We start from the raw sequence: 72,089 nt of genomic DNA, 5'->3' as shown, positions 1-72,089 counted from the left end.
CTCTGTCCGAAGGACTGCTGTACTGCTTAAAGGACTCACCTGGACTGGCTTTCTGGAAGGACTGCTTTTCTTGCTGTCCTGCTGCTCCCTGATTCTGCTGGAAGGAGAGTTGGACTCTGCCTTCCCTCTAAGCTATCTCCAAGGGATTGCTGGCTTGCCTACTGTTTTTAGAAGTCTCATGGACACAAATGACTTCCTAGAATTCAGCTGGTACTGCTGGACTCTGCCTTCTGTGAGTCCTACCCTTGCCTGAAATGCACCCTCCTGTTTGCCACATTGTATCGTCTGTCACTTGGGATTGATGGGTTTAGGTAAGGAGTGAGGATGAATGACCGCACAAGCATAAACATAAGCGCTATCACCTAGATGAGAAAGAGAGTGCCATCAATTACAAACACCATCAAATTCATCTGCAGTATCCACCAGGATGTGTCACAGTGATTTACCTAGCAGGGATACTTCTCCAAATTCTCCTGCAGCCAGGTGTGTGTAGATCCCACTGTTCTGGAAAATGTATGAGTCGTGGGTGCTCCCTGGAAATTTGGCCACAATGTCACTGATTATATTGCCTGCATCGCAGATCACCTGCACATTTATGGAGTGGGTGGATTTTCTGGTTTTGTAGATGTACTCAGTGGCGGCAGGTGGGCAGATTGGAATGTGTGTCCCATCAATGCACCCTATGACATGCGGGAACTGGGCCATTTGGTAAAAGTCTATCTTGGTTTTTTGCAGGTCCGCCTGTGTGTTTGGGAAGTTTACGTAGTGATGCCTTCTCTGCATCATGGCATCCAGGAGCTTCTTGAAGAAACGGGACAGGCAACTCTGTGACACCCTACCTACCCCAGCTATCACCCCCTGGTAACTGCCAGATACAAGTAGGTGTAGGCTACAGAGCCCCTGCACATGTGGTGGTATGGCGTGCCCCCTTGGGGTTGGATGCTCCAGGAGTGGGTGCAGGTCCCTTATCAAGTCTAGGATGGTGTGGGGGTGTAGCCTGTACTTTTCATGGATCTCAGCCTCAGTCAGTTGGAAGAGTGTGATGCGCTGTCTGTGAACGCGCTCCTCCCGTCTCCAGATCCTCACTCCAACTAGCTGTAGCTGTAGCCGCCTTGCAATTACAGAGAAGGCCGCCATAGTGATCACACTGTTGCATTTTGGGACTGCATATATACGCTGCACCTGATCACCACTTGCTTTCACTCTGTGTTATTTACCGACTCCTAAATACCGAATTTCATAAAATTCGGTATTACCGAATTTTCCTACACCTCTTTCATCGTTTTTACTGTTTCTTATTTACCGATTCGGTATTTGGGTGTTCGGTAATTCCGATTCAGTAAATTAGAAATCAGTAATAAGGAATCGGTATTTACCGATTCCTTATTACCGATTCCTTCCCTACATCGCGCATGCCTATATACCGGTCGGTAACGGTAACATTTACTGATTTTAACCTTTACCGACCGGTATTTGGGCCACCTACATATGGCCCTTAGTCACTGATGAAACACAACTTACCTCTCTCAGACCAGTGAGCGGACCATAGGCCTTGTACTGCAACTGAGGAATTACAGATGCCAAATGAACATACTATCATCAGAAAGTCGACCTACTCAACACACATGTAACATAACCTCCATCACTGGTTTCCTGCCGCTGGGAGTCAAGGCAAACTAGTGCAACTAACTTGTGGCATACAAAACTAAAAATAGACACTGCTCTTAAGGAAAAGCGTGCCAAGTCCACAGCAAAAAAGTAAAACTTGTCTAAGGACCACGAGACAGACAGGGGAATGAAGCATAACGGTCTCCAGTGGAACATCGACCAAGAATCTGTACAGTCACTAACAACATGCTCTGACATGCAAGACCTTTTAGGCAGACTGTGAAGTGACTTTGTAACACTGTGTGGTGATATGACAAATGATTTGAAGGAGATGCTGCACAACATGATGGACGTGGGCCAGACAGTATCCATCTTAGAGGATTCAGGTGATGCTAGAGAAAAAGGACTTGAAACCTGGTAGCCGGTGTTAGACTTGAGGTAGCAAAAAATAGCCTGCATTGTCATCTCAGAGACCTGGAAAACAGATACCCACAATACAGCATAACAAATAGAAATGTTCCCTGTAATGCAGTAAAAGGTGACATTGAAAGATATGTAAAATTTAGTTTAGACACATCTGAACAGAACTTGCAGACACCGACTTTCCACTTTAGAGAACACATTGAGGCCACACATCCAAACTTTTTAGCAGAAAGAGGGCATAATGACAGTTTCAGGTTCCACTAGTGCAATCCTATTCTTGAGGGAAAAACTGTGACTTTATCAGGACTTTTCACCATCACCTTTTCAAGAGTAACATCTACTCAAATGCACCACTAACTTCTTGAGAGATCAAGGAATAAAATACACATGGGTCAACTATTCTGCTAGGTTTGTTTTGGAAAATTTAAACTGACTGGGCACGAACTCCATCAGAAGCATATACCCTGCTTAGGCTCTGCAAGGTTCATGAAGGCCCTTCTCTTTCAATTGTGAAAACAAAGAGCCCACTAACAGTCAGCAAAAAGAATTGTCCATGAGTTCCATTGAAGAAATATACTGAGAAAAGACATCCATGATCAGCAAGGTACAAGGAGACGAGGTGGAGCCCAGGTCTGAGTCCACTCCTGCGACAGGCGATGAACAACCTCACAGAGAGCTGACCCCCAATGGACCGGAGTTGGTCAACTAGATCCCTGCAAGAGTACAACTTGAAATGGGAGGAGGGCAGGCCACACTTGCATAACTCATTACTCATGGTAGGGCGAGGGCAGGTATTTACTAAAGAACAGTATCTCACATGGTCGCAGACGCCCACCTTAATCTAGCACTATTTGTTAGTTTATATCTCAGTTGGAGGAGATTTACATAATATTCCGGTCTTAGTTACCAAGTTATTGATTACCTCAGAGCACACATTACATGCCCAACTCAGACAGCAGGGCATTGCTAACTCCTCAATAATATGTCAGACTGCAACCAAATATGAACCCATACTTATAAGACACACATGATTAGTGTACCGAAACTAATTGTAAGAGGCCTTAATGCACTTGACAAGTGCCTAGAGTTCCTTACAATATGTGAAGACTCTGGGCCCAATTCACAAAGTTAAAGTTAGACAAAAGTCTATTGGGCTTTCTGCCCTCTTAAGGCCAAATTGGGGGAAATACCCTATCTACCCTTGGGGAACAGAAAGCCTATGTTGCCTCATTTGTGGCGGGATATACCTAATACCTGTGTTGGACGCACCAACCTTCCAACCATTCATTTGCCCACTGTAAAATCCCATGTGTCTAGAGGGCTCTCTACTTCCAGGGGGCAGAATTGGGGCAAATCCCCTAATCTACATCTCAAGATGAGCAGAAATACTGTGTTGTCCCCATTGTGGTGGGGACATGGCCCTATGCCAGGATATGCCATCCCCACCCCTTCTTTCAAAACAATATTTAATCTAGTGTCCAGTAGGCTTTCTACCTCACCAGAGAGCATTTGGTGCCAAACCCAACTCCCCCAATCTGACTCCCAAGGTGGTAAAAGCACTGCATTTCCCTATAGAGGTTGGGAGTATGTCCTAATGCTATGGTGAGCCATGACAACCCCTTATTTCTTATTAAAAAAGTAACTCCCTGCGGTCTAGTGGGCTTTCTCACATTCCCAGGGTGCAGATCGGAGGAAATCCCCTCAATCTGGGGGGCAGAAAGAATGTACTGTTGAGTTTGGGGTGGGTGCACCCTGTGCCAGGGTGGGCCAGCACCACCACCACCACTTTCCAAAAATATATTCTCTCAGTTGTCTAACAGGCTTACTATCCCCCCTGTGTCCGATTGGTGAAACATTCTCAATCTAGCTAGCTTGGGGGTGGGGGGGAGAGGGCAGAAACTGTACCGTCCATGTTATTTGGGGGCATGACCTAGTGGGCTTTCTACCCCCAGGAGACAGAGTGCGATCAAACTCACTGATATGCCAGTGAGGGGACGAAGACTGATTTTCACATCTGGAGTTGGAGGTATAATCCTATGCCAGGGTGGACCAACCTGCCCCTTTCTTTCTTGTTAAACAACTCCCTTAGGTCTATGGGCTTTCTCCCTTCCCCAAGGGGCAAAACGACTGTGCTGTTCCCTTGAAGTGAGGGAATGGCTCTTTTGACAGGGTGGTCCACCCAACCCCTTATTTTTAAAATAACTTTGCCCTGGTGACGAGTGGGCTGTCTACCTCTCCTGGGCAGATTGGGGGCAAACCCAATCTATTGGGGCAAACCCAATCTATTCTTGGAATGCACTTCTTTTTCTTAAATATGACGGGAGCAGATCCCGCCCTTCAAGGCTTTTCTCAGGTCACAGACAGCAGGCTCAGTAATCTTTTCATCATCATCAGCATAAGCATAAATGGTCTTTATTCAGATTAATATAAATCCATTAAGATGAAAACAGCAAGAACATAATACAAATTCTACATGTTATGGAAGACTAGCATGTCACAGATAGTTAAAAGAAAAAATAGATACCTATCCAAGGTAAAAATGAAGAAGGACGTCTTGCACCAAGAGGCAATCACTCTAACAAGGGTACAATAACAATTTGAAGAAGTATTAAAACAATAATAATATGCTTAGAAAATAAATGTTATCTATAGGATTCGTTCTGATTCAACATTTTTAGCGCATCATCAACAATGTTTGTGTGTGTCGATTCAGTGCTGTGGCCACAGCGGAAGCTGGGTTGGAATTGGTCTAAGAGACTGAAATGGTCAATACGGTTGCACAGTTGAACATGTACACATTTCTCTAAGAGTTCTGCTAATGTCAGAATCGTAGAGATTAGGTGGAAATTGTTAAGGTCGAGGAGATCCACCATACTTTTATTTTTAAATGAGGTTAACCTGCTCAGTTTGAAAGCAGTCAGGTATTGGTCCTTGAGGTAGCGAATTGACTATTTTAGTCCATAGCAGAATTAAAGACCTTTTGTTCTCATTAAAGATGCTTGTTGGAAGAGGATCACTAAAGTCGTTTGAGGATTTTAGTGTTGTAAGCATTTTGAGGATGGCACTCTCATCAAAAGCTTTGGACATGCTGTAAGTGGCATTGCTTTAGTGGTATGTGCTGGGAATCCTGGTGTCTCCGCAATCAGAAGTGTGTGGAGGGCTACAAGGAGGTGAGCTAGGAAGCCGGTCAGTAGCTGACTGCAGGTCATTTTCGATCTTTCTTGTCTTTTTTTAAAGAAGGAAATAGAATATTTGCAGTTTGCTGTGGTTTAGAACTTGTGCGGGGAGCATTGGGTAAGTTATTGGATTGTAGCTTGACCAGTTCGAACATCTTTTCAGACAATTTCTAGCATTATCTAATTGGCTTCTAAAGAAGTTCGCTTTAGAGATTCTAATTTGTTAGTTGTAAAAGCTCCTCTGTTTTTTCAGTAGTTTAAGGTTTTCAAGGGACGGTGCGGTTCCGCATGCTCGATGAGCTAGTCTAAGCTCATGTCTTTCTGTATTCAGGCTGCCATTGAACCAAGGTTTGGAGTGTTTGGTAGATATTCTTTTTAGCTGAAGGGGTGCACTTTAGTCAACTATGTTCAACATGAAGTTGTTGTAATGGTTTGTTAGTTCATGGACATCTACTATACTCAACTGAGGTTTCAGGATGATGTTGGTGATGGATATCAGATCATTCCAGTTAATATCATGCATGCTCCTTTTCAATCAATCAATCACTGCATTTGTAAAGCGCGCTATATACCCGTGAGGGTCTCAAGGCACTGGGGGGGGGTAGGGGGGCTGCTACTGATCGAAGAGCCAGGTCTTGAGAAGTTTTCTGATGGCCAGCAGGTCCTGAGTCTGTCGTAGGCTGGTGAGGAGAGCGTTCCAGGTCTTGGCGGCGAGGTAGGAGAAGGATCTGCCGCCGGTGGTGGTTTTCCGGATACGAGGAACTGTGGTGAGGGCGAGGTTGGCTGAGCGGAGGCTTTGGGTGAGGGTGTGGAAGCTGAGTCGGTTGTTGAGGTATGTAGGTCCGGTGTTGTGTAGGGCTTTATGTGCGTGGATGAGGAGTTTGAAGGTGATACTCTTGTTGATGGGGAGCCAGTGCAGGCCTCTCAGGTGGGGTGTGATGTGGCTGTTTCGGGGGACGTTCAGGATCAGACGTGCCGAGGCATTCTGGATTCGTTGTAGTCGTTTCAGGAGCTTGGTTGTTGTTCCTGAGTAGAGTGCGTTCCCGTAGTTGAGTCTGCTGGTGATGAGGGCCATTGTATGGGCTTCTTTGGTTAACCCTTTTAGCATTCACTGATTCTGTGATAAGAAAGGTGATACTTTGATGATCTGTCCAGTCACAAGGGATGATAGATTGCAGTTGGATGGTGTTACTCTTGGCAATGATAAGTTCCAGGGCTGCACCCAAGTTCTGGGTGGGACTGTCACAGGAGGATATGTCTCTTTTATGTTACTGTTTCACTGTGATATTGTTTCTGTGTATGCAGGTGATACCTTCACCAGGTCTGCTTGGTCTGTCTAATCTAATAATGTTTTTGATTAGGTGGCACTCAAAGGGTAGGTGAGGAGTCTTCAATTAGCTGTGTTTCATCAGGATTAGTATGTGTAGCTCGTCTGTGTGCAATGTCCATTGTATGTTTCACTGCCGATCTGCAATTGAGTAGCATGCTTTTCAGGTGTGGTTTGGTGTCATCTGAGGATGGCTTATTGATGGGCACTTGCAAAATATTTGACTCATTTATGGCTCTGTGGTTTTGCCTTGTATCTCTGTGTGGGTTTGTAAGGACTGTTTGGATATGGGCCATACCGCCTCTGTTAGCGGAGTAAGTAGAATCATATGAGAAGAGGAAATTAATGTTCTTATCGGAAAAGAGCTCCTTTCAGCCTGTGGGGGCACGAATCAGCATTTGGGTAGGGTATTGTTTACCAATTCAGGTGGGGGTATGGCAGGACTGTTGAGATCCCATTGTCTGTGGGGTGTGAATTCGGCCTAGTGCAATAATTAAAATCTAGGGTGTGATTCAGCCTAATCCTCTTGGGTGTAAAGTTGTCTTGTCTGTTGTTCATAAACTTTGAGGTAAATCTTATGAGGCTTTTTAGATCTGCCTTAAGTAGTTGAAGGTCCTGTACCAAGTCTGGCTTCTAAAGATGTGTGAGAACAGGTGGGTGATGATTAAGTACAGATGCCCTGTGATGTGGGGTGCTCCTACCTGTGGTGTAAGTGTGCATCTGGCCTGGGAAACCCAATGGAGAGAAGGTTGGGTTGTAGGTAGGTTGGTGCATTGATGTGGAGAGCAAGTGAAATAGCTGAGTTGGAGCGTTTGAGTCTTTTGGAGTAAGGCATTATTCATTGCAAAGTCTTAATTGGGTCCCGTGTAGTGTCTCAGATAGAGTCGCTGTATCTACAGGAGTATTTTCAGTCAACAAGGGGATAGTCATGGTGAAATGGTTGTTTTCATGGGTGTGTGTCTCTTCAATTGTTCCTAAAGAGGGGTGGTAAGGGCTTATTCCAGATTGTTTATTCAAGGGTAGGGTCTCCAGTTCCCCATGTGTAGGCTGAGTGGTGATTTAATGTGTGTTGTAGACCATAGGGGAGACCTGTGGGGCAACTGTATCAGTAGAGACAAGAGGAGCTCGGGCAATGGCCTGATCATTACTATTTATAGTGTTTTTTTATGATAAAGAAGGTTTAATCAAAAATTTCTAGGTTGTGGAGTCAGGATTGTATGAGGATAATCCCATTTATGTATAGGGTGATGCTTGTGTCTGCTCTATAATTCGGTGGGGGCGCTTCCGAGAGTTAAAGCCCATGTGGAATTTTCATAGATGTCATGATCCTGAGCTGAGATAGCAGGGCGTTCCTCCATTTTGCTCTATTTTTTGTGTAGAATATGAGATCAGTAATTATAGCCCCTTTTTTGTGCAGAACTAAGGGCCCGAAATTAGCGTTTCTGGATGTAATTTGGGAAATCTGTGTTTTGGTGTTTTGGAGGCATTTTTTGATACACTGAGAGGATAAATAAGTATGAAGGCATTGTAACCTACCTGTTCCAAAAAAATGTTGATAGTAGCTAGTCTCCATGTTTGGGTGACCAAGAGGCATACAGATCCTTGTGCAAAGCATCACAATGGTCTTGATTACTTACAGGGGTTTTACCACCCTAAAGTGATTTCAGACTGCTGTTGGTGGCTTTTAAAAATGTATACTTTACCTGCCTAAGCAGACAGTTAGTTAGTTAGAGTTAACTCACTGGTAGATTCTCTAGCAGCATTTCCACTTAGTGGGGGACAGTACAGATCACAAGAACTTGAAATCTTTGGACAAATTCTCAACAGAAACCCTGGATGGGTTGTCAGAATCTGCAGATATACAGCTTTCTCCGTGGTCCTCCACACTTAAGTGGGAAAGGTACTATAAAAGCATGAGCATTTAAGATAACAACACACAAGCATCACAGCAAAAAAAGGAAATGCTTCAATGATATTGGCTTATGCATGAAGCAAACAGCAATAGGTAGCTGCATATGATATGTGCTGGAAGAACTTTGGCAAGTATCGTATCCTTTGACTTGTGGTATTCCCTTTTCAGTGTTTCTACCCTCAAAAGAAATAATCTGGGACATATTTATTAAAAAGCCACAAAGTGCAGCAAGCCACCCTGCTGTGCTACATAATAGTGAGAATGGAGGAATGTGCCATATTAACATTATATGATGTATGCCTGTCTTTTCCATGTGCTGGTGCACAATGGGCTGCCTAGCACCAATGCAGGCACCCTTGCATGATGGGACAAGTATCTCTGCGCTGTAAGCATAACTGCTTTTATGCAGGAAGTAGCACCTTGATGCACAAAAACAATCCCTGGAGGCATTTTCCTCTTTCTATGTGTGCTACAAAATGCAACACATGCAGAACAAAGAAAAAAGAAGAAGGAATAAAGATATTTTTCCTTGTTACGCCTCCCATTCGGATACATAGCATTTTGAGACATCACCTACATCTACCAGTAATGGTCAATCTGGGAATGCACCAGAATCCATGGGTGCATGCGTGGGGATACACATGCTCCACCCATGGTATACCTCCCAGGGGCAGATTACTGCAACACAGTGATTTGAACTACGTTGCGTTACTCTAGATTTGTCAAGCCATGCAGGGCCATGCAAACGTGCTCTTGCGCTCCGTTAAGTGGGACAAGAGTTACACAACTCTGATAAATATCACCCATCTTTATACAATGCACAAGGCCATCTGGATTCCAAAATCATGTGAAAATCTGTGCAAGAAATGTGGAAGTTACAGTGCAGATGACATGCACTTGTTTATGAGCTGCCCCACGCTGGACAACTACTGGCAAGCTATAAGTAAAGTAAATTCTGCTGTAGTTGATTATTAATTGAGGGTAAGCACATTTGTTTTGGCAACAGCATGAAAGATGGAGACTTTCTGGAGGATAGAGATGCTAAACCTGTTTTCTATTTAATTTTTGCTTACCCAACATCTGACTTGTAGTAAATGGTTTGATAAGTGGATCAATTTGATTGTGAAAACTAGCAAATAGGAAAGAGCTTGTTTCAAAGAAAAGAACAGAGAGTTTTGGCTCCTGTTACTAACCTGGCTAGAAGCAAATTCTGATTTTCCAAATGATAGGGTCGAATGATTTCCCTTGAACCTGTTTGGACGTGGATATCTAATGGTTGTAAAAGATCTTCCCAAATTTTTAGGAGAACCGAACAGAGATGCAAACACAGTGAGTCTGGAATGGTTATCAAATTTGTAAGGTTAATGAGGACAAAAACAACAGTATTTAAATTATTCCATTAGTTTGTCCCAAAATCTTATTCTGACTTCTAGTTTTTCTACTAGGGCAGCTACAACACATTACAATGAAAATAGCTTTGGTGGTAAGTCACTGTAGGTACATGCAAAAATTAAATTCATGCATGTGTCACTTTTAAATGCTAGGCACCCTACATTGTCGGCTACAAGATCTACGTAGGTGCGAATAATTTAATATTTAAATGTACTGTTCTTAACTGGTAAACATTGCTATTTTGACAGGGTTGCCTGCAGTTTTAAATGCTGCAAGAGTCATTTTACACAGGTAAACCTGACGCCATGTTTCCTTTGTCAACCCAGTGAATGGCATTACGTGCTGCAGTCCACAGGTGACATTTAATTGTTATATGGCAGTTCCGTATTTTCTGCATCATATAATATGGTCTTATTTAGAAGGTAAATATGGCAACTAGGAGTTACCCACTGTTACCTATTTTTAGTGGCCAGAGTACATATACTGGGACTGGCTAGAAATGTCTCTAAAATCGATAAAAAGAAGCATCAGACCAAAAATGGGGGTTGACCTTGCAAAAAGAACCACTTTCTCACAGTATGCATGTACATTTGAATGCAATTCATCAAATGAACAGTTTTTGTAAGAATCTCTGCAACTGCCAGGATTCTTTCTGGAGGGCAAACATTAAGATGGGCTTGACCAGAACTGTAGTTATGGTTTTGCCTGACTGTTGCCAAAAGAGTTGTAAGGAGGGGACACAAACCAGTATAGTCTGGCCAGGACCTCATGGTACCAATCGACCCCAACCCTATTGTGGTAGTGATAGCGACAACACAATAATTTATTTCAATCATGTGATATGATTTTTCTTGTTCTGTTCTTGGAAGTGGGTGTGTTTTCATTTGATTTTGATTTGGGTCCAGTTTTTCTCAGTCTCTTTTAACTACTTCAAAGTTTCTAATTTGTGAAGCATAGAATGACATGCCACATAGTATTTTTACATTTTAGGCAGTAATTACTATTAATGTTTGTTTAGTTGGTGCACAGTCTAAATATCGAATCCTAAATATCGACCTACAGAAATATTGAGTTGGAAATATCGATGGTAAAGAATATCGAGGTCAAGAATATCGTTGGACAGATTATCGACCCTAAGGTAAGTAATAATGAATTTTTCATCTCGATGTAAGTAATATCGAAGTTAGTAATACCGATATAAAATATATAGATGTTACTAATCTCGATGTTACTAATATCAATATGTATATTATTGTTATGTATTTTAATATGTATTTAATATGTATGTGTTATATGTTTTTTGTTAAGTATTTCACTTGTTTTAAATGATTTGTATACTATTTTATACGTTAATAATGTTTTTAAGTCAATTTTGTGTTTTAGTACTGGAGAGGGTTGTGAGTTTATAGGGAAATAGGGTGGGAAGTAATTTAATTATACTAAATTAATTATAAATTTTTATGAATTATAAATTAATTTTAATAAATGTTAGTGTTTAAGTTCTGTAGCGTGTTGTGGGTTTCTAGGGGAATTGGGTGGGAAGTAATTTAATTGCAATTATGTAATGATTTTTTCATTTATTGGTATTGATAATTATTTAAATTGTAATTAATTAGTAATTGGTAATTAATTTTTTTAATTGACAATAATTTTTTTAATTGGTAATTCATTTTGAATAATTGATGAATTGGTAATTATATTAAGTCTATTAATTTATTAATGATGTGTGTTGCGAGGTTATAGGGTAATAGGGTGGAAGTAATTTAATTGTAATTAAGTAAAAAAGAAAAATAGTGTTGAGTATTTTTTATTAAATTATTGTTAATCAATTATTAATCGGTAATAAATGTTTAATATATATATATATTTTTATTAATTGGTAATTAATTATTAATTGGTAATTACATTTTCTTTTTTTTAATTTATTTTTCTTAATCAATAAATGATTGTCAATTAATTATTACTTGTTAAATGTTTTTTAATAAGTATTGTTTTTTGCTATTTATATTTTTTATTATTTTTTTTTAATTGTTAAGATATTTTTAATCATTATTATTTAACCATATTTATTTTAATTGGTGATTAATTATTAATTGGTAAATATTTGTTTTAATTATTTCTTGGCATTGTTAACAATTTGCCAAAAATTAATAATTAAATTGTTATTTTTTACAGAAAAAATAATATTTTAATTATTAGTAAGTTGTTTTGACATCTATGCTATCCAACACATTCCCTACTGTTGCACACTCTGGAGTTGGAATAGTAATTTTACCCCCTACGCTATCCAACACTTTCCCTACTGTTGCACCCTCTGGAGTTGGAATAGTAATTTTAACCCCTACGCTATCTTACACTTTTCCTACTTCTGCACCCTCTGGAGTTGGAATAGTAATTTTTACCCCTACGCTATCCAACACTCACCCTACTGTTGCACCCTCTGGAGTTGGAATAGTAATTTTAATCCGTACGCTAGTCAACACGTTCTCTACTGATGCACCTTCTGGAGTTGGAATAGTAAATTTAACCCCTACACTATCCAACACTTTTCCTACTGTTGCACCCTCTGGAGGTGGAATAGTAATGTTTACCCCTACGTTATCCAACACTTTCCCTACTGCTGCACCCTCTGGAGTTGGAATAGTAATTGTTACCCCTATGCTATCCAACACTTTCCCTACTGTTGCACCCTCTGGAGTTGGTATAGTAATTTTAACCCTTACGCTATCCAACACTTTCCCTACTGTTGCACCCTCTGGAGTTGCAATAGTAATTTTAACCCCTACGCTATCCAACACTTTCCCTACTGTTGCACCCTCTGGAGTTTTAATAGTAATTTTTACCCCTACACTATCCAACACTTTCCCTACTGTTGCACCCTCTGGAGTTGGAATAATAATTTTTACCCCTACAATATCCAACACTTTCCCTACTGTTGCACCCTCTGGAGTTGGAATAGTAATTTTAACCCTTACGCTATCCAACACTTTCCCTTCTGTTGCACCCTCTGGGGTTAGAATTGTAATTTTAACCCCTACGCTATACAATATTTATTGTTTTAGTTAATTTAGTGTGTAATTTATTTAAAATTATTTTTTAAACTTTGTTAAATACATTTTTGATATTTTTATTAAAATTATTGTTGTATGTGTATGTATGTATTTATAAATTATAAAATGTTTTTTAACAATTGATAAGTTATTAGATTAATTAATTGTAAATAGTATATATTGTGTATATGTTTATTTATTTGTTATATTATATGTATCATTTATAATGTTAAATATATTTTTAAGTATGTTTATGTTATTTATATGTATTATGTCTTTTTTAACTTTATATTATTTTTAAACATTAAAAAAATCGATATTTTTTACAACGATATTTTTTACCACAATATTTTTTTTCTCAGTATTTTTGCACTTACCTTAATGTAGATAGGACTTCTATATTTTTGATGTCGATATTATGCCTCTGATATTTTTGATGTCGATATTTCCAACGTAGATATTCTGTCAGTGATTCGTTTAGTTAATAATGCCAGTTCCGTTCAGTCAAATTTATTAGGTCATATTAATATTGATCACAAAAATAAAGTTCAGGTATACACTAGCAAACACAATAAAGCAATTCAAATTCATAAAAAAGTCCTTAAAAAAGAGGTCAAATAGAAGTGCAAATAAAACACAATCACCAAGTACAATGCATAGAGCAACATCATTTTTAAAATCCTGCCTATGGCTTCTGAGCAAAAGAACAAAGTGCGAAGCAAGAGGGTTCATGTGTAGCATGTCAAACCTTGTGGTGTAATTGTGATCCAAACGTAAAACATATTCCATAATTATACTAATGTTACAAATAATACAATGCATCGCAACAATGATATAAGAATTTTCGGACAACAAGAATAATAAGGCTAGAATGCATCTAAAAAGAAAAACCAAAGAATGCGAAAGGCACATACCTATGTAGGAGTCTACCCTAGCAATTTCCTTGCTATAAGCACTAGCTTTAAAAAGCATGTATTGTATAAACCATCCCCTCTGGGCCCTGAGATTGTAGAAGTGCAAAGCTTCTGTTCAATGACCAGGAGCATTTAATTAATGAAGGTTTTAAAACTAAAGACCTATAATGGAACACACTGCAGTGCTACAGGTGTGCGACCCATGATGACGGCATTGTCAGAGTACAATAAAACTGGTGTTGGGCGCTTTCAATATCTGGTGCATGTCCTCACACCTTAGTACTAACTTCCTCTCCAGGTGATTAATATAGATGGAGAATAAAAAAGGCATGAGGACACAGCCTTGCCTAACACCCCTATGTACTCCAAATGTCTCAGAACACTCCCCCGCCAGCCTGAACCTTATAGCAGCACTTGAGTCACAGTAAACATCCCTGGTGGTATTATTAATGGGTCTGTCAATGCCCAGGTCTTCAATTATGCCCCACAGTTTGGAGTGGGACACACGATCAGAGGCACTGGACAGATCCATGAACCCAAGAGCAGCGTACCATGCTTTACAATTGTATATTTCCCCAAAGAAAAGGGTGAGATTGATGCATTGATCTTCCGTCCCAATCCCTTTTCTGGACCCATATTGAATATACAAGAAGGTATCACTCTCCTTCTTCCAGGCCTCCAGACAGGAGAGTAAGACATGACCAATACCTTCACAGTAGAGTCCAAGAGGTAAATCGGCTTGTAACAACTGGGGTCCTCTCAGTTCCCTCTCTTCAGGATGATTTAACGGATTGGAACACGATGGGAATTGGTGGGGGAGCTGGCTGCTCTCAAGAAGTTAGATACCACAGGGTCCCACAAATCTAGAATGCTCTTGAATGGGTCAAAGGGGATCCCATATGGACCAGGGGCTTTTTCACAGGGGCTGGCTCTGATACCCACTAGCTTATCTTCCAGTGAGGGGCAACACTTATGGCGGAAACAATCCTTTACTGCAGCAGGTAGTTGCTGTCATTGCCTGTTTTGTTACTTGCGAAATAATGCCCTCCAAAGAAGGAAGCCCAATCATGGCCACATATGGCAATTTCTATCAAGTGTTCATCATTATCTTTAAGTAATAGCTGGTTTATGATAGCCCATAGGACCTTCTGATCATTCATGAAACATGTTTCCTGGAGCACTTCCAAGGCTTTTAATCTGAGAGCGTTTTTCTTTTTTGCAATCGTCCTTCTGTAGGTCTTCCTGCAGTAGCAGATCTAGGCTGCTTATGGAGAAAGGCCATTAGCTCTTTGTGAAACCTGCAGCGTGATGTGTCAAATCATCCCCTTTTCTTATTTGAGACTTCACAGGCTACCCTACGTAATGACCCTGACACTGCCTCTGAGAGGGTGATGAACCCATTCTTAATACTAGCTGTATTGCCTTCAGCATCTAAGCAGACCTCAAACAAAGTACAGCTATCCTTGTAAAATTGAGATGTGAAACTTTCAACATTGACAGACTAATACTTCATGCGAGTCTCCTTACTCTTATGAGAAGAAATGCGAGTGATTCTCTTAATAGAACAACCATCTCCTGCCAATTGCTGATATCTACAAAAATACTTGAGGAGATGCTCAGTCAAAGCAAGATTATATACTAGTTGTTAGCAAATAATAAAATAAAATCAATTCCGGAACCCACTCACTTGCCCAAAAAGGTCATAGGAAAAAATACATTCATAGTGCTGTGTCTCTTAGCAAAAAACATATTGGATTTTATAATCACGTAAATATTATCATTACCAAATACATCATGGGAATAATGAAGTAGGGAATTCCCTTCACAGTGTGTTAGGCCACAAGCATCTCTATACAATGGGGAGCAAAGATGGATATTGAAATCACCCCCCCTATTTCAAGCCCAACTCACTGCCACCTCCAGAATTGAGGGAATCCAGGCCATGATCCAGTTTTGACTAAATACAGCCTCTATCCACTGTTGAAATGTTGTTTTAGAAGTTGACTATTCCAATCGAGAACCAGACACAAATTCCAAGACAAGGAAATGGTAAAATGATGTATCAGTTGAACAGAAAAATAATTTGGCATTGACCAGAGTCAAGAAGAAAATGACCATGCCCCCTCTTGGACGACTGGAGGAAAATGGGATGGTTGATAGATGGAATGTTTTGAATCCATTAATATGAGCAGGCGGCACAGCCCATGTTTCCTGAAAGCACAGAATCATAAAGGAGCTCACAAAATCGGCCAGGTATGGTTCCCAGTTTTGCCTTTAATTGGAGCAACATTACAGACCAGAAAAGAGAACTTTAACATATTATCAGTTTCATTGGATCGATCCAGTGTTGAAACACATCCATCTGGCATTGTGTTTGGAGTAATATAGGCCATCCTTCGAGCAGGTCTAGTGTCAATTACCTGTTTTGCATATAAATTAGCAGTGCATAGGTCTTGCTGAGGGCAAAGTGTTGTGGGAAAACTACGTTTGGCTTCAGGGGCCGGAATTAAAGTTATGTGCGAGGATGGGAAGAGCCCAAGAAGCAAAGATCGTATTCCAATAGAGTTGGTGAATGAGCTACAATTATGTGCTGGAGGAGACCTTGTACATTTCTGGTACTGGCTTGATGTGCAAATTTGTAATTGTGGGATTCACATTCTTGTAATTCCACTTTCGGCTTGCTGTACTTGGGGATGACTTCTTGGTGGTGTCCCACTCTGTATTCACTCTCATAGCACTCAAGGGTAAATACTTACAAATGTCGGAGCCAATCACTGGAAAATTGGAAATCCATACTGACTTCTGTTTAGCCACTTCTGCTACCTCAATTCAATTTGACAAGTTGGTCTGTGGGCCTATTGAAATCCTTTCTAAAGAAAAATGGAGAGTTGTTAGAACATTAGATCTTTGATGGTCTTTACAAAGATGAAAAGGGCGCTAAGGCAGAATTGGGCACAGGAGGCTAATGAACAGGTTTGAACATTGCTACTGAATCAGTAGGCAGTTCCGTAGTTGATTGGGGCTACAGGGGTATAGGGTCTTCGCTCAACCCAACAGGCGTTACAGATCCAGCATAACAGTAGCAGAATTTTCAGGCTGCATATTACCAGTGTGGAGATTCAGAACTGATCATTTTAAGGCATTTGGTGATGGTGCTTGTACTACAGCTGTGAGCTGATTATGCAAGGTTAGAATGTTCCCACCCATGGCACTCTCCACTTTGTGAACTAACTTTTGTACTGGATTGGGATTAAACAATAAATATATTTTGATTTCACTAGGAGGCTGTTTGCCTAGGGATGGAGGAATAGCAGGATTACCTACTGGAGCCTCATTGTCAAGGATGGCCAGCTGAACAGGAATGGCACAAAAATGCAGAGGGTGCATGGCACTTCGCTTGTGTCTTGCTTCCCAAAGTCTTTTACGCTCCCTTTTCATACGTGACTTTGGAGTAACTGCCTGCTGGGCGGCAGGCACTGCATCTTCAGTGACTGCGCTGGTTTTATCATCTTGTGGGTTGAGGGAATTGCTCCAGGGGTACCCTCGTTGTAACTTTTAACATCAGGCAATTGAACTTCTGGTGCTGTAGGTAGCTCAGTTACTGAACCCACAAATGCCTTAGCGGGATCAGGACTGGCGGTGAAGGATGGTGGATCCCCATGTAATAGGCATCAAAAAGTGCCTCTAGAAAAGCAGAGACCTGGCTGGGTTTCATATTATTCTGATGCTTGGAGGTTGTGCCTGTGTGTTGTGTTATGTGGCGTTTTAAGCACCGAGTGAATTTTCCCAATCATGCCCTTATATAGGTACAATTCACATTGCCCTTATATAGGCATAGAAATCAAGCCCTTTTTTAGGCATAGCCCATGCTAACCAAATACAGGCATGGCTACTTCCACCGGTACCAAATGTCACAACAATTTCTTGGAAAACCAGCTTAAGCAATTAGAGAACTTCCCCTTGCTTGAATATTGATTTGTCATAGAACTCAGTTACTTTACAAAGAACAACTATTCCCAAGGGGGTTCTTTTCTGACCTTCATATGCCCATCTCTACGTCAAACTATGGCATTCCTAAACACCTTCAATGTATAAATATACCTTCACTTGCTCTAGCAAGATACGGTGGTTCGGAGCAGTTCGAAGACCTACTTGCCCGACGCAGCTCGCTACAGCAAGTGCCGAAGCAGGCCGTCTCTCCAGTTGGCGCACTGATCAGGAATCTGCTTTACTCCTGCCGAGAATCCAGCTACAGCGTTTCTGGCTCCCCTTGCGGGGTGTTAGGGAAATTGCATCCCAAGACAGAGATACCAGACCTCCTTCATTCTAAACCAAGGTATGGAGCTGATTAGAACCTAGGGAAACCTTTGGCAGATTCTTGGCAAAAATTAAACCTATCCTACACAATACTTATTTCTTCCCTCGTACTAGACTTAGGTTAGGTACATTTGGGTAGGGGTATTTTAGAAGCACCAGTTGAGGATTTTAGTCAATGTTATTTATGTATGTATTTTTATATGGCTTAGAAACCATACAATGCTCTTACAGTAATATTTTATAATACTATTCTCGCTGTACGCATTATACTTTGCAGTCTGCATAGCGATTGTAGCAGTTCACTTCTCTTCCATGAGATGGAAGACTGTTCAATAAACCTTTTTATTGAAAACGGCTGTCTCTCTATTTATCTGCAACTTTGTTGAAACAAAGCATGCATGATTGACTGAGTGAAATACTTATCTATTGTTTCCACGACTCTGAGAGATATATTCTTATTCTTGGGAAACAAAGTTTTCATGTTTATGCTGTTGTCAGAAACTAATCCCTTCTTGTGTATTCAAGAAAGTTTCTAGTGACCTCTGAATTAGCTGGCACACACACAATTAAGTTTAGTATATTTGATTGAGACCTAGTGGACCTCAGTCCTACGTTAAATCTATAGGATATATTATTCCAATGGGCAGAGCCTATGGGAATGTAGGAACTACACTACAGTTGGGCAGGTGTTGAAATCCAGTCATGGAAGCACTCCAGTATTTGAGGTATCCTGGTGAAGGCACTCATCGCACTGGAGCAAGTTCAGGGATGATAAACAGAAGCCAATCCGACTGGACCCTTCTAATTAAGTTATACAAAGCAGACAGTTTTGGATCAATTCCCATGATATGAGCTGCTAAGGCGCGTCGAGCTTGTCAGAGCGATAAGACAAACACGCTAAAACTGCCTCCAAATCTTTAAGTAAAGCATTCCAGATGGTGGTGCTTGAGTTATGCAGAAATGTCCCATCAGTCTAGGGAATTGGGAGATTTTTGTTGTAGGTTACATTCTTCCCATCAGGACATTAAATCAGAGTGACATGAGGAATCAAAATCGCAGTATTTGCTCCCATTACAAAAGGAATACAATGATCAAATGCTGCCTCCAGAAACAATAGATTGCCCTCCTAATGGTTTGTAGTGTGAACCTGGGCAGAGATACTTAGCTTTGAGCGGATGCGTACCTGGATTGCCCGGATTGCCGTGAATTACAAGGAGAGACAGTACCTTGTTCATCACATAAGAATAAAAGACAATCGCCAGGGGAGAACAGGAAACATGCAGAGGGGAACTTTCAGCCTCATTAAAGTTGGAATTGTTTTAGATTAGTTAGTCCTTAATCTTGGAGCGCTTGGGCGGGGTTGAGTTCAAATAAGAATTGGAGGCGTGCAAAGGGCCAGATTATGATGATGTTAGTAGTATCATTATGTCGCCTACCGAACCGTCAGTAGAGGTAGACAAAGCTCTCTTGCCAGACTTCTTGGCTGCTGTTTTCCTGCCCCCCTTCTTGTTAACAGTATAATGCCTGCCCCCCAAATTTTCCATGAGCGCAAGTCAGTTAAATAGAATATGAACCAGAGGCATAATTATATGAAATAGTGCAGTTTACCACAGGTTACAGACATCCCAATTCCTTCTACCCACACCGCCCCACCCTCCCATAGTGTAGCACAACTAAAGAGTTGCTGGGGGAAGGAACACGCTGCTCGAACATGTTCCCCAAGAACACACAAGGTTGAAAAGAGAGACTCCAATTATGTCCAAGTATATCTAATTATGTCCAAAAGATATATACAGATATATGTCTCTAAGTGTGTTTTAATAATTTTAGAGAGATTTGCCTTTTTTTACCTTTGACCTTGAGTCCCACTGATCCACTGATGGTAGTTATGCGAAACACAATATGCAGTACACAAGCAATGTGCGTGCAAAAGAAAGACAGTGCAACAAAACTTGTGTGTATTGTGCTTAGGTGGCAAGGGAAACAGGGTTACAGGGCACAGGTATGTGTAGGCAAGGAACTGGCAGCACACCCGACCTAAGCTCCACCCAAACCAAGTTGGGCCACATCTGAGGACCCGGGATCTACCAAATGAATAGAAGACCTAAACCTGCTGTGCCTCCCCACTGACAGGCCCCTTTTTAATGTCTTAACACTTTTAAGTTGCTCTATTACTCACTACCCTGCCTCGACTTCTGCTTGGCCAGGCCGCAGGGGAGCCGCATTGAGTCTAGCCAGGTCACGGCTTCAGTGCCTGGTTGCCTATAGGCTGCAGTCACTGCAGTCACTTTAGTTCAGGGGTCAAAGTAATCAGGGTCAGCCCACCCTCACCAATACCACCCACAGGGTGCACAGACTCCTGTAACTTGCTGCTCACTGCTAACGGCACACAGTTTGGCTCCTCCTCTTCCAGGGGATGTAATGTAGCCTAGCTAATTATGATACAACAACATGTTTTTATAATCTGCAATCTGCAAGCTTATGTGTGAGTTATCTGGTAGTAACAAAGCAATGTCATATTATACAGCAGCCATCTAAAACATCACACCCATGCACTTCATAACCTACTGCAACATTTCTAAGTCAAGATATAATTTTGGCTGTGGTCATATGCATGGGAAACCATCAAGGATAGTGCCAGTATTATGATGCATTTTTGTGGCTGCAAACACCACAATTTAGAGCTTGCCACCACGAAAATGGGCAAAACCCATTTTAGGAGTGGGTAACAATTCCAGCTGATCAATTCGTCTGATTTTTTTTTCTTTTTAAAGTTGGATAGATAAAGAACAAAACAAGTGAAATGAACAATTAAAGTTCATAATATATCATGGCTTGAAGTCCTATTCATTTAGCGCAAAGTGCTTCGCAGAACTGTGATACATGTTACTCGTACTTGTTTAGAAGAATACCGTAATGCCGCATTATCCCATACCCTGAATTGTTAAAAAATGTTTACAAACCATTCAGGCAGAACTCTGAGTAGCTGTGTGACTCAGGAGTGTACCTGTCATAGGTGAGGCAGTGTAGAGTTGTAATGGGGACCAGGATATTCTTTTAGGGGTAGGTGGAATGTTCCATGCCACCCGCAGAATTGGGGACATTTTGGTCACTTCACATTACTCTTTAATGCAGTTCTGGCCAAATTCTGCCAATCGCTGTGTGGTGGGATTTTTCTCCCACGAGACTCCAGAATATGCAAGCAAGATTTGGCATCCCCTAGCACGATTTTCTAATGTAGGCGGTAGTCAGTGCAGACGAGTGGTTGCGGCCAGAGGGATACTATTCAAGTATATTTGCTGCCTCTTGAGTAGGTCTTCCACTCAAGCGACAGCAAAATTAACTTGAATGGCCATGTGCTCTTGTGGAATGCATGGTGTTGTTTGTGCTGATTTTCAGTGCTGATCCTACTAATGACGCTAAATTATAGCACGAGCGGCGTGAGCTGCATATCTCTCACCCGGTAGTGGAAAATCCACAGAGTCTCTCCAACTTTTTCTGTAACAGTACAGAATTCCACAGATTGAAACACTACGAGTTTCACCCACTTCTAGTTTTTTTTACCGTCCAACCGGTAGATAGGGGACATTTTCAGTACTTGCGTTAGATCCTGTGGAATCCATGTTACACCACTCACAGAGCTTTCTTATGCTAATTGTCTCTAAAAACAAAAAGGTAAAGTTTTTCAAAAGTAGTGTAACAAGACTTAATAACATTTCATCCATTTATATTTTGCTCTTGAAGCAATTTGCAACCTTCAATATATGCTCAGTTACTCAATAAAGTAAATTAAAGTTTCAGGCATGGGATTTTGGTCTTTCGATGTAACAGCGACATTTCACTAGTCAGCAAATTTGTTAGACTCATTTTTATCAAATATAATGAATTGCAAGTCCCTTGACATGGCATCCCTAAAGTATAAACACTTATTAAAAACTGAACACCATGTTGTTCTATCAAGATTAAAAAAAAACTATGGCATCTCCAGGTAATCCACTAGAAAAAAACGAAAAGATTAACTGTTTTAAAGCATGGATTTACTGGCAAAACGTTAGATATCTCTTAGCACAAATTATTTTGTAATTCGTAAGCATATTGAAGCATTTTGTGTGAGATGTAAATGCATAGTGTCATTTGGGGTTTTTAGACACTTTTATCACCTAAGAGTTAATCATATTTTCAAATTTAAACCACTCTGGCTTCATCAGAAAAGTGTTTAACTGCTAAAACTATTTAAATCCTCTGGTCACATTTGCAGTCCGAAGCTATAAGAAAAAATGAAAGTGCATTCTTTTTGTTCACAGCTTTACACGCAGAAAAACACCAGCTGGTACGTAATTTCCAGTTGTCTGTTTTAAGTTATTTCTACCTCTCCAAAAAACTGTTGAAAATGTGCATACATCCCATTAGCAGAAATCTTTCTATGAACATTTTTGATCAAGGTTTTCGGTTTTATGTTATTTATTATTTTAGCATTTCCATTTGTATCAATATCTATAGTTTAAATGTTTTATTTATTTATACACATATTTATGTCTTTTCTGCCAATGAGAATAAAACCCCACAGATTACACTTTTATAATTATATTTATTTTATAAACTGCGCGCTCATATATATAACTTTGAATATAATTACCATGCCTAATTAAAATAAACTATAATATGACCACAGCTGCATTTCGAAACTGCACACCCTGCACTCTCAGGGACTTGAAACATTTCTTATGGAGATTGCGGGACCCCCTACAGATGATTTTTAGGCCATCTTAGACTCTAAAGCATAGCTATCAATAGCAGGACAACAATTGACTTTATATCTCTAAAGGTTTCACAATTGATGCCACCATCTGCGCGAGCATTTTCATAAGCAATTGTACTCAAGCAGCTGTAGGGGTGTAATGTCATCCTTTTGGAGCGAACTCTGCCCAGTTCACCCCAGCAGCCGCTATTTCAGCAGCGAAGGGAGGTGATGAGGCGCGGGAACGGGGAAGCAATTGTTTCCCTCATCATTCCCCAGGCAGCCCAAGTATAGAGCAGGCAGTCAGAATAAAACAAGACATGAACTGGGATCTCCCTACACTTACATGATCTTATATAAATGGCCGTTTATTCTGATTGTCCTTTTTGATATTTTATTTGCAAACTACACTTATGCAGTATTAATCTGTTCCTGATGTAAAGTCACTTTAGGAGGCTTTTCATGGTCTGGTAAATATGTGCTCCTTTCATGCAGAAAGTGTGTGAAAGGGGCGTTCCATAGGTTTTGCTGGGGAAGTTCCCAGCAACATCAATGGCATTTTTGACACTGCCCCAGATTTACAAGAAAACATAAGTCTGAGGTACTGCCAAAGAGGGAGGCACAACAAGGAGAATTTTTTGTATTTCTCTACATTTTTCCTCTTTCCAGCACACATAGAAAGAGGAGAAAGCCTCTTGTGATTCTTTTAGTGTAGGAAGGTACCCCTTCCTGCACAAAAATAATCACCTCCGTAAAGAAGGCATCCCTTGCAACATCGTGCAGAGGTCACTGCATCGGTGCAAGGCAGCCCATTGTATGCCGGCGCAGGGGAAAACGACAGGAATGCACCGTATCTAATAGATACAGCACATTCCAACCCTTTTCTTCTGCCATAGGGAAGCGCATCAGGAAGGTCTGCTGCACTGCCCTATGGCAAAACCCCATAAATAAGGTCCAGAATATATTCCCTATACATTTGAGTAAAAGTCTATAGGAAAAAAAATACAGAGCAGTAGTGGGTGGGAGCTGTAAGGAGACAAGTAAGGGTGAAGAATCATCACTTTTGTATGCATTCTGAGTGAATCATTCTTTATCACATTCCTTTGCTTAGCTGTTGATTTTCTGAAATACTAATCTCTAGTTCTTCTTCAAGAAGCATTTTCTTTTCTTATATTTTACTTGCCTTTTTGTGTTTTTCAATTGTTATTGCTTGGATCTGTGGGAGTATGTTCATAGCAGCGGCAGTTCTTGGAATTGTATTCAACACCACCTTCCATGTTACCGTGTATGACAAACACCAACAATCCAAGGCCTTAAAGCGGGGTGACAAAGTATATTTTCTGAACGAACAGCAGAACGCTTAAAAGTAAGTTTGATCTATGATGAGAGAAAGATGACAGTACTAAAGAAAGTGAGCTAAGTCTGGCATCAGTGAGATGACATCTTCCGCAAAGAGTGCCGATTTGACCATAAACTTGCCTGTAGTTTGGAACTTTAAGGAAAAATTGGAAAGGGGCGACCACTCGGTCCCCCCGAACGTATGGATGAGTGCCTCGATCCCCCCGGGAAGCCATTTTTGGGCGGGAGGCGCGTCTCGGCTGGTATGCCCGAAGCGGCGTAGCCGGGGCGCGCCTTTTCCCGCCCTAGAGTGGGCTGGCCTAGACACCGACGCAGCCAGCCACGCCCCCGGGGCGGGCAGGGGCGGGTTTTCGCCCGCCCTGAAGACGGATAAAAGAAGGCGCAAGACCAGAAGACGTCCTCTTGTTCTTGTGCTCCGAAGCTGCACCTCCTCGCTACACGTGAGCTCGGGACGGAACGAAGAGCCAATTTTGAGCGTTTTGATCTTTTTCTTTGTCTTTCAGAGACTTCGTCGGAGAGATGCCCAAGAAAGGCCCAAAGAGAATGACGACCGAGCAGATGGTTCGGGCCCTTTTTAAGGATATGTCCGACATAAAGAAGCGGCTGGCGGAGCGAGATGGGGAGGAGGGATCGGGCCAACCACCGGCTGGAGGGAGACCTAAGAGATCGAAAAGGGTTCCAGCTGGGGGGGACGCCCCGGCTCCCTCTGCCCCGCTCGAGGCGCCGACCCCAGTACCGATCGAGGGGAATCCAATCCCCGTTGTCGTCACCCCGACACCTAAGGAAGACATGCCCCCCGAGCTGGCAGCACAGCTAGCGGCATGGTTGGGGGATAGCAGTGATGGCGCCACGGCTGCTGAGGCACAGGCGCTGATCAAAAAACTTCGCGAGAAGAAGGAGGCAGCTAGAGTGGCCGCACCGTTGGCAGGGATAGACAAGCCGCAAGCGGCAGAAGCTGCGTCCGGTTCAGGTAAGCGGCCATTGCCGATTGCACGGGACGAGTCAGCACCCTCTCGTAGAGAGAGATTGGGACAGCATGTGCCTTTAGCCATAAAGGAAAAGATCTGGGCAGGGGAATACGTGAATATTTTTTCCTTGCTTGTTGATCATTACGATGTGGAGCATGTAAAAAGTCAGAAGGACCTAATGCATCCGAGTGTTTGGCGCGCAAAAATGGCCGCCTTTAAGGTAAATGAGAACATTGGGAACTGGGGCAATGCCTGGGGTATTTTTACGTCGATTTTGGGGGAACGTAGGCCTGAGTTGCTTCCTGAGTTTCCCGTTTACCAATCACGAATTATGGGTTACTCGACGGCGTATCAAGGTAACCATTGGTTTTGTTATGATAATCTGTTCAGGAAAGAAAAAGAACATAACAAGAGTTTGACCTGGGATTGTTACGATTCTTTAACGTGGGATAAAATGAAAGAATCGGGAATGTTACGAATGCCATTGGTCGGGAGCAATGTTGTTGACTACTCCCGCCAAAATGTGGGGTCGCCCTTTCGACCAAGTACGAGCACCGACGACCAGTCGAGGCCCGCAGGTAATAACGGGAGAAAGGGTTTCTGTTATAACTTCAACAAAGGGAAATGTACCAGGCCTCCGGGGTCCTGTAAATTTAAACACGAATGTAGTACGTGTGGGTCATCCCATCCTGAGTCAGCGTGCAGAGCCAGAACGGGTGAGAATGGGGGCAAGGGAGGCGCCAAACAGGTCTAATTTAGTCCGAGGGGCGCCTCTACCGACCCCGATTGATACCTTGGCAATGATCCCCTGGCTCAGTGATTACCCGGATCGTGCGTCTGCCGGGGTGCTGCGGAACGGTTTTACACATGGTTTCCGCATCCCGGTAGGGGACTTTCAGGGTGTAGGGATTTGCAAGAATCAGCTTTCTGTTTTACAACATTCATCTGTGGTGCAGGAAAAAATTCAGAAAGAGGTTAGCCGGGGACGGGTCGCTGGCCCGTTTAGTGTACCCCCGGTACCGGATTTTGTTTGTTCTCCGTTAGGGGTGGTCCCCAAGAAGGACCCAGGTGAGTTTCGTCTGATCCATAATCTGTCTGCGCCACACGGCCTTTCGGTGAACGACGCAATTGATCCTGAAGTTTGTTCGGTGCGATACGCATCGTTTGATGAGGCAGTAGCCATCTTGAATCGCCTGGGGCCCGGGACGTTGATGGCGAAATCCGATATCGAGTCAGCGTTCCGGTTGCTCCCGGTACACCCAGACGACCAGCGTCTTTTGGGATTCGGGTTCCAGGGATCATTTTACATGGATAAGTGTATGCCAATGGGATGCTCTATATCATGTGCCTATTTTGAGCAATTCAGTACTTTCCTGCAATGGGTGTTTACTAAAAAGACGGGTTTTCGAAATGTGATGCACTACCTTGACGACTTTTTGTTCCTTGGCCCCGCCGGAAATCCCGAATGTGCCCAGGCCTTAAACGAATTCTGTGGGTTGATGGGTCATTTTGGTGTGCCGTTGGCACCGGGTAAAACTATGGGTCCCACGACTTGCCTCGAGTTTTTGGGGATCGAGTTGGACTCAAGGGAGGGGTGTTTCCGTTTACCGGCTAGCAAAGTGTTACAATTCGGGTCAGCCCTCCGAGTATGTTTGAACACACGCAAGGTTACACTGCATCAGTTGCAACAATTAGTGGGGAAGTTGAATTTTGCCTTGAGAGTAATCCCAATGGCTCGCCCTTTTTCCCGCTCCATTGCCCAAGCGATGATCGGCCTGAAGGAGGGTCATCATCGCACGAGGTTATCGGCTGAGGTCCGCCAGGACATGCGGATATGGTTAGCATTCCTGGCGGACTTCAATGGCCGAGTCGTCTGGAACAAGCCAGCCGTGTCCTCGGAAGAGCTTGGGCTATGGACGGATTCAGCAGGAAGCATAGGGTTTGGCGCCATCTTCGGCACGAGCTGGTCTGCTCAAAGATGGCCCCTATGGTGGCACGAGAAGGGGCTAACGAGTAATATCGCTTTCCTTGAATTATTTCCCATTCTCGTTGCCCTGAGAACCTGGCCAGAAGGTTTCAGGGATCATTCTGTAGTCTTTTGGTCCGACAATATGACCGTGGTAGAGTGCATCAACAGTCAGTCAGCCCATTGTAAATTGATTTTGAGGCTGCTCAAAGAAATTGTCTTACTATGTATGCAACTGAACGTGGTTTTCAGAGCAAAACATGTCCCAGGGGTGATGAATCAGGCTGCTGATGCACTGTCTCGTTTTCACATGCAGGCTTTCTCGGGTTTCCTTCCTTCAGCGGACCCGGAGCCGGCACCCTTCCCCGAAGCTCTCTGGTCTCTCGGTGCCCCGAACTTCGTCACCTCGTGGGAGAGAGTCTAGCACCCAGGACAAGGAAGGCATATGAAGGGGCGTTCCAGGCCTATTTAGCCTTTTTGGGGGCAGAGAGAGGGGGTCTTTGGGGTCAGGAAGAGTGGGTAGTACTCTTTCTTATGTCTTTACACAGGGCCGGGAAATCGGTGGCTACGGCCCAAAGGCATCGTGCCGCCATTTCCTTTGTTGCCAGGGCCCATGGCATCCTGGACCCAACAGCGTCTTTCACAGTACAGAAAGCGCTGCGTGGGTGGCAACGCCTAGAGGGTCGCAGAGTAGACGTGAGACGACCGATAGGTCTAGACAGGTTGTCCCTGTTACTGGCCACGCTCCCGAATACATGCTCGTCCCCTTTTGAGACCTGTTTGTTCCGGACTGCATTTACGCTGGCGTTTCACGGGGCTATGAGAGTTAGTGAGCTGGTTGCAAGGAACAAACAGGATGTGACGGGGGGCTTGTGCAGGGAGCATGTTCAGATCAGGGGGGACGCGATGATTGTCTCCTTTCCCCGGTCTAAGACTGACCAAGATGGGAGAGGGGACTGTACGATCATTCGCAGGAACCCCGAGTCATCCATGTGTCCGGTACAGTGCTTAGAAGATTACCTAGCACAGAGAGTGGCATCATGGGGGGGGACATTGTTGAGGCATGCAGACGCCACCCCGCTGACGAGGTTTCAGTTTCAACGGGTGCTTGCAATGGCCATTGCCGCAGCGGGCTTGGACCCGGGCGAATTTGGGACCCACTCCTTTCGTATAGGGGCTGCCACTGAAGCTACAGCCAGGGGTCTTAATGTAGAACAGGTGAAACGTGTGGGGCGTTGGTCCTCCAATTGTTATAAGAGGTACGTGCGATTGCACATGTTGTGAAGCTGTATTCATGTACTCACGCCTCTTGTCTTTTGTTTATTTTCAGTTGTGCAAGCTTACGCGGCAGGGCAAACTGAGCAGTCGACCCAACACCAGGCCAGCGGTCGCACGTCACCGGCTGTGAAGAAGGAGGTGTGGGTCGTGGGCCACTCATACGTGAGACGGGCCGCAGACGTATTCAAAGCAGGTGACATGATTCACATAGCTGGGGAATACGGGTACAGAGTGTCCTTCTACGGAAGGGGCGGTCTCTGTATTGACCAGTTTCAGGAATTTTTTGAGGGCCTGTTAGGGCGGATGAGGTCACCGCCGTCCATAGTCATAGTACATTTGGGGGGCAATGATTTGGTCACCACCGGTAGACGACTGCTCCTGGAGGCTATGCTTTCCACGGTAAGTTGGTTAGCGAGGAGAGTTCCGGGGTGCCTAATTGCGTGGTCTCATATGATTCCGCGAAAAGTGTGGCGGGGGGCTATCTCGATCCCTGCTTTGAATCATTCGGTTAAAAAGTTGAATAACAAAGTAAGTAGGTTGTTCCGGTCCAAGACATTGCATTCAATCTCGCATAATTGTATTAATGATGATAGTATGTATCTGGGGGATGGTGTGCATCTGTCGAGGGCGGGGAACGAGTTACTCATAGGAGACTTCCTAGCCTGGTTAAAATCTTTAAAGCATGACCTATAGGTAGGAGTTTTGTGGGGGGTCCGGATAGCCGGTCAACTATCCGGACCTGTGGCGGTAAGGTCATGATCGGTGAGCACTAATTGGTAGATCCCTATGAGTGGGCGTCACCCAACACGGATGGGAGCGCTCGGGAGAGGTGGCCATTGGCCCCTCAGTGGGGAGGCGGTCCCGTCTAAGGGCGGGTCGCCGGAAGTAAAGGAAAGGCGGTCAAGGCCCCTTCCTTTGTAGGAGGGGTTACAGCCCCCTCCTGGGGAATTTCCCGGGGCTAGTGTCATCTGCGACGGCAGATGCGGTAAGTTGTGTGGGGTGGGGAGAGGTCAACGATACCTTCTAGATACCACACACAAGTGTTCGAACGACCTTTAAATGGCGTCGAGTCTTAAGTGCCCCCGTCAAGTCAAGGGAAATTGTTAGTAGTTGCACTTGTGGTAAGCCCCTGTGCCATCGCCCCTCCTAAGTGGGAGGGGTAAGTCTGGTTAGGGATCTTGACACCGGTTATGACCTTGCCGTTGGCCCTTAAACGTTAGGATGTACAATTTCAGTGTTCTTAGAGAATGTTTTGTAGGATGCTAGTTCGGCTAGGAGAACCTCTGTATTAGAGATTATGTTAAGGTTAGCCAAACATCGTAATGTGATAATGAAATTGTACATAACATGAAAACGTTTAATGTTTTAATTTTTTGTTTTAATAAATACGGCCGGGATGGTCACTCCATCCCACATCCAAAAACTTTAAGAACAGTTTCCGGTTTCCCTTCCTTTTGGGGATTGTGTTGAGAGGGGGTGGCGGGTATCTCAGCCATATGGAAAGGGGCGACCACTCGGTCCCCCCGAACGTATGGATGAGTGCCTCGATCCCCCCGGGAAGCCATTTTTGGGCGGGAGGCGCGTCTCGGCTGGTATGCCCGAAGCGGCGTAGCCGGGGCGCGCCTTTTCCCGCCCTAGAGTGGGCTGGCCTAGACACCGACGCAGCCAGCCACGCCCCCGGGGCGGGCAGGGGCGGGTTTTCGCCCGCCCTGAAGACGGATAAAAGAAGGCGCAAGACCAGAAGACGTCCTCTTGTTCTTGTGCTCCGAAGCTGCACCTCCTCGCTACACGTGAGCTCGGGACGGAACGAAGAGCCAATTTTGACCCACCCACCAGCCCCTGAGGACAGCAAAGTTGTTGTGCAATAAAGTGAATTGATAAGTTTGTTTTTCCGTTTCGTTTACAGGCTATAACAGTATCAGTTTGTGGTTAATAAAGATGGTGAATATCGTTTAGGTTGTTACGATTAAAGTGATTTGATGTGATGTTGCATTTTTAGCATGTTCCTTCGGTCGTAGCGACCAATGTTTTCATAGGTTGAAGAACTGTCGTATTTATTTTTGGTAGGCGGTAAGGTCATGATCGGTGAGCACTAATTGGTAGATCCCTATGAGTGGGCGTCACCCAACACGGATGGGAGCGCTCGGGAGAGGTGGCCATTGGCCCCTCAGTGGGGAGGCGGTCCCGTCTAAGGGCGGGTCGCCGGAAGTAAAGGAAAGGCGGTCAAGGCCCCTTCCTTTGTAGGAGGGGTTACAGCCCCCTCCTGGGGAATTTCCCGGGGCTAGTGTCATCTGCGACGGCAGATGCGGTAAGTTGTGTGGGGTGGGGAGAGGTCAACGATACCTTCTAGATACCACACACAAGTGTTCGAACGACCTTTAAATGGCGTCGAGTCTTAAGTGCCCCCGTCAAGTCAAGGGAAATTGTTAGTAGTTGCACTTGTGGTAAGCCCCTGTGCCATCGCCCCTCCTAAGTGGGAGGGGTAAGTCTGGTTAGGGATCTTGACACCGGTTATGACCTTGCCGTTGGCCCTTAAACGTTAGGATGTACAATTTCAGTGTTCTTAGAGAATGTTTTGTAGGATGCTAGTTCGGCTAGGAGAACCTCTGTATTAGAGATTATGTTAAGGTTAGCCAAACATCGTAATGTGATAATGAAATTGTACATAACATGAAAACGTTTAATGTTTTAATTTTTTGTTTTAATAAATACGGCCGGGATGGTCACTCCATCCCACATCCAAAAACTTTAAGAACAGTTTCCGGTTTCCCTTCCTTTTGGGGATTGTGTTGAGAGGGGGTGGCGGGTATCTCAGCCATAATATTCTAACAAAAGTTAGCAATCAGGAAAATTGCCATCTTTTAGAGTTAAAAGAAAACATGAACTAGATAGGGGTTTGTTTACTTTATTTTAATGTCTCGTGTCGAAGGACTGATTTAAAATCACATACAAAAATAATGCATGCAAGTAATATAGTTAGAGAAGCACCATTTACTGAAAACAGATGTCTTTCTCACAGACTGCATAGTAAATTCTACTAAAAATGTGTAAATCAAGTTCCATTTTTTTAGATGGTCCATGACTTTAACTATGTAAAATGTTCCGTTTAGGTTGCTGTGAATGAAGAATCAACAGGAGATCCCACTTTAGTCTTACAACTCATCCCTTACATTTTTTCTAAATAAAGATGAGTGTATTAAAGAAGGTGTTCAAGTCATGTGAGATTTTATAAGCCCAAAACGAATGACCTAATTATTGCCATATTAGGCTACAACTAAATTATTTTACTGTTGCAATTACTTACTAAATGGAGAAGAATAACAGATGTTGATTATTCCTTTCCTGTAACTTGGAATTGTGTGTCATTACAGATTCTCGAGATGTGAATCCAACATATTTTTAGGAGGGACCATAAATATGTAGAATAGATTTTGATTCTTTGAGGAAATGTGATATTTCTTGCATTTCATACCCTCCTGGTACAACACACCTAGCTTTCAAAGCGAAAGAACATAGCAAGTCACTTACATCTATCCTAACAATAAGAAAAGTAAACTTTACTGGTGTATAATGTCACATGTACATTTAAACAAGACATTATACCTGTTAGAGACGCATAGATTATTAGCAAGGAACCTTAGATTGCTAATCTCTAAACATAGGCACACACTCCAGTACTGGATTTATATATGTATATATTTCTTTTTTGCACATACCTTGTGAAAACTCAATGCCGTATCTGTATAATCCTCTGGTGCATCATATTGACAAAATACATTGTTCATTGTGCAGCCATTTTTGCATAGAGTAAACAACACAAATTAAGCCATTGTGTTTGGCATTAGTTAGATTTTAATAGTTGATGTTACCTCAAGAGATTATGGGCCACATGCATGAAGGTGTTTTGTGGTCACAAAGATTCCGATACAATTGGGCAGTACATACTGAATCTATATTTGGAAGGGTCCGAAAAGATTAATATTTTGATAACTACATGGCAGAAGAGGGAACCCATTTGCAAACAGGGTGGCCTTCATGGGACCCCTTCCCCTTTGTGAATGTTGACAAATAAAATTTCAGGAGTAAACAGTATTCCCAAGGATCAATGCCCAGTCTTAAAAAACTTTCTAAAACAATTTTGTAAACACATCTTTGTTTTCATTTTTGGAAATGGCTGCATAAACAAAGCAATTGCTTTATTTTAAATAAATTTACAGATATGGCAGTCTGCTGACCCAAGCAGACCACCATCCCTGTGATTGAACCAAGTCGTAGTAGGCCGGAGTTTGCAACATATCTTGTTAATATGCATGAGGTAGGTTGAATTGAGACCCACTACTATATGGTATTTTGTGACCCAACCTATAAGTGCAAAGGTCTGTTTGCAAAATACCATTGTGTTCACTAAACCTTAGTACAAGAACTGTTACCACGTTTAGCAAATATTGCTTGCACAACAGTCTCCCAACCCAATTCCAGCTAGTCCTTGTCTTATTTAGATGTTAGTAATGGTATTAACCCAAAAATGATATTGAAAAGAATGCTAAGCAACACATAAATACAGTTACTCATATTCATGAAATTGCAGGTGTAATAAAATGTCCATTTGTGGTCTTGAATTCCAGATCTTTCACATCTCAAAACACAACCAGTGTAACTGTCTTGAGATATCCCTCAAAGCCTCTGGCTCAGCATGTGGCATTCAAGCAAAGTAAAGGTTTAAAGTGTTAGCTGCATATGTCTTCATGTTCTTTTGGCACTGGTTCAGAATTTAAACCAGTCGTCACATCTCTCCTTCTTTGGCTTCAAAATCAAAAGCTGATACACTTATTTACGAAAAGCTATCCCACATTATCTCATTGGTCTGGATACAATTACAATCACCCTATCTTCAGCTGTAGACAAATGAGAAATGTATGAAGTCACTTTCATCATCTGGGCAGATCCTTAAATGCATCTTTTGAATGACAGAGACCTCTCTAGTTCATATTCAGGCCACAGTCTTGTTCGAAGCAGAACATGTGACATATCGATACCTTCTATGGCCTGGTGTTTGAACTCTAATTGCTCCTCACACCTGCATTACATAAACACTTGAAAACAACCTAGAATCATAAAAAGCTATTAATAGTGAATGATGCTGTCCGTGCATGCTCTAAAAAACTGTCTCTGCTTTGAAAACAGTGGCTGAAATTCCATGATTTCCACAGCTCCAATGGCGTTGGATAACAGTCAATGCCACAGGTTAAAAAATATACTAACTTCTGAATAGCTTTCTGTTACAACAATAAAAATAATTAAAATTATAGTCACACATTAGCGTGTTAGTAAAACAAAATAGTTCTTACTTAGGTAATGCAGTGGGTATTAAATGCATGCAAAACATATTAAATGTTATGTGTTAATTCAACACTAGCTGAGTCATTGACGCTGCAGTACATATAGGGGCAGTCGATCCGGTCCATGAACTGGAACTGGTCATTTGGTGATTTACTGAACTTTCATCCATAGGGTTTGAATGAGAGATAATTGCTTTCCTATAGACGTATTTCCTTAGGATATATTCTCCCTCAGCTGAGAAAGATAACTCCTTTCTAATAGAATTTCACAGTTTGCTAATGAATATTAAATCCTTTCAATTCATAAAATTATATTGGTATCCAAATCGTTTGAAATCTTATAAAGATACAACTTGAGATAAACTACTCCGCTGGTTCTGTTTCTTTAATTATTTGATGTGGCCAATGTAGTTGTTTCTAATTTTAATGACCTAAGGGGTATATTTAATCTGAGAAAATCCATTCAATAATGAATAAATGCTAACAATTATCTTATTCTAGGTCCTCATATGATAACTGTTCATCCCCTAGGTATTCTGGTACCTTTCAGCACAGAACAAGATCCATTGGAGGATGAAATGGGATTGGTGTAATAGGTGAGGTTATTCCGTGATGAATATTAGACCAATTAGAATAACGTATGAGGGCCAAAACGTTAATGCAGTGGGAAGAAAATGCATGCGAAAAGTATTAAACGTTATGTGTTAATTCAAAAATATCGTCATCTTGCTACTATGGGAAACTTATAACAATACTCTGTGGCTGGGTTGTAAAAGTTCCATCCCAGTACATTCTAGGTTCTGCGCTGAATAACTACTTTAACCAAATATTGCTGGCGCTGTGACCCTTGGAGCTTGTGATGCTTCCTTTGCTCATTCTAACATCAGAGTCTGGTCCAGGGGTCTCCAACCTTTTTTATATTGAAAGCTACTTCTGCTGAGGGGAAATTATTCTGAGATGTTATCACATGTTAACCTAGTGAAACAGTCACCAAATTCTTTATCAATAAACTAATGACCACCCAGGCAGGATTATCAGGAGTGACTAACCAGAAATTTTGGAATTTGGGCAGGTTTACCAGCAGAAGTATTATCATTATAAAATGCCACCACTTGAGAAAGGTTGCATGTTGAATTTTAACTCTCAGCTTTAAATAACGGTAGAAAATATAACCATTTTATTTTGATCAGCATAGCAGTTTCTAAAAAATACACAATTTTCGGTTAGGTACCTCTTTCATTTTGGGTATATTCTCTCAGTTTCCTAAACAATTCCTGTTTCTGAAAAAAAAACATATTGTTTTCACAGGTAGTAAATACAAAGGGCCCAGAAATCTGCCACTTTGTTCATCAATTACTGAGATGTAGAACTGCTGTACATGGACAAATTCTGCTTCAAATGGCCGGGTATTACTAAAACATGCCATGGATGATCACCATAATGTCAAAGAAGCCGATGATAGATAAGTCAATAATGTCCAACACTTTCCGAGGGCCACCATTACACCAAGCCTGAATACCATAAAGGCTCCAATTCTCATAATATGTCAGTCATGGACATTATTCTTCCAGGGATGGCAGCCATTATATCGGGCCAACATTAGGTCAGCCATTTTCACGATCTGTCAGGGATGGCTGTCGGTATGCCACAACTCAACCAAGATTGCAGAAAATATGTCAAGGTTGATCATTGTTCTATCAGAGCCAATAATATGGCAGGAATGGACGTAGTTCTCCAAGAGACAACCCCAGTGTGGTGTAGACCAATGTATACATTTGATAGTACTTTAGTCTGTTTATAAATTCCAGAGACAAACACTGTTTACCAGGGAGAGACATAATACCAGACACACTTCATCACAGATGCACACACATTATTGTGAACGCATACACAATGATGTATGCACACTTAATCAAATGTACACGCAGCTGCTCATGCCAAATTCATCCTTCTGTGGCAAGTTCAGGGCATTAGAAGCGCAAGTGTCAATTTAATCTATTGAATTAAATAAATGGACAGGTAAATTTGAAACTGTATTCCCTTCTTGGTCGGGATCTTTATATGAGGTCTTTGGCCTATTGGCTAATTGCTGATTGACTTGAATGATATATACGATCTGGTGAGAACAATCTCTTTACAACTCCCAGTAGGATTAGTAAAAAAAAAAACGAGGCAAATTCCGGGACCATTTCATCTAGAAACTTCTTTCCTGGACTCAAAAATGTTAAACAAGCCCTGACAAAGTTCCAAGTGAACGAAACGCGTTGGCTGAGATTTTAAAAAGACAAAAAAGAATAAAGATAATTTTTGGATAAATCCAAAGCCTTCTTGTACTTTACCTTTTGGTGCACTGTCCTTTCCTTTATAAGCTTTGGTATCTGTGTTGCAGTGGAGCATTAGTGCGGCGAGTTCCGGACGTGTCTTGCTCAATCTATGGACTTATATTTGTCATTTTTGAAATTGATGTGCTTAACCATGGTCAGCCGTACTGTTAGTTTTTAATAGTCTCATTATTATCATATTTGGATTCATAAATTGTTGAATATGTATTTTATATGAGCCACTAGCATACCATATCCCGGTAAAAAAGATAGCATTTGTCATCTAAATTTTAATATCCTTTATGAAATGTGGTATTTATTAAGTGTATTTATAATTCTTTCTGGTGCAAATGAGATGTGGGTTTCATATAATGAGATAAGTATGGCACTTAAATGTTATCCCTACTCTGGATATGTTGTGGTATCAGGAAAAACTATTGTGCTGTGTTTATTTGAAATACAATTTACATTTGGATGATAGTGATGGAAGTTCATCTGCAACTGTTAACATCTTTCAATCCCTCTAAGTAACAGAAATGATCATGGATTGATATCGAATGAAGATTGGGATTAAGATCTATGTAATGTATTTGCACATTAACTGCATCTGTGGTACATATTTTATGACCCTGTATTTCGGAATCTAGGCTTCTGTATAACCTTGATGGTACACACATCTTCTTTTAGATGTAGCAATGAACTGTCACTTTATGTTAAATCAGACCACATAATACCAGCTCCTCAATGGAAACCAGTAAGAAGTAAATTTGCATTGTAATTTTATAACAATTGCAGCTGTATACTCGCAAGGCAGTTGCATTTTCAAACTTGTGGTGCTGTGCCATTCGACATGATGATTTTAAGAATAATTTCTATTAAGATCATAGAGATGCACTACCATTCACAATAACCTTTTAATCATTCTGATTAGTTAACATTATCATAAATTGGTGTCAATTGAAGATTGAGATTAAGGTTTACATTTTGCAATAGCACTTTGTATGGTGTCTGTGAATACATCCTGAGAAACCTAGTCTAGGACTTAAGGATGTTATACAGTTTTGATTGTACATATGTGCAATTTATTAGATGTAGTAAGACATTGTCACTTTACATTAATTCAGATTATATGGTAAAAGCACTATTAAAGGAAACTAAGAATGAAATTAACATTTCACTGTCACTTTATATTAACTACAGCTGTAATTGCAGAGGGCAGGAGCACTTTAAACAACAATAGAATGATGATGAGGCCAATATACAATAATGAAAAATACATTTTATATAAATTATGTGGTTTGCATGTGCAAATATATATTTTCTGTAGAAATTAGTAATCATCATATTAAAAAAGGTATATAATTGGATGACAAAATGGCGGATTCAAAATCCTTCACAATGAATTGGTGTTTTCCAATGAACAGTCTAGTTGTTTGGAACACCAAAATAAAGAATGGACCAAGATATGTACATTTATATATGTGTGTTTCAACAGTTGTAGGCATGGCCCAGTGGAAGTCAATTCACTTTTTTTGCTCATAAATAAAGATTAGGGTATAAGTCAACCAGAGTGCTGCCATGATTCCCTTTAGGTCAGAGGCATACAAAATCGATCTGTATATTAATGAAAATGTGCACATAATACAAAACAAATCTACAACTTTAATTTATAATTTAATTATTTAGACTCTAATAAATTAAATTACAATTATTTATCTCAAGTGTACACTGAAACATTACACTTAAAATAAACAAATATATTCTTCTAATATGTTAATAATATAAGTGATATATATATAGTATGTTACACGGTTTCCTAAATTCAAAAAGGTTATTAAAAAGTATTCAAATTAAGTTAATGTTTCTTTTTAGATAATTATGTAATACCAAATATTATTTATTCAGATGCTGAAACAGTTTCAATTACTAATTTTGACATGATTGCCTATGGGGTTTCTTTTTATATCATTACTCCATTATTTTCTACATGAGGGCATTGCAGTACCAGTGGTTGACTTTGTGTGTTATTGTACTTACTGTTTTAGCCTTAGAAGTGCAGTTTGTGAATAGCAGTGGGCTTACTGTTTTATAGATGGGTCCCTTCTTAAACCTCTCCTTAATGCTATCTTAGCCCATCCTTCACCCTAATAAAGTCTCACATATTTCGTAGCAAGTACTACCCACTTTCCAACCATTCCCTCAGTCTCTCACACATTTAATACTACGTAGTAAACTGTGAGGACCTCTCCATAGAAAACTTTGGAGAGGTGTAGGCTTACATTTGCAGGTTAGTTAGTAGCATTTTGTAGTGGTTTCATCATAGTATTGTAGTACCACTAAGGGGTCGATTCCGATCCTGGAAAAAAAACGTCCGTACTATTCGTATCCGGAGCCCTCTCCATACGAATTGTAAACATGCCTTATGACCTGACGAGTACGACCTGGATCAGGGTATGAGGATGCAATTTGTACGGTCCACGTCAGGTAAGGGCGATTCGTACGGAAAAGCAAACAATCACATACACACCGTACGGTCCATACACCCCATGATCACGGGGTACGGTGCGTACCCCTGTGATCATGGGGTGTATGCACCGTACCCGGGGGGGCTGTTCCGCACCTGTTTCGGGGTGAACTCTGCTTTTACGGCTGTTTTCAGCTCCCTTAGAAAAAGGGTCGTACAGTGCGTACCCGACACGAATCGTACTTGCTCGGTCGGAAAAACCAGCCGCGAACCGTACAGATGTTGTGTACAGCGGGTTCCGAGGGAGATTCGTACGGGGAATTGATTCGTACGGTCTCTGTACGATTCGTACGGAGTGCAGCTCCTGGTACGAATCATACGGAGTCATACGTACGGGGGACGTTGCAGGGTACGATTCGTATGGGAAAAATGCTCCGAACAGCTATTCGGTGCGGCTTTTCCTGAATCAGAATCGACCCCTACATGTACATCAAAATGCAGTGTGTGAGTAGGATCCTATGTTTGAATATATTTTTCTCAGAGACTCTTCAGAATTTAGTGGAAAATAATAGGGAATATTCAATCATGGTAAGGAAGAAAAAGTATTATGATATGTTTTCTAAACGACAGGCCTTTGAATATGTGATCCTTCCATTTTGTTTGTGTTGTTTCCCAAAAATAATTATTTGCACAAGTTTTAAAACATTTAACATTGCAGTGAGCACTCATGTCTTCTTTATTCATTATACTTATGATTCCAACACTATACACAGTTTATTGTCTGCAACAATGTATTTGTGGAACAATACATAATCGTTCTGTCTATTTCTACAACTGGAAATAATCATTCACCCCCTCCTTTTTACTGGAGCCACACTATTTTTCAGTATAGCTCATCATGAATTTACCGTAAGGCATGTCACTTCCAAATCAAATGACGCCAATCAGCTTTAGTAATATTGCATTTCATGGAAAAACTTTTTCGCAGCTGTGACAGTGCATAGTATTAGGCTTAAAAAACGAATTCCTTTAGCTAATTTAATTTCCTACACAAGATCACTTCCTCATTTTGATTAATAATATTAGAAGGTAGCACGGGCAAAGTATAATATGTGGATCTACATTTGATTTAAAATTTACCATCACACTTTCTCATAAGCAAACTTCACACCTGAATTAAAACTATCTTTATAATATGTACAATTTTTGTTAGAGATTCTCGTATGTGGGCACTTAAGGCACTTTAAAGAGATTATTATGCTTTTGATACACTTGCTAGAATACTTTGCTTTACACATATTTCAGAAGCAGATCTACTCTTACAATGCCCGCATATGTGCTCTTTTTATAATATATAGCTATGTAGTACTACATCAGTAAAATTATTTTGGACGCAGACTCTGTAAAATTGTAAAGAAGTATCTGAATTATTTTCAAATTCACTCATGAACACTAAAAATATGTAAACTGTATACATTTTAAGACTTTCAACGGGCTGAAAATTTTAGAAGGTATTAGGAATTTACTATCCTGCTATTTTTGGAAGTTTAGAATTTATATTATCTGTAAATAGAAGTATGAAAAGGAAAATCTTATTTATGTAATTTATTCTGATTTGGGAACTCCAATATAAGAGGCTTGATTTTGGTAGCAAGTTTCTAAAGCTTCACTCCTTTTATTTTTGACACAAGAGCTGGTTCATACACCTGTGAACACATCTAGATAATTCCAAAGATTATATTGTACATCTCAACGTGACTGTCTGAGCTAAGACTCTGTGATGCAGGAACAGCTACGTCTTTTGATTAATGGCATCAACATGTATAATCACTTTATTAGGAAACTGGTCCTGCATGTTTTTAAACACCTGAAGTTTTAAACTTTCTTAATTCACCAGTGAATCCAGAAGTTATACCTTTTGCTTTCCTTTCTTTTTGATGTGAAACATCACCTAAAAACACTATCTGTCCCTGCTTCTGTTGAGACATCCTCTGAATCTGAAGACATGGTAATCTCAAATTCCCCATTTTCTCTCACAGCTTCCCTCTATCAATGTTTGAATAGAATTAACCGGGGTCATATTATTCCTGTATGCCTCCAGAGACATTATTAATTTGGAAGTTACATTGAGAATGCATTGAAATGCAGTTTCTGATAACGGGGGTGACCCCATTACATCCAGTTACTTTAGTTTTATTGTATTTTTAGGTTATTCATTTTATTAGACATTCATGTTTGCCAGGATATTGTTATTATTGTTATGCTGCCATATGTATTTTTAAGTAATTGTATTAACTTTTTCAATTTACTCATCAAGGAAAAAAGATGTGATATTGCTTTTACATCCTGCCTTTTTATATAGTAAATGTTTCTTAAGGATAAATAATGATGGGCTTCTATTGGTAATAGAAAATTATTCTGGTGAAATCTTATATTCCATCCCCCTTTACCAGAACTGGATTTATATTTATATTCTGCATCATTGAATAACGGTATTGAGTCAAAATATTGAGTTTTTATTATCGACTAGACATAATATCGAGTAAAAAATATAGAATAGACATAATATCGACTAGACATAATATAGACTACTAAAATATCGACTAGAAATTTTTTATATCGAATAGAATGGACATAATATCGAATCAAAAATATAGAATGCACATCATATCGACTAGACAGAATATAGACAGCAAAAATATCGAATTTAAGGTAAGTTAATATTAATTTTTAATTTTTGTGTAATATAATTCTGTAGTGGGTTTTGGGTTTATAGGGGAATAGGGTGGGAAGTAATTTAATTATAATTATTTAAATATGTTATTTTATTTATTGGTATTTATTTAAATTAATTTTTTATTATTTATTATTTGGTAATTAATTAAAATATAGTTGGTAATTAATTTTAATTGATTAATTGATAAATATATTAATTTTAGTAATGTATTTTCTGTAGCAGGTTGTGGGTTTATAGGGGATAGGGTGGGAAGTAATTTAATTATAATTATTAAATATGGTATTTGATTTATTGGTATTTATTTAGAATTAATTTTTAATTAATTATTATTTGGAAATAATTAAAATATAATTTGTAATTTATTGTAATCGATTAATTGATAAATATGTTACTTTTATTACATAATTTTCTGTAGAAGGTTGTATGTTTATAGGGGAATAGCTTGGGAAGTCATTTAATTGTAAGTAATTAAATTTTTTAAATATTTGTTGTGTCGAATTTTTATTTATTTTTATATTGTAAATTAATTTATTGGTAATTGGTAAAAAAAATAGTATTAGTAGGTAATTTTTATTATTAGTTAATTTTTATTTGTAATTTTAATTGATTAATTAATATATTTTATAAAATTGTAAAATATTTTTATTATTTTGTAATTGGTATTAATATTTATGTTATTTATATTTATATATGAAGTATTTACTTTCCCTACAATTGCACTCACTAGAGTGGGAATAGCAATTTTTACCCCAAAGCTAACCAACGCTTTCCCTACTGTTGCACTCACTGGAGTGGCAATAGTAATTGTAACCCCTACGCTATCCAATGCTTTCCCTACTGTTGCACTCTCTGGAGTTGGAATAGTAATTTCTACCCCTACGCTATCCAACGTTTTCCCTACTGTTGCACTCTCTAGAGTAGGAATAGTAATTTCTACCCTTACGCTATCCAACACTTTCCCTACAGTTGCACTCACTGGAGTGGGAATAGTATTTTTTACCCCAATGCTAACCAACGCTTTCCCTACTGTTGCACTCTCTGGAGTTGGAATAGTAATTTTTACCCCTACGCTTTCCAACGCTTTCCCTACTGTTGCACTCTCTGGAGTTGGAATAGTAATTTCTACCCCTACGCTATCCAACCTTTTCCCTACTGTTGCACTCTCTGGAGTAGGAATAGTAATTTTTACCTCTACGCTATCCAACACTTTCCCTACTGTTGCACTCACTGGAGTGGGAATAGTAATTTTTACCCCTACGCTATCCAACGCTTTCCCTACTGTTGCACTCTCTGGAGTTGGAATAGTAATTTTTACACCTACGCTATCCAACGCTTTCCCTACTGTTGCACTCACTGGAGTGGGAATAGTAATTTTTATCTCTATGCTATCCAACGCTTTCCCTACTGTTGCACTCACTGGAGTGGGAATAGTAATTTTTACTCCTACGCTATCCAACACTTTCCCTACTGTTGCACTCACTGGAGTGGGAATAGTAATTTTTACCCATTTGCTATCCAACGCTTTCCCTCCTAATGCACTCTCGGGAGTTGGAATAGTAATTTTTACCCCTACGCTTTTCAACGCTTTCCCTACTGTTGCACTCACTGGAGTGGGAGTAGTACTTTTTATCCCTACGCTATCCAACACTTTCCCTACTGTTGCACTCTCTGGAGTAGGAATAGTAATTTTTACCCCTACACTTTCCAACGCTTTCCCTACTGTTGCACTCTCTGGAGTTGGAATAGTAATTTCTACCCCTACGCTATCCAACCTTTTCCCTACTGTTGCACTCTCTGGAGTAGGAATAGTCATTTTTACCCCTACGCTATCCAACACTTTCCCTACTGTTGCACTCACTGGAGTGGGAATAATAATTTTTACCCCTACGCTATCCAACGCTTTCCCTACTGTTGCACTCTCTGGAGTTGGAATAGTAATTTTTACACCTACGCTATCCAACGCTTTCCCTACTGTTGCACTCACTGGAGTGGGAATAGTAATTTTTATCTCTATGCTATCCAACGCTTTCCCTACTGTTGCACTCACTGGAGTGGGAATAGTAATTTTTACTCCTACGCTATCCAACACTTTCCCTACTGTTGCACTCACTGGAGTGGGAATAGTAATTTTTACCCCTATGCTATCCAACGCTTTCCCTCCGAATGCACTCTCGGGAGTTGGAATAGTAATTTTTACCCCTACGCTTTTCAACGCTTTCCCTACTGTTGCACTCACTGGAGTGGGAGTAGTACTTTTTATCCCTACGCTATCCAACGCTTTCCCTACTGTTGCACTCTCTGGAGTAGGAATAGTAATTTTTATCCCTACGCTATCCAACGCTTTCCCTACTGTTGCACTCACTGGAGTGGGATTAGTAATTTTTACTCCTAAGCTTTCCAACACTTTCCCTACTGTTGCACTCACTGGAGTGGGAATAATAATGTTTACCCCTACGCTATCCAACGCTTTCCCTACTGATGCACTCTCTGGAGTTGGAATAGTAATTTTTACCCCTACCCTATCCAACGCTTTCCCTACTGTTGCACTCACTGGAGTAGGTTCCTTTATACTTAATGTAAGTATAAAGTACTTCATGCTCATGACTATTTTACCATTTATCAATATAACATCGAAATACTTGCTTCGGTCTTCTTGGCCCTGTCAGCATATTCCCATATTGTGATGTTTTTTAAGTTTTATGATTGAGAGCCTGATTTGGAGTTTGGCAGACTGGTACTTCCTCACAAATATGGCAACATCCCATCTGCCGTATTACAAGTGCCTTAAGCTATAATGCACTGGAAATAAGGCAGATGGGATATTTGTCACATTTGTGATGGAGTAACCTGCCTTCCAAACTCTAAATCAGGTCCTTACAAATTAAATGTCCACAACTCCCTCTTCTAGATCTGCCTATCAATTCCATGCACTATTGTCATTGTTAAGGCAATCTGGATCCCTGCTGCTGGGATGCTCTAGATTGATAATCCTAGTCATTCTGGGGCTTATTTACAATCCCTTTGCACCACAGGTGCATCACTTTGTTTGATGCACCAGCGGTGCAGTTTGCTGCCCCATATTTACAAGGCTATGTAAAGGCACCATGCGGCTTGTTATGGCCTCATAAATATGGCCTCTTTTCACACATCACGTCACTTGAACGTTTTGTAAATGCAAGAATGCGTCAGAATTCTACGCCTCCCAGGGGGAGGCATAAGGAGGCACAACAAGGAGAAATATTTTTATTTCACCTCATTTTATTTCCTCTTTCTATGCATGCTGCTTTCTGCAGCACTCATGAAAAAAGGGGAAAATACCTCTTGTGATTGTTTCAGAGGAGGAAGGTGTCCCTTCCTGCACAAAAACAATCATCCCCACAAACCAGGCACCCTTGCACCATGGTGCAAGGATACCTGCGTTGCCCATGGCAGCCAATTGAGCACCAGTGCAGGGGAGAGCTCAAGGATACGCCATATTGTTGTAAATATGACACATCCCTGTGCTTTGAAAGTGACGCAGCACAGGGCAGCCAAATAGCTTGTGGAAAGGCACTGCAATTCTATCTTGTAAATAGGCCCTTTGTATTTCTTTGATGGTCGTACAACTCATACCTTCCATCTGTTTCTTGGTTCAGTTATATCATCTCGGAGAGCCCTTTTTGTGTTAAGGCTGACTTGGAAGAGATCTTGAAACTGTTGCAATTAATTTCAGTAGAATTCATTTTTGCTCTGTGCATTAACTTATCTTTGTGTAGTGAGAGAGCCACCTTTTTTAAGATATTGCTTGGGTTTATCCCTCCCACAGAAAGTGGCACATCCACCTTATGTGCCCCCACTATTTATTTATTTATTTAAACTTATAAGGCGCACAGTTACCCGCACTGGGTTTCCCGGCGCCAAGGGATAGACTGGAGAAGAAAGAACTACCAGGCGTCAATAAGTGGAGCTGCCAGAAGACTGTTCAGAAATATTGCTGGAAAAGTCAGGTTTTTAAACCCTTGCGAAACCAAAGAAGATCAGTTTCCAACTTCAGCCTCACAGGCAGGGTATTCCAGGATTTAGTGCCCAGATGGGAAAATGAGCGGCCGTCCATCTTCACCAGCCTAAATCTCGGAACAATATAATCTCCTTTTCCTGAGGAAATCAGACTGCGACTAGGTATGTAAGCATGAATGAAATTATGAAGATACCTAGGAGCAGTTTTATCTTGAAGATGTAACATAAGGCCTTGAATTTAATTCTGTTCTTTATTTTAAGCCAGTGCAGGTCATGAAGGGCTAGAGAGGCAGATGTTTTCCGAGGAACATTACATAACAGCCGTGCGGCCGCGTTTTGAACAACCTGAAGTTTATTCAAAGTTGTCAAATCGGCACCAAGATAGAGGACGTTCCCGTAGTTCAGGGGAGATGTTATCAGAGCCTAGACCACTGTCCTTTGTGTGGAGGCAGGGAGCATCCACAAGATTTTTGGGAGCCATTTTAAGGTAGCAAAACAAATAGAAGCCACCTTAACAGCCTGTTGTCGCATTGTGAGCTTTTCATAGATTAAGAAACCGAGATTGTGAACCTGGGTCACGGGTTGCGGGGTAGGACCCATACTCTCGGGCCAATGTTGAGGGCCCCAGAGATCTTTATCCTTGCCCAGGATCACAATCTCGGTCTTATCTCTATTTAACTTAGGGAAATTCTCCTGCATCCATCTTGCCACCTGGGACAAGCCCTGTTTAAGAGCCGAGGTATTATTACCTTCCCTATTGGAAAGGGAGAAAATAATTTGTGTGTCATCGGTGTACGAAAATAAGGTTAAGCCGGCTTCCTCCACAATAGTGGCCAGGGGTCTAACATAGATGTTAAAAAGTAGTGGGCTAAGAATAGACCCCTGGGGAAGCCGTACGCCGATGCACAAATTTTGGAGGATGCTTTGGCCGAAAAAACCTGGAAGGTACGCGCTCGGTTAGGAAAGAGGCAATCCAAGTCAGAGCTGAACCCCCAACTCCCAGAGATTGAAGGGATGTGGGAAGAATGGAATGGGACACTGTATCGAACGCTGCACTTAAATCCAAAAGGATAAGTGCAGATGTTTCCCCACGATCGATACCGTGCCGTAGATTCTCAGTAACTCCCAAGAGTGTAGTTCCTGTTGAGTGGTGAGCTCTGAATCCAGATTGAGATGGATGTAGGAAGCCCGAACTCTCTACCAAGTGAGATAGTTGAGAATTAATGTGCCTTTCCAGAATTTTCGAAAAAATAGGCAACAATGAAATGGGCCTAAAATTAGATAGAGTTGAAGCATCCGCTCCGGCCTTTTTCAGTAAAGGGACTACCATCGCGTGTTTCCATTTCTGTGGAACACATGATTCTATCAGGGAAGCATTAAGGAGTTTCATCTGTAACGCGCTACTCCTGGGGGCGCCTGCTACTTTGGTGGGAAAATTGCAGCGCGTACAGAATTTCGCCGCCAAACTAGCACTTTCGCGCCGACGCTCTGACTCTTCTGCCACATCACTTAGAGACCTTTACTGGCTGCCAGTCCTTCAGCGGATTGACTTTAAAGACTTGTGTTTGGTATTTAGGGCTCTTCACGGACAAGGTCCGTCCCCTTTGCAGGACCTATTCTCTTGGTACACCCCGTCCAGATCACTCCGTTCGGCCTCGGCCTACATGGTAGTAGTGCCCAAGATTCTGAGGTCCCGGATGGGTGGTCGGTCCTTTAGGTTCACTGCAGCGAGACTGTGGAATTCCCTTCCGTTGGGTCTGAGGGGTTTAGGAAGACCTCCCTTCCTTTAAGAAAGCCTTAAAAACATACTTGTTCCCTAGAATAATGTAAATGGATCGGCAGCTGGAAACATCATGTATGTGTCATAACAGTCTAAGCACCAGGATGCCCGTCGGGTGACAGCTATTGCGCTATATAAGTATGCCAATACATACATACATACATCTCTACGCGACGGGAGTTCAGGCCAAGCTGTTTTAGTTTTTTTGCCGGAAGGGGATCACAGGGAGAGCCAGATTTGATGCTCTTAAGACAACAAGCGAAGGAGACATCATCGAAGAGCGACCCCTCAGAGAGTTTAATTTTCGTGGGAGTTTGGCACTCTTGAGCTGGCGCAAGCGTAGAGGATAAATCCGCGCTTGAAGGTCGAAGACCCAGTGAATCGTAGATCCGTTACACCTTGGTGATGAAAAACTCAGCAATTGAGTTACATTGCACCTCATTCAAAACTGGAGAGGCAGGGATGGAATCTGCACCAGTTAGTTTTTTCACTACAGAAAATAGTGTACGCGGGCAATTCTGGGCATGTGTTATGGTGTTGGCGATTTGAGTAGCTCTTGCGGTCTTACATTGTTTGTGATAGTCTCTGAGAGCCACCTTGTATGCCACTTTACAGGAGGGAGAGTAAGAGCGCCTCCATTGTCTCTCAAGTACCTTGCATTTCGTAGTTTTTAAATTCTCAGAGAACCATGCTGCAGGATGACGATGCAAACACAACAGGTGATGGACCGAATGTGGATCAATGTCACACACTCACCCCAGTCCAAAGATCTGGGTCCAAATCCATCGTTATTTTGCACTCCACACCACCCCGGGTTAGACAATGGCGATATGCAAATCAGCTCTGACCCTGTGCCCCATGGGAACAGTCCAGTCCGAACTACAAAAGACATGTCCTTCCCAGAACGGAATCAAGCATCCGAGGACCGGACGTGGGTCCCAGGCACTCCACACCACTGGAGTCAAGCTAGCCGGGCTGATGAGAGGTGTTACCTCGAAACCGGTCCGGTCCTCGGATGCTTGATTCCGTTCTGGGAAGGACATGGCTTTTGTAGTTCGGACTGGACTGTTCCCATGGGGCAACAGGGTCAGAGCTGATTTGCATATCGCCATTGTCTAACCCAGGGTGGTGTGGAGTGCAAAAAAACGATGGATTTGGGCCAGATCTTTTGACTGGGGGTGTGTGTGACATTGATCCACATTCAGTCCATCACTTGTTGTTTTTGCAGGATGACGATGAGGCAGGGAATGCAAGGGAGCAAGGGGAATGAGTTTATTCACAGCAGTAGTCAACCAGTTGGAGACAGCTGCCTCCGATACCGGAAAGGATAAATTGGTATTTGGTGAAGTGTTAGATAAGTACCGGTTAAACTCTGTGATGTTAAGTTTACCCCAACATCGTAATTTTTTTTCTGAGTCAGTAGCATCAAATGCTGTGTTCATTGTACACAGGAGAGAAAATGTAACTGCCATGTGGTCCGACCATTCTAAAGGACGGGCGGCCGATTCGCAGTCATATGCAAGGTTCAACAGAACAGGGTCCAATAAGTGCCCCGCAGTGTGTGGATCCCGAATTGCATAGTAGGATATTGAGTGCTTCTAAATCACCTAAAAAAGTGTTGCTGGTCAAGCATAGGAGATCTTCTAGATGTAAATTCAGGTCCCCCAAAATAGTAAAATTTGCGGCCTTTAGGATCAATGGAGCAATAGTTTCAGAAAAGGACGTCGCCCATGAGTTAGAATTTCCAGGAGGACGGTAAATCAATAAACCGGATAGGGTCATCTGGGCGCTGATAGCTAATTTGTATAGGGCAGCCTCACAGTCCTGTAGTGGAAACGCTTCAAATTTACAGTTGTAATTAGATTTAAATATTATGGCAATGCCGCCACCCCTGCCAACATCTCTGTCTCTCTTTACCATGACATAGCCAGAGGGAATTGCAAAGGCAATATCCAGTCCAGAGCTCGCCTGGAGCCGCGTTTCCGTTAGGAAAATGGCATCTGGTTTTTCATCGACAAGAAAGTCGAAAATGTGATTTTTGTGTTTTGGGAGAGACCTACAGTTTATACTCCAAAAATGCAGTTTGGAGTTAGTAGTGGAAGGTTGTGGGCGTTTCCTCCTTTTACATCTGCTCATCCTACCCAGGGAGAATCCGCAGTTATTACAGTTAAACCCCTGAATAGGAAATGTGCAGGTGAAACAATACGTATTATTAGGCACATGTCTATGAGAGATCAAGTCCTTAGCCGCATAAGTAATGGGCATACCTGGAGGGACAGAGGTGATGTCAACAATAGCAGAGTTGGTGGCCCCATTGCCCTGCCTGGCGCGGATGGGCGCAGATGGGCAGGACTTAGGCTCGACTTCGGCGCGACAGAGGCGCGCCCGCTGTTCGCGTCCGCTGCGCGGAGAAGCGGCCATCTTACTTTGTAGTCCCGTGTGCAGCGCAAAGGCGCTGGGACTTGTAGTTCTTAGTGAATGAATCAGGTTACCGTGCAACAGAAGAGACAAGGGGCGTCTCCGGCCACAGACCCCAATTCGGCTATGGCAACACGGACAGGACAGTGTGGGCAATGGGAGACAAGGTTTGTGACAAGGTTTGTGATTATTATTAAAACAGTAAAACTGGCGCAAAGAAAGATTAACGTCTAAATATAATTTTAAAATAGCGAACAAACTATCACCCGGCTTTCCGCCTCAGGTGAGCTAAATCCTAGCAAATACGATACAGTCCTCAGGAGCAGCACACATAATCTGAGTGCCCCTAGTAGCCAAGAGTTCTATGCCTATGTTGTCGGTCTCCTCCTTACAGAGAACATGTTTAAATAGATCTGCTTAGAAGTGCACTCTGTCTCCAATCATTAATATCACTTGGGTGTTCCTGTGTTTTATGTTGTCCCTTTTTTTCTGCTTTCCAACTCCTCACATTTATCTTTCAGGTAGGCCAACTTTTCAGGCACTGCCATCATGGATGATTAAGGGCCTGATTTAGATCTCGGTGGATGGGTTATTTAATCAGAACAGATTATTTCCTATGGGATTTATATTTTGGTGGTTGGGATATTCATCACTGTTGTGAGGACGTAACCTATCCACCAAGATCTAAATCAGGTCCTAGGTCTTGTCCATGTTTGTGTTCACCGTGAAGATTGCATCTTCATTGGTACTAGGTCTGTCACCTGTTAAATGCCCTTTGTGATCTCGCTCATACCGAATGCCATGTTCATCTTCCAGCATGCAGTTGCTCTATAAAAGTTCTGCCTCCAATTGTTTCTTGTAGGTCTAAGAGGAATAGCAGCATGTTTTTCTTGGTGAGCAGAACAGTTTAGAAATTCTTATTGGCTGCCACAACACTGTCTGGTTTAGAATTGGTATTTTACCATCTGAATCTTATTGTGTTTCCTTAATGGCCTCTTTTACCACTTCTCAAGAGCATCAAAGACCTTTCCGAATATCCTTTCTTAATGGGTAGTACAATGAAACAGCCTGGTTTGCAAGACACCTTTAAGTGGATACCCACCCTGGTAGTGCCTGTCTCATCCTTCATTTGGCGTATTACCCCAACTCGTGGTGGGTATATCTCAAGACACCGTTATAGCTTGACCAATCAACTATATGTATGCTGTGGTTGGTGCCTCCAATGTGAAATATGTGCATTGACTCAATTTTGCTCAAATTTAATGCTTGTAGTGTTACTGTGGATTCCCTTATGTCATGATGTTATTGTCAATGGATACTGCACTTTATATCCTCTCATGTGCTCCCCCCTTGACAAAAGCTGCAACACAACTATAACCTCCATACAAAAAAAGTCAAGAACATTCCATCAAAATCCTGGTTCAACACAGACCTAAACTTGGAAAGAAGACACCTAAGAGCTGCAGAAAGACTCTGGCAGAAAAACCCATCCACAATCCACCTTGATCAACCCAAAACAGAACGCAGGAAATATAAAAGCATATCCAGAAGGAAAAATCGTCCTTCTTCTGTGGTGCACTGGACAATGCCAACAACCGTCCCAAAGAACTCTTCAATCTCATTAGACAACAAACTTCCAAGCCCCCCTCAACCTCGGTGCAGGCTTCCAAAGTCCTATGTGACATCTTTGCCAACTTCTTCTACGATAAAATCACCAAGATTGAGCTCTCCCTGGACATCCAGTGCAGTCCACCTAGCGAAAGCCAGCCCCTGGCAAAGAAGAAATCATCCCACCTAGACACCCCTCTACCAACTGGAAGTTGTTCAACCACATCTCTGGAGAAGAAATCATCGAAATGATTGCCAAATCTAATTTCTCTATGTCACATTGCAGACCCTATCCCTGCCCAACTGGCTGGAAAGCTCAAACACACACTAGCCCTGCACTGTAGCAAGATTATAAACAGCTCCCTGACAACCAGAATCATGCCAGACTGTGTCAAAATCGGGCAAGTCACGCCACTACTAAAAAAAAGGGACTGACCCAAATGATCTCAATAACTTCAGGCCGGCATCCAATCTTGCATTCTTAGCCAAAATCCTAGAAAGATGTGTTCTCTTTCCACTTTCCACTTACCCAGCACTTAGACAGCAACACCCTACTAGCACTTCACCAATCGGGTTGCAGAAAAGGTTGCAGCACGGAGACAGGGATCCTGAATGTCATAGATAATGTCCACAAATCACTCGACACAGACTGATTCTGTATGCTCATACTCCTGGACCTATCTGCAGCCTTCGATATGGTAGACCACAAATTGCTCATTAATGTACTCGATGAAAGGGTTGGAGCGGAAGAAGTGGTATTACAGTGGTTTTCCTCCTTTCTGCAGAAATGCTCTCAAAGAGTAAAATTTAAAAACTTCACGTCTGACCCACTCTCCAAACGCAGGGGTGTCCCCCAAGGATCAGTCCTCTCCCATCACTGTTCAACATCTACATGGAACCCCTCACCACCATACTCAAAAAAGCTAACATCCCCTTCCACCTCTATGCAGACAATACACAGATATTCCTGGAAAACTCCTCCACTGATGACATTCAGAGACTAAACGACACCCTAAAAGAAGTCCAACACTTGCTATCCCTCATCCAAAGGAAACTCAACCAAGAAAAGACGGAAATCCTTTTTATATCCAACAAAGAGCAGACCCCCAAAATTACAGAATGGCTAAAAACCATTGATGCTTTCAACTGCAATCTCATCCCTGCCGACTCAGTAAAGCCACTGAGAATCACTCTGGACCCAAACTTAGACATGGTCAAATATATCAAAAACACTGCAAAGAGCAACCTAAAACTACTCAACAAAATAAAACCCCTCATCCCTCCCAATGACCTCAAACAAGCCACACAATCCCTGGTTCAGTTCAGATTGGATTACGGGAATGCAACCCTCACAGGCACTGCAAAATCTCACTTAGCTCCCTTCCAATGAACTCTAAATGCAGCAGCCAGGAAGGTCATGTGAATAAAGAAATATGAACACATCTCTCCTGCTCTCAGGGAGCTAAAATTGCTCCCAATCGAAATGATTGCAAGCTTCAGAACTGCGTTTCTCACACACAAAGATCTGCACACAGGTAAACCTGCCTACCTGGCATCCAAACTCAACAAGGATGGTTAGACAAGGAACCTTAAGAGTACAAAAACCCTACACCTTATCCCTCCGAGAACTCGAGAACAAAAAACTTTATCACGCTCCTTCTCCGGTAATGCACCCAAAATCTGGAACAGCATCCCAGTCCATATCAGGACAAAACCCTCCTTCATAAAATTCAAAAGCCAGCTCAAAGACCTCTACCTCAGCTGATCTCTTCCGAAGGGATACCTGCCACCCAATCCTGCCCAGTGGAGTAAACAGTCATGTTGACAAGAAGACTTTGACATTACCTACCTCTGGACTCACGTCACAAATGAATCTGTTTACTATTGTTTTACACTGTTATGCGAGTGATACCTTTGTCCCCCCTCCCTACACAGAAATTGTCACAAATCACTGTGGTTACTACTGTGTTTATATTGTCTCACTTTGTTTATGATTGCTACATGACAAAAGGTTATAAAGCGCGCCAATACCTATGGGTCTGGCCAGCGCTATATAAATCCCTTAAAATAAATAAAAATAAATAAACATGCTAGATTGCCACTGTCACCTTCCAACTTGCAAATTGTGTCATTCAGTTTATAGTATTTGTCAAGATGATACCTCTTCACCCTTAGCCCCGTACTGTATAGTCATCCGCTTACTCCTTTGTAAGTCTGTGGGTCACACATTACAGTTTGCTTCCCTATTTGAAGCTGATTGTGGGAAGATGTCCCAGGCACCCTTTCCAATGATGTCTTCTTCAATACCAGTGCAGGCTGGAGGTGTTACTTGATATCCCCTAAAGTATCACTTCTTGCTTCAATACTTAGTTGTCTTATGCTGATGTGCCATTTCAAACATCGTCCTCCAGGGGTCCCTTGGGCAGGAGTATACCACAAGTGCATTCACATAGCTCTAGCACTGGCCAAGGTCTTTTCTAATTTCTGTTCCTGAATTATTTCTGATAGCACTTAGGTGTGCTTTTGAGTACACTGATTTTTGCGTGTTCTTTTTCAGTCTAGTGGGATGCAATATTTTATATAACATTGATGTGAAGGTTGGATTTAGTTAATTAAACTTAGATAACTCCTACCATATTCTAATACCTTTTTGCCTATGTTAGAAACTGTTAAAGCAGGAACCAAAATCCTAGTCAGGCTAAGTAGCAAACACACCTCAAGTTAACCTGTGCTCTCCCATGGTAGCTTGGGACAGAGCAGTCAGGCTGAATTTACGAGGAAATGTATAAAGTATTTGTGCAAAACTTTTAAATGTAAAACAGTGAAAACACCACAAAAAAAGATACCATATCTGATTAGTAAACTAGAGCTTACCTAATGAACAATACAAGACCAAAACGACAACAATCCAATAAGTAGAACCAGAGTTATCAATTTCTAAAGAATACACCGAAATATGATGCTTAAAAGCATAAAGCACCTATTAAGGCTAGACTGTGTCAAATCCAAAGGTTCAGGCTGACCACAATGGAGCGCGTGTCAAATACAGGGACCAGTCTTCGCCTGCAGCAAAGTACCTTGCTTGTGTCGTAGTCAAAGAAGTGATACAGGGTGCAGGTGAGGCTATGCGTTCTTGTCAAAGATGAGATGCAAGGTGTAGATGAGGCGATGTGTCATTGTCAATCCATAAAGGAAGGCTGTGCCTTGGTTCCGAGCTGTGAAATGGTGAGGAAACATTGAGAATTCAGTCAATATGCTGTGCAGCCAGTGATGTATCAGAGTTATTCCTTGCAACAGCCGCCATGTGTCATCAGTGGAGGAGATGCGCTGGTTCCGAGTCCTTTGCGTTGAAGGCGATGTGTGAATTTTGCTGGAGCAGCACTTCAAACCCACTTCCAAGGGTCCAGGACTGGGCTAGCACCACTTGGCAAGGCAGTCTCAAAAGGGCATCCAGGGGCTGTACCAGGTGAGTTGGAAGTCTTTTATGTCCACAAGACTTCAATCAGGAGCCAAGCCAGAAAGTCCTTGGAGTCACTTGGTTCTGGGTTCAAGTGATGTAGGTCCAGTCCTTCTCACCCTGGCAAGGGGGGCAGTAGGCAGCAGTCAGCACAGGATGAAAGCAGTTCCTCAAGAGAAGCATTTCAGCAGATTGGCAGTCCTTTAGTAGCACAGCAGTCTTTCTTCCTGGCAGAGTATCCACAGGTCTAGATGTGTACGAAAGTGGTTGTTTCTAAGGTCCAGTACGCATACCCAGTTGGGCTTTAGAAGTTGGGGAGACTTCAAAGAGATGCCTTTGAAGTGCACAGAGTCCCCGACCTTCCTTCCCTGGCTTCAGACTCACTAAATGGTGGTATGCATCCTTTAGTGTGGGATTGGACACAGCCTATTCACGTACAGGTGTGAGGCTGTGTCCATATCCTCACTCCCATCCTGCCCAGGATGGCCCATCAGGTTGTGGATAGCCCATCAAGTCACACCTAAGCTCCATTTGTCTGGCTGTTAAGAGGGATGGCACAGAGCTAAGTTATCACCCAGTCCAGATGTGTATTTAGAGACAGGCCGCAGGCACCAAATAGGTAATGTAAGAAATTGCCAACTTTCCAAAAGTGACATTTACATAATTACAATTTAAAATCCAGCTCAACCATAAGTTGTGATTTTAAATTTTGATTCCAGAGACACTAAACTTGGGGTTCCAATTTTTTCCCAAATGGATTTACCTTTAAGAAATGTGATACGGAATAACAATTCTATCCAATGGAAGAGGTAGGCCTTACAGAAGTGAAAAACAAATGTAAGAGTTTTTCTCTAGTGGGACAAGTGAACGAGGACTTGTAAAAAGTACATGTCCTACATATAAATACACTGCACCCTGCCATTGAGCTGTCAATGGCCTAAATTAGCAGTGATATATATGTATTAAAAGGAATATTTGGAACTGGCAGGAGGGTTAACTTGCCAGGTCGAAATGGCAGTTTTAAAATACACACACAAAGGCTCTGCAATGGCAGACCTGAAACATGTTTAAAGGGATACTTAAGCGTGTGACACAATCAGCGCTGCAGTCACAGTTGACATTTCCTTTTTTCAAATATACTTTTACTTAAATTGATGAGAAAGCAGCAGCAAGTTTACATGAATACTGTATAAAAAACAATTAAGAATCAGCAAAAGGTGAGCTGTCAGAGGTTAACAAATTCATTCTGCACCCTGACAAAAAAGGCCTTTGCCTAAAACCCTGGAACTACTATTTAAACAAGGAGACCCAGGACGAAAGCAGCTCCAGATCCTCCTCTGTTTAATCCTAGCCCTCCTCTGTTTGTGTTCATAAAGTGCATTTTCTAAATTGTAAACATTAAGGAAGAGTCCCGTCCATTTCTGAAAGGTCGGGTAGAGCATCAAGCCAGGCCAAGGCCACACAGAGCCTAAACCCCGACAGAGCTATGAAGTTTAACTCTGCACTGACCACACTATTTATTTCATCCACCCCCAACAACATAACCTGATGTGACAGGGAGACATTCACTTTAAGGACTTTACCTAAAAAGCCTACAATTTTCCAAGCCAAGTGAGTTAAAGCTGGGGCATGTGGTGAACATATGAACCAGTTCCCCATTGAAAGCATGGCATCTTTGACAGTCAATCCCCGCAGTCCCTCCCAATTTGACAATTTTGGCTCGTGTTACATATAGATCAAAAAGGGTTTTATAATGTTGTGATTGCAGATTTGATGAACACAACATTGACCCCCCCCCCAGTTCGAGGGACTTCAGAAAATCTGAAGAAAACAGATCAAGCCTCACTCACCATTTCTCATTGTGCTTATCCAGATAGTCTGAAACACCCTCCAACAGACAGCTATATACTTGTGAGATTGAGAGATCAGTCCCTGGGACGACTGCCTGCTCTTAAAATACTTTCTCACATACTCACAAAGGGAAAGGGGTCCCCTGGGTACCCCTTCCCGTTTGCTAATGGTTTACCACCTACTTGAAGCAGGTGGTAAACTGCGAGTGTTTTACGTCCGCAAATGCTGTTACAAAACAATTGTACATGACATGGGACTCCCCCTTCCTAATAGCGGGAGTCACAAATACACCTTCCCAGTTTCGAAATGCAGTGACCACAGTCTTAAATCATGTCCTTTTGAAGTAGCTTGAATCAAAGATCTTCAGGAAACAGGCCTTAGCAGTTGTCCCAATCAGCAACTCATAAGTAGCGGGCACATAGCCCAAATTATCTCCTTCAGTAGCCTTGTTGTTTAGTAAAGGGCTATAATGATATAATTCTGTGGCAAGGTAAAATAATTTAAAATTGGGGATCCCCAAACCCCCCGTCTCTAGGTAAGCACATGAGTGCGTTAGCTCTCCTGGTCTCCCCTTAGGCCCAGATACATCTAGCCACCAATCTATCAAATACATATCATAACTTTGGCAAAAACTGCTTTTTAACAAGATTGCATCTCCCCACTATTGAAAGTTTCAGATTGTCCCACTGACTAAAATTATTCTTTGCAATCAGCTTTTTCAATAATAGGCAATAAATCTAGGTCGACTATACGATCCACTTTCACAGTGATACTAGATCCCAAATATGACGTTTCCTCAACAATCCTGTTATTGAAGGCAGATGTATGTCTATATATCAATTCCTGGGTTTTGGCTCTGTTTAACAAAAAAACTGACAGACTCCCAAAATCTACTGCTATCCTTTCCACAGAATGAACAGCCCTGTCTGGGACACTGGTGATTATTGCCATGTTGTCAGCATATGCAAGAATGTTAGTATTGCATCCCTGCAAGCTGACAGGCACAATGTCCAAAGAGGCTTCCAACCTACTAAGAAGGGGTTCTATATAAAGTGCAATTAGCATGGGGAATCGGTGCAGCCCTGCCTCAATCCCCTTTCTATCAAGAACGGTTCCGACTTACCTCCCATCATTTGTAAACAAGCTATAGGGTTGAAATACATAGCCCGCATTGTGTTAATAAAGGCCCCCCCCAGATCTTATTCTCCTTAACCCACCAAAAGTAATCCCATGAAATCCCTGTCAAAAGCCTACTCTGTGTCGAGCAGGGCAACACCCATGGGTCTCACAAGGACCTCAGTAGCTTCAAACAGTGTAATTACTCACCGCTAGTGATCCACAGTCCGTCGCTCTGGGATAAAGCCACGCTGCCAAACAGAAACGAATTGCTGTATAACGTTGCCTAACCTGTTAGTAAACAGTTTGGAGTGGATTTTAACGTCACTATTTAGTAAAGTAATTGGCTTAAAAGAGCCCAAATCTGTAGGGTCCTTTCCTTTTTTTTAAAAGATAATCACATGTGCTGTACCGCAAGACGCTGGGGGAGAACACTGCCTCAAATGTCCTTAAACAGCCCCACCATCTCCTGCTGAATTTCTACCAATAAAACCTTGTAGAACTCTAGAGGGATAGAGTCAGTTCCCACAGTCTTTCCAGAGGGAGAGCCTGTAATGCCACCTGAAAGTCTTCTAGTAAAATATCTGCCCCTAACCCAGATTTTCCCTCCTGAGTGAGTTTACCACAGACCCATGTGTCCAAAACCTCTGCGCCCGAAGGACTCCCTGAGGGGGAGTCTTTATAGAGTTTAGCATAGAACTCCCTAAATGTCTCTCTGACCTCAACAGGGTCTGTTGCCATGCTACCTAGCTTGTTCCTTATCTGGCTAATATGCCCTGTATCTTGCTATTGCCTTGCCCTAACTGTGAGGAGATGGCCCACGCATTCGCTATATTCATAGCACTCCTGTTTTAAGCAAGGAATATCTCCGCAGTTTTCTAAGCAGAAAGTTAATTTAGGGATGCCTTAGTAATAGCTATCAAGTTCAGCACTAGGATACGATCTTTCCCCATAGCCCCAGAGCTGATCAGTTTGACATCCAGGTTGTCGAGTCTTTGATATAGTTCTTTAATGTGTCCCTGACACTGCTTTTGTTTAGCAATACTAAACCTGAGTGTTTCACCTCTCACGCAGCCTTGAAGGCATGCCAAACTATTCCGGGAGAGGAGCTACCTTTGCTTGATTGACAAACCCCAGGTTCCAGCCCTTCATACGGTTGACATTTTCAGGGTCTAAAAGCAGAGCCCTCTCAAAAGTCTATTTTCTAAGCACACTACTTAATTCAACTAGAGGAAGTACCAATAAAATAGGGTTGTGATCAGACATTACTCTAGGTAAGAGCTCAACGTGGGCCTCCGATCAAATTTGGGGAAGCCAAAAAAGAATCCAGCCTGGCAAACTTGCCATGAGGGGCTGAATAATACGTGTATCCAGGGTCGGGCGCTTAGAGGCTAGGACAAACATTGATTAACCCATTGTCTCTCATGAAGTTCTAAAAAGATCTGGATACTTGCTGCTTGTGTCCAACACAGCCTTCTTTGCTATCTCTAGAAGCCCCTGAAGACTCATTTAAATTAAAGTCCCCACAAATTATATATGGGGCAGGCTAAGAAGGTATTTAAATCGCAAAAATCTTAAGCAGGCCAGGGTCATCAAGGACATGGGCATAAACTGAGCTTAGGGTAAAGGAGCTGGTAGTGGCTTTACACTCAATTGTTGCCCATCTGCCAAATTTGTCTGTTGCCTTCCGTCCAGGAATATCAGTCTTTCCTTTAACTAGGATGGCATCCGCTTTAGATCTGATATCCTGGGTTGAATAGCCAGCTACCTTCTGCCCTATCAAATTCAAACTGGCACTATCCCTCGGGGCAATATAGGTCTTCTGTTGGTAAGATATATCTGCTCTTAAAAATTTTAGATCATCTTGGACACATCTTCTTTTAAATTTATCATTTAACCTGTATATGTTGATGGTAGCAATACGGAGCAAAGCCATACTCCACAAAAATTAGCCAAAGCAACAGCTCTGCCAGCCAAGGATTAACGTGTCATGAGCAGGGTCCCCACCCTACCTCCCCTAGGCCTAATCTTGTATAATTTTGCCATTCACATCTTCAGGAAACATCCCTCTATCCACATTTATAGTCTTGCTGCCTAGAGACCCTTCTGCTATCCATTCCTCACCTCAAAGGCCCACCTCTTCCAGTACAGGCTCATTGGTGTACCCCCAACACCGTACAATGGTTACCCCACTTGTGCTAAACGATTTCCTAGGGTGACCCCCAAAAACCGACACATTATTTCTGCCAGTGCTTGACTAGGATAGTCTCTAGCTTGTATTTCAGCAGTGAAAAAATGTATAGTCCATCTGACAATAGATTTCAGTCTAGCAGGTGCAAGCAAAAATGCTTCAAAGCCAGTATCTTGAAAGGGCTCTACCCTTATGTGGCAAAAGTCAGGGCATACAAAAAAAGAGGATTCTTGATACTTCATTCTCAGTTGGTTTTCTCAAACCTTGCTTGGCGGAGCTGAAAATTGCAAAAAAATACTGAAATAGCCCTTGGTTGCCTTTGATCTCTATTGGCTTGACTTGGTTGGTACCGGGCTATAGCATAAAATATTTAATTTCATCCCCTTCCAAGCCTTCCTCAATTCCACGAAATGGGTGATTGCTCCTCTGCCGATTCTCCAAATCCTCTAGCTTAACAGGACATCAGTCAATTGGGTGTCATGCGACTTAAATGGTACTTTTACGGTTACTAAATCGGTCTCCACAGCCATGGTATTTTCCTCTATACAGTTAAGCCGCTCACCAATCTCAGAAAGCTTTCCCACCCTTCCAGATGGCACCTTCCAGCAGCTCTGTGGCCTGCCTCGTCTTTTTGCCATCTGCCCGGGGTCTTAACACGGTGCTCCTTAATTGACTCCAAAATTAAGCAAAGAGCGGGATATAGGGAAGCTTTCCCCACAGACTGTGGAGCAGCCAGAGCCGTCTCATCCGTAGCTGAGGCTACATCTGGCAACCCAAGTATTTTTGTATGGGAATAGTTCCATTTCAGTGTCCCACCAAGGGTATGTTTATCCCTGCTCTTTCGTGACTCTGTGTTGCCCTTGGAGCTCTTTCGCTGTTTTAGGCATTTAAGGGCTGCCTTCAGTGCTTCAAGTGTGCTAGAGCCAGATGTAGAAGAGTTGCCCCCATGCTCAGTAAGGCAAGAGTTGGAGTCTTCAGAACCTGAACGATCTGTGAGGGAAAAAAAATCGTCAGCCACATTCGATGTAAGTTCTGCCACCACCAACCCAGTATGCCCTATATTGTGGTCAGAGTCACCCCAAGCTCCACCGATGGTAGGATAACTCTGGGCATACATAGCCCTACACTCTTTGCCCAGGCTGGACTCTGTGAGGTTACAACACTCTTCACCCTGTACGTATATCACCCTTTTAGGGGAAGCCCTGATGCCCAAGGAGATGAAGTCCAAATACCTGCCACAGCAAGCCCCTTAAATAGCTCCAAAGAACCGTCAGACAGGTCGTCCCCTGCCCAGACGGTACCCAGCCCCATCTTTTCAGTTTCCAGCTTCTTTGCGAACACCTGGGGGCAAGGTCACCCCCAGAGTCCTTAATCATGAAATAATCAGTGATTGCAGGCTGAGCCGGAGGTTGGATTTCTTTGCTGGAACCAGAAATGCCTTCCACGGGAGCCACAAGTCTCCCAGGTTTTTTAGTCGCAGCCTGAGAGTGATCCAGCATATTCCTCTTTCTTTCAGCCGCCAAACTCTCTGGCCGATTTGTTGTTGAACGAGAGTCAATCGGCTTACCTGCACTCCTCCTGGCATGATCTAGAGGTGACACCTGTCTTCACCCTGATGTCGGTGCAGCAGCCTGGGCAGAAGAGGACGGCACTTCTTCCTTCTCTTTCAGAGGTTTGGAAGCCTTGGGGGTTATTATGCGCCGCACAAGCAGGCAGGCAGGAACTGAGCTGGGGGAAAAGTAAGAGGAAGAGGCTGTCCTGGAGACTCCACTGGTGGGGCCTGCCCACCTAATCCAGTTGCTGCACAGCGACCGGGTGTGCTGAGTCAGAAGTGCTGCCAGCGCACCTCTGGTCCCCTTGAGACAATGGTGAAGAAGGAAGGTGCCGGCTCGCCCACCATGCCGCATCAGGCATCACCACGAATGCTGAGCTGCTGAGCCGTTCTGAGCCAGGACAGACGGCACAAAATCATCTGATGTGGTAAGGGGGGGGTGGAAGAGAGGCAGTAGGAGGAGACCGACCGCAGTGAACCTATGTGGTCACCATCTTACTTTCAGCCATGTCCACAGTTGACATTTCAAATGTTTTAAATGATACGCACTTTCCATGTTTCCTGCTATCCACATTATTCACTTTCTGGCTTACTGAAAAAAATACTTCACAAATGTGTTGATTTGCAACATTTACAATATTTCATAATTCTTTGTAGAACACATTTCTAAATAAAAACTGAAATCAAAACTATAAAAAAAACAGAAGTTATTAAGAGTAAAGGAAAACATTTCTATCAGGCTACATGTTGAGATTGTTAATTTTTAAATGCAAATTATGTATACATTTTTTTAGAGCTTTTTAATTTGCTATTCATACACTTTTTAAAACGTTAAAGTGTTTGAATGGGTGGCTTCGAAAATAACAAATCATTTCAATTGTTGGCTACATTTCTAGATAAAGTTCAATGTTTCACTCTGCACGTTGACTAAATTGCAGACAACTGAAGGTATATAAAACATGTAACCTGTTACTATAAAAATAATAATAAAAAGCAGCAATGTAGTTGTAATAAAAAGCTAAATATCACTATAAGAATGAATACAAATTGAAACTGCAGAATGTTGTCACTCTAAGTTAGAGGGGCCATGATGTTCAAAACAGCTGTAGGATTCTATGCAGTCTCACTTTCTAATGCCATTGAGCTCAGCAACATTATCCACAAAAAATGAAAGCCTTGCAAGCAATAATACATTAATTCATGTGACTGCCTTAAGATTGAATTAATGAATAGTAGACAAAAATGGGCAGATATTAACATTGCATTCAATGACAGAAGCCGGTTGCTTGGTTAAAAACTAAACTATCAAGCTTGAATTCTGTTAAATAACTCTTTGTGACAGGTATGACTTTTACATTTGTGAATTATAATTAATAGGTCATTCAAGCATTCTGTTTCAGATTGAAAATGAATCTGGCGCTAACAAACATAAATATGTTATGCACTAATGTTTAAAAGCAACTATTCAAAATGTGTTGGGATTATAACAGTTACTCTGCTTTTAATATTTTTCTATGGGCAGTTCACTGGCCTTACAGTGCCCACACTTATTTTGTCCCAAATGTGGTTTAAAGTTAAGTTTTGTTTTCAACTCGGGGGACCTTGGGGGTGCTCAAAAGTGGACTGGCCACATAGTATCTTGGCATTCTTTCCTCTTTTGAAAGCAAAGATTGCTTCCTCACCTGAGTCAGTCCACTTCACCTGCTATCAGATCTCGGCACTTGTTGTTCACCTTCTTAAACTCATTACTTCTTGTGCAGAATCTGGTGACACAGACTAGTCTATTCTTAATGGTGTCCGTTCTCTCAAGCATCTTCAGTAGTGTTCCACGGGGGCAGTACCATGCTGTCTTTCTTGTTCTGTGCAACAACTCTTTGAGGGTGCCTCTCCCTCACTTTATCAGTCAATATATCAGTTTCCCTGAAGAAGTCCCTTCTTTGGGAACAGTTCCTGGGTAGCCTGAGAAATTGACTATATGATAGGTTGCCAAGTAAGTTCCTCAGGTGGTGGCTACTGTTGCTGAGGATAGTGTTGTGTTCACTAGCTTTTCTGTACAGATGGTGTACAATTTCATGTTTTCTACTTTAAGGGCCAGGTCAAGGAAACTAATCTCATCCTTTCTATGTGTGATGGTAAACTGTATATCTGGAGTTCTCCCATTAAGTCACTCAAAGAAATCTGTGAGTCTTTCTTCAATGCCAGTCCAGATTATAAGTACATCATCAATGTACCATGTCCACATTGTGAAGTTGTCAAGGAAAGGGTTGTCCAGATTGTATATGTGGGCTCCCTCGTACTTGTCCATTTAGCGATTAGCCAAGTCGGAAGCAAGCCTGGACCTATCGCTAATCCTTTCATCTGGAAAAAAACTCACAGCGAAATATGAAATAGTTTTTACTCTTGGCAAATCAGAGTAGCTTCACTATGAAGTACGTGGGAACCTGTATTGGGTTGTCTCTTTTGTTAAGGACTTAACATGTGACCTCTAGTGCCTGATTCTGAGGTATGCTGGTGTATAGCAAAGCCTCATTTAGAGCTATCAATAGTTGGCTTGAGGGGTCAAATGGTTGATTTTCGATCATCTGAATGATGTGCCTGGTGTCCTTAACGTATGATTTAGTTACGAGGACCCAAGGTTGGAGGAAACGTTTGATATATTTACAAAGGGTCTCAAGTATAGAGCCACAGCCAGACTCTATGTGTATTATTGGAGGTTTTTGTGTACTGTGGGGAGGGTGTAGACCATGGGTATTCTAGGACCTTTCTTGTTCAGAAATGTGTACTTGTGTTCACTAAGGTAACCCTCAGACAGTCTCTCTTATGTCAGTCATAAGATTAGCATAAAGACGTCCTGTGTGGGATCCCTCTCTACCTTGCAATATCTCTCTTGCTCACTCAGTTTGATTTTGTATTTCCTTAGTGTAGTCCTGGGTGTTTTGTATGATTATTGTTCCCCCTGCAAGGAACACTATTGCCTGCATACTAAACTGTTCACCAAAAATGAAGAAGATCCATTTTGCCCTTAACCCTCGCTGGTTCCTGCAGAGTTTTCATTCTAAGTTGTTTTTGCTGAGACTGTTGTACGAACTTGCCTGCACAGGTTTTTCGAACTCTAAAGATGGCGGCTGCCTTAAAAGTCACCTTCAACAGTCTAGTTCTCCTGCTTGGTCCTCGCACTGTAGTGTGTCTTTCAGCACACGTGCTCTAGAAGCCGTGCACCTCAACTGAGAGAAACGACCAGAGAGCAGCGTCTGGAATTCACGCCTGCTCTGAGGAGAATTTTGTCTCAGAGTATTTTCATGTTTCAGCGACTACGCCCCCTGTGGAGTGGTGTGCACACCAGGGGCCTTTTTAAATTTCTAGGAGACCTGTCTCTCACTTCATTTTCTGAGTTGCTCAATGGTGAGAAAGGTTCCTTGTGGAGAAGGAATTCAGGTAGAGATTCTCTCTACCGGACAGTAATAATATCATCCTTGTCATATTTGAAAGGTTATTCAACTGTAGATAAGACTTTAGAATTTAAGCGACAAGATAATTCTTGTATTCTCAAGTTCAAAGCTTTTGAGAAAATTCATTTTTGAGCAGGGTGTTGTTGCAACTTCTCTCTTGAACTCTCCAATTCAAAATAACCAAGTAACAGTTTGAGAGCAATAAGATAGATGAACATATGAAAAGAGTACTGCACAATTCTACAGAGAGGGCCAAGTCTCTAAGTAATCCAGGTCTGTGAGTGGAACAGTGAGGAGACATATATATACATATGTACATAATTTAGAGCAATATAGATCAATCTATGCATTACATCCCAGAGTACAAGCTGTTCATAAGCCAGTATTTTGTGTAACTGGGTTTGTGAAATTGCACAGGTGACTTATGTCAGTTGCAGCATTTGGCCTAAGTGGTTTTTGTTGAACAAATATCCCAGGCGTATCTTTCTAAAACATTGCTGCAGTTCAGCTTTAATATTAAAGCTATTGAATAGTGTGGCTGGTACAAATGATAGACCTTTAGGTACCATATTCTGTTCACCCTTTGTGAACATGTAGTTGGAAAGATTGATAATTAGATTCTTTCGTTCACTGGGTGTGGTTACTTTATTAGCATTTTGCCCATTTTGCCCATTTTTAGGTAGACAATCTGAGCAATGCCCGTTCATTGTGAATATATGTTTGTCAGTAGCACAGAATCAAACTCTCCTTAGGAGAGGATGGAGCAGATAAATTATATAACGTTGACTACAAGGAGTCCAAAGATCGCGCCAATCAGGAGGTGCATCGGAGTCAAAAAGTCGTACCACTGCTCACCGTGTAGATAAGTCAGACGAGGTACAAATTGCATCAAATGTGGACATAGAGTACAACAAAAGGGAGACAACATAAAACAAGAAAGGGTAGGAGAGAAGCTTGAGACCTGCCGCCATGTCTAGTGCATCCAAGGGGAGGGCCTGGATCCATCGGACACAGCAATAAAGAAGTTCTTTAACCAAAGAGTCAGGGTGTCTTGGAAATCAGTGCTACTTAGTGCCCATATGGCCAGAAATTGAGCCGCGGATATTAGCCTCAGATAGTATGTGTGGGCCCCCTGCGTTAGTGACCATTTCCCGGAGCTTCAATAAAATAGTGTCCCACTGTGGCGCTAGGGGAAATTTGCGGAGACCAAGGAGGTCTTCCTGACGAAGTGCCATCCCTTCTGCTTCAGCACAGTTAAGCAGGGATCAGTGCAGGGGGACTATGTGGGGTGACAGGGGGAATTTCCATCCTTTGGTAATGAAGCTTTTGGCCTCTATAAGACCCAGATCTAGAAACCGAGTGGTGAGCATGTGTTTTTTGGTCCTGCTAAATAGATGAAATATGTAACCCTCTCACCGAAATGAAACAGATCGAAAGGTGCAGGCAGTCAGGGTAGCTGACACATTGCTCCAGTATTCATTTAAAACCGGGCAATGCCACAGCCTATGGAGAATGTTGGAATCTAACTGGCAGCAACTGGGGCAGGCCGCACCAGTGCGGAGGAAGTATCTATTGATTTAGGCAGGGCTAAGCTAAGCTTTATGGAGCACAAAGAATTGAATCTGTTTGAACTGTTGATTGCGTGGGACATATGTGGGACTACCCCGGACAATGGACCATTCCCTATCCGTGAATTCCCTACCTAAAGCCTCCTCCCAGGGATCCCTAAGGCTAGGGAGATCGGTTTCCGTGTGTTGTCAGATGGAAGAAGCAAACCAGCGTGTCAAGTGTCTTCCTGCCCATTACGTGGAGAAGGTTGTAGCTATGCTGTCGTAGTGTATGTGCCCCCCATGGCGTTCCCAGCGGTGGGATGGCAGGGGTGTAGAGGATGATGGTTTTAGTGAGGAAGAGGCACCGCCAAAAGCTTCTATAGGCCACATTGAGTAGAAGGGTGTCGGAAGGTCTGAACTTGGAGCAAGGATGAAAAATCTGTAAGAGGACACCTTGCACTGCGGAGGTTGAGTTGAAGCTATGTTGGGTAAATGACGAGATTCCAGCCACCGAGCAACCCATTGTAGCTGTGAGGCTAAATAATAGTGCTCGAAATTAGGTACTGCTAGACCACCCTGTTTGGTGGGCAGATATAATTTCCCCATGGAAACTCTATGATGCGAGCCACCCCATATAAAGTCTCTCACAGTCTTTTTCCATTGCTTAAAAAAGGGGACGGAGATAATAAGGGGCAGAATGACAAAGTAGTAGAGAAGTCTGGGAAGAGCCACCATTTTAACGAGGGCAATCCTCCCAGAGAATGCCAGAGGAAGGGTCTTCCAGAACGCCATCTGAGAGCGAATCGCTCTGGTGGCCCGGAGTATGTTTCCGTCAAAGAGGTCTGCTTTGGCTCTTTATATTTGAACCCCTAGGTAGCGGAAAGGCTCTACACACCAATTTACCGGAATACCCCCAGAACGTACCCAGGACCCGGCTTTCCCTCTATAAACAGAAAAAGGATAGATTTCCCTGCATTAACCTGCAGCCCTGAAGCGCGTGCAAAGTGGCTCAGGACTAGGTCAAGCGTGGGGGGGATGTCTGACGTATAATAACATGTCATCCGCATGGAGCGAAATGGTGTGCACACCGTCTCCCAGCGTGATTCCCATGTCAACGTGGGCACGAATATGGGACGCCAGCGGCTCCACTGCCAACGCAAACAAAAGGGAATAGAGCGGGCACCCCTGCCGGGTCCCTCTCCGCACGTGAATGGGATCAGAGACACAGGGCCCTGTATGAACACGAATTGAGGGTTCGTCGTAGAGCAACTGCACAATACTGAGAAAATATAGTACCACACCAAAGTGGGTCAGAACGGCGAACAAGAAATTCCAAGCCAGCAAATCAAAGGCCTTCTCAAGGTCCAATACTATGCACCCTGAGCGAGGCCAGTCGACAGGAGCATATTCTGCCACCCAGAAGTAGCGCCGTATGTTCAAGGCAGTATTGCGTGGAACTAAGCCGTTCTGGTCTGAGTGCACTAAATCAGGGATGAGCGGAGCTAGTCGGTTAGCCAAGATTTTTTCCAGGATTTTGTCATCTGTATTCAGGACTGCAATTGGGTGATAAGAGCCAGGGGATGTAGGGTTCTTGCCCATACCACGTTAGCAGTAGGCATAGTTGAGGGTAGAATCCCATCCGAGATGGCTGCCTTAAATAGGGACTGTAGGTGTGGTATTAAGCGGTCGGCATATGTCTTAAAGAACTCAGCTGGGAGGCCGTCAGGGTCACTTTTTTCGTCTTCCGTTAGGGGAGTCAAAGTCAAGAAGTTGATCTATTGTAAGTGTGGGCAGTTCTACAGTGTCCAAAAAGGCTTCCACGTTTCGGATGTTCCCACCAATCGGGAGCCATATAGTGCAGCATAGTGTTCAGTCATCAGTGTGTGAATGTCACTCTGTGTGTGTTGTTCGTGACCCCGTTCATCAACTAGCAGTTGTATTGGGCGCTGGGGGTGTTCTTGCCGGGTTAAGTAAGCATACAACTTTCCAGCCTTCTCTGCCTCGGAGTGAGCGTGGGCCGAGTCACGAGTGTGCTAAATAATTGTGGCAGCTCAGTCTCTCCAGCAGCGCCAACTGCTCAGTGTGAGTGGCATCCAATCACCCCAGCTGATCTGGGCAAGTGACAAGTCGGAGCAGTCGCTTCTCAGTGGAGGAGAGCGAGGTGTCCAGCTGCCTATGGACACTCCAAGTCAGCCCCAGACAGTGGCCCCTGATTACCACCTTGAAGCCCTCCCACTCGATTTGAGCTGAATCTGTGGAGTCCTTGTTAAGTGGAAAATAGGAGGACACTGCCTTCTCTAGTGCGGCTCGGAAGATAGGATCCTCCAGAGCATTTGTCTTTAAATGCCAGGCCGGGGTCGGGGGAGGTCGCGCCTCCCAAACCAGGTGCATCACTAGCAGATTGTTATCTAAATGACTTATATAATTTATAGATTGCATCAGAGGGAGTACTGCCACGGATGTGAGTATGCGATCAAGAAGTACATGTAGGTTATGGTACGGAGGATAAAAAGAGTGTACTTGGGAGTGCAGGTGACGTTCTCGCCAGGTGTCTGAGAGTGCCCAGTTATTTATCAAGGATTTCAGGAAGTGTGCATTGCAAGAGACCATACTCGCATTGATAGGGGGAAAGGAACGATCAAGAGAAACATCTAACACTGTATTAAAATCACCACCCAGAAACCACAGGGTTTCCTTCCATCGGAGAAGCACAGCTGAAAGATCCTTCAGAAAGGTAGTCTTCGCAATATTGGGTGCATATATGGAACCCAGCAAGACTGGCTGACCATTCAGCCTGCCTTCCACCATTACATAGCAGCCCATTAGGTCAATCAGAACTTCTTCTTCCTCCCACAGTACCCCAGTCTTGACCCATATCACCGCCCGTATGGCTATAGAAGAATAGTTGGTACTGTATATCTGGCCTCTCCAGCGGTGGTGGAGGTGGGTGGCCTCTAGGCTCATTAGATGGATCTCTTGCAGGAGGGCCACACTTGTCTCCCAATGCGGTAAATATGTGTAGATGGTATACTACCTAGAGGGTGTATAAATACCTCAAACATTCCAAGTTACGACCATATGTAAACCTGTTGCTGGATCTGTATCTCCTCGTGGTTGTCCTGGGGGATACATCTGATGCCCCTCCTCCCTCTGTGCATGTTCCTCCCTTTGCTGCAATCCCTGTCACCACCTCAGTTCCTGCGCCACCATAGTTCCTGTCCCCTTCCACTGTGAGGAATCCATGTTCCATCCCCTAACAAAATCCCCAAATTGGGATCCTAGTAGTTGGGGCCCTGAATGTATATCTATCCACTAGTTCCTGTACTAGGTTGATCTACGTCGCTTTCTGAGCCACTTGCTCCTGAGAAGTCAGAAATGGTAGTAAAGCATCTGAATGTCTGTCTCTACTGGTGTAGCCTTCTTCGTTGTCCTGTTTATAGCACTCCCCCGAGAGTTTGAGATAAATAATTTTCTTATTATAGGCCCTAATGTATTGTGAGGTTGCAGCACTTCTTGTGCCACCCACTTAAGTAGCCCTTTAAAACATATCTCAGGCCTGTCATTGCAGCCTGTGTGCACTTTTTTGCCAGGTCTACACCTCCCTTTTTAATATATATAAGTCATCCCTATGGTAAGCCCAAAACAGCACAAATGGCAGGGTGCAGGGAAAAAGTTTTTACAACGCAGACAGAAGAACGCAGTGCCATTACAACGCAGGCACTACAATGAACGCATCGTTACCACACATTCCGTTGCAATGCAAGTCGTTAGAATGACTTGCTGCAGGAAACCCATTGTTGGATTTTAAATCAGACTCCTTCCCAACTGTTGCACAAACTGGAGTTGGAATAGTAAAATATACTATTCCAAAGTCTAGAACTTCCCAAAGGCAATGTTGTTGTAACAAGTAGCATTTTAATGGAACAAATGGTAATGATGCGGTCATTGTGTTGCCCGAAAAGCCTGAGTGAATACGTCATACATCCCAGGGTGCATTGTATTTAAAAGATGGAGTTAATCAAAGAAACCCACTTGGGTTTAGAGATTGTAATCACTCCAGATATTACCTGAGGGATAAGACTTATTTTTCTTAAAATAACCGTCACCCACAAAAAGGCCCTTTGGTGGCATGATTCATTATCAGGTTCTTCCCATCTTGCTGCGGGACGGGCGTGCTGCAACCAACGGAGACGTGGGAGCACTTTTGAGAGGTGGGGACTATATTTTAAGAACTAGAGTAGGAGTAAAAAAAGGGGTCAATGAATTAGTGAAGAGAAATGGTAAAAATACCTGGCCACTAGGCACCGAAACTTTATTAAATCTAGTGACTGGTATGGTTAACAATGGGGGTATTGGGAAGTGCCCAATGTGATGTATGTGTTGGCTCCCGGTCTACATGTTTTAAGCCTTCCCCTGAAGTTTTTCATCAGGCCCAAATAGAGTTGATCCCCTATAATCACTCATAAAAGCAGGTAAGTGTATTCACTCTGTGCCTATGCAGTGATATATTAATAGTTATACAATACCCAGTTTGTATGTTGCTTCAGTGACCACAGAGTATGGTAGTCTTGCTTAGTTCATATTTATTATGAAATTTTATGATGCCCCATGAGCTCTGCACGGGAGGGAAGGAAAGCTTCTAATCACACTTGCTTCAAAGCTTCTCCCTCTCTTATCATTCTCTGCCTGCCCGTGGCTCTGTGCATTGTATTTAAAATATAGGACATGTGTTTCTAAGTTTTACAGGTCCTGATAGTGAAAAATTCCCAAACTTGTTTTTCACTGCTGTGAGGCTCACCTCTCCCAAAGGATTTGGGTTACCCAATTCAATTTAATAAGTACTAACATTTGATTGGGAGCAGGTAGAAATGTCATGTTTGTACCCAAACAAATTGTAATTTAAAATCCTCTTTAGTGTCAAAGCCCGATATTATGTTGGAATTCAGAAAATGCCACTTTTAGAAAGATGCAAAAAGAACAATTGATGGATGGTATGCGGAACAATGTCAAAACCTTAACCCCAGTCATAGATCTGGGCCTAAATCCATAATTTGTTTTTCCCACCACACCATTCCATTTTGGGTCCAGACATATGCAAATCAGTCTTGAAATGCTCACCATGGGAACAGACCAGCTCAGACCGCCAGGCCAGGTCTTCCCTGAACCATAAACACGCATCTCAGGAGCGGATTTGGGATATCACCCTTCATCAGTCAGGATAACCTGAAATCAGTGACATGGGTAGCACAGGACCCATGTCTGAGCATACCCGTCCCACTTAGGGTGACAAATGCAAAAAACAAAAATTGATGGACGGAATGCTGAACAATGCCAATCACCAACCCCAGTCAAAGATTGGGGCCTAAATCCATTGTTTTTTTCGCTCACCATGCATTGCCATTTGGACCCAGCCATAAACAAATCAGTGTGACCTTGCTCCATATGGGAACAGTCCAGGACTGGTTTTGGGGTATCACCCCTCATCAACCAAGATAGTCTGAATCCAGTGGCTTGGCAAGCCCGTACCCAGGTCTGGGCATACCCATCCAACTTGGATTTTCAAATGAAAAAACAATTGATGGAAGTAATGCTGAACAATGTCAGACACTCTCTCTCGGTCATTGATCTGGCCTTAAATCCATTGTGTTTTTGGTCACCACGCCATTCCAATTAGGGATCCAGCCATATGCAAATCAGTCTTGACCCTGCCCCCATGGGAACAGTCTACCCCAAACTGCCTGGTTTCAGGGTATCACTCCTCATCAGCCAGGACAGCCTGAATCCATTGGCATGGTGAGCACAGAACTCATGTTATGGCATACCTGTCCCACT

The sequence above is a fragment of the Lissotriton vulgaris genome, chromosome 3_1 (assembly GCF_964263255.1).
Source record: "Lissotriton vulgaris chromosome 3_1, aLisVul1.2, whole genome shotgun sequence".
NCBI lineage: Eukaryota > Metazoa > Chordata > Amphibia > Caudata > Salamandridae > Lissotriton > Lissotriton vulgaris.
Note: the sequence above shows the minus strand (reverse complement) of the source record.